This window comes from Lolium rigidum, chromosome 6 (genome assembly GCF_022539505.1).
Source record: "Lolium rigidum isolate FL_2022 chromosome 6, APGP_CSIRO_Lrig_0.1, whole genome shotgun sequence".
NCBI lineage: Eukaryota > Viridiplantae > Streptophyta > Magnoliopsida > Poales > Poaceae > Lolium > Lolium rigidum.
Window position 1 is genome coordinate 207270546 of NC_061513.1, and position 69595 is coordinate 207340140.

At 44.1% G+C, this 69595-nt stretch overlaps 3 protein-coding genes and 1 long non-coding RNA gene across 16 annotated transcripts; 1 reads left to right on the forward strand and 3 right to left on the reverse strand.

The window, feature by feature from the left end:
• Nucleotides 1–30500: 30500 nt before the first annotated feature.
• On the forward strand, nt 30501–49702 carry LOC124666740 (phospholipase D zeta 1-like). 2 transcript variants are annotated; one of them, XM_047204069.1, is made up of 21 exons: nt 30501–30589; nt 40604–40883; nt 41813–41914; nt 42274–42392; nt 42556–42697; nt 42853–43020; nt 43109–43282; nt 43749–43988; nt 44074–44190; nt 44827–44966; nt 45050–45199; nt 45310–45466; nt 45540–46079; nt 46865–46975; nt 47164–47310; nt 47386–47583; nt 47737–47838; nt 48134–48265; nt 48761–48826; nt 49044–49105; nt 49230–49702. In XM_047204069.1, exons 2-21 carry the CDS (start codon nt 40638–40640, stop codon nt 49486–49488), a joined length of 3372 nt encoding a protein of 1123 aa, XP_047060025.1. In that variant the 5' UTR covers nt 30501–30589; nt 40604–40637; the 3' UTR covers nt 49489–49702. The 2 variants fall into 2 exon arrangements, with proteins under 2 accessions (XP_047060025.1, XP_047060024.1); XM_047204068.1 differs by lacking the exon at nt 30501–30589 and having other exon boundaries at nt 40549–40883.
• Nucleotides 31036–34383, reverse strand: LOC124666741. 12 transcript variants are annotated; one of them, XR_006991011.1, is made up of 6 exons: nt 34225–34383; nt 34020–34134; nt 33366–33451; nt 33089–33293; nt 31948–32225; nt 31516–31839 (listed from the first exon to the last, which is right to left on the reverse strand). XR_006991011.1 is itself a non-coding variant. In XM_047204071.1 (5 exons), the coding sequence occupies exons 2-5, from the start codon at nt 34109–34111 to the stop codon at nt 31173–31175; spliced, it is 441 nt and encodes a 146-aa protein (XP_047060027.1). In that variant the 5' UTR covers nt 34112–34134; nt 34225–34383; the 3' UTR covers nt 31036–31172. The 12 variants fall into 12 exon arrangements, 5 of the variants coding, with proteins under 5 accessions (XP_047060027.1, XP_047060030.1, XP_047060029.1 ...); XR_006991008.1 differs by having other exon boundaries at nt 33366–33457; XM_047204071.1 differs by lacking the exons at nt 31516–31839; nt 33366–33451 and adding an exon at nt 31036–31197 and having other exon boundaries at nt 32069–32225; nt 33127–33293.
• LOC124666743 lies at nt 34393–35844 on the reverse strand. The gene is made up of 3 exons (XR_006991013.1): nt 35517–35844; nt 34661–34737; nt 34393–34443 (listed from the first exon to the last, which is right to left on the reverse strand). It is a non-coding gene; the product is annotated as an uncharacterized LOC124666743 (long non-coding RNA).
• A 2715-nt stretch (nt 49703–52417) lies between the features above and the next one.
• Nucleotides 52418–58573, reverse strand: LOC124660543. The gene is made up of 7 exons (XM_047198366.1): nt 58143–58573; nt 57659–57856; nt 57244–57516; nt 54811–54913; nt 54627–54745; nt 53677–53853; nt 52418–53393 (listed from the first exon to the last, which is right to left on the reverse strand). The coding sequence occupies exons 1-7, from the start codon at nt 58434–58436 to the stop codon at nt 52644–52646; spliced, it is 1914 nt and encodes a 637-aa protein (XP_047054322.1). The 5' UTR covers nt 58437–58573; the 3' UTR covers nt 52418–52643.
• Nucleotides 58574–69595: the final 11022 nt, after the last annotated feature.

Here is a 69595-nt window from a genome sequence, read left to right on the forward strand (position 1 = left end):
ACCTCCTCTCTCGCTCCCCTGCCCTATCGCTGTCGCCAATGTCAAGGACTTCCGCCACGGTACCACAGTACACGAGCATGACGCAGACGCCACCGTCCACCATTTTCTGTGCCATGACGCTTGTCCTGCTCGCCATGACACCGTGAACAGCTCCGCGTCCTCGCCCACGCCCTTAGTCGACCGTAGCGTCACCTCACCGTCCGCCATCGTGAACCGCCGCAACATGCCTCGCCTGCTATAAATAGAGGCATCCCCAACACGAATTCTTCACACCAATCTCCTCTCTTCTCACTAAGCCACCTTAAGCATTGCACCGTCTCAATTCAGCCTGTAGCCACCCAATTTCTTGTCGGAGCTCCGCCAGCACCCCTGCAAGCTCGCCGTCGATTGGAGCCATCCTAGGAGACGCCGCCGGTACCAGGAGCTTCGCCGTCGTCGACAACGTCGCTCTGCTTCATCGCCGACGATCGCCGGACCGCCGGTGAGTCGCCAACCCCCTAGGTTCGCCGCCAGTAGGGTTCGATCTCGTCGGAGACGACGATGATCATCGGCCGTTGGATCATGTTCTAATCCTGCGGTTCCCTTTAGATCATACCGTTTCGGTGTTTAAGTGACGCTGACATGTGGAGCCCACTGTCAGGCAGCCCACGCGTGCGAGACGCGCAGCTGGGCTGGCCCATTTCTTTTTCTATCTCTGGCCCGTTTTCGTTTCCCGCCTAGCCCACCAAATTCAAATTCGAATTATCCTTTTTAGCTGAAATTCAATACAGGTGTTGTGTTCAAAATTGAATAACTTCAAATCTACAAATCCAAATTGAGTGATTCCAATTTGTGTGAAAGCTTATGAAATTATCTAGCAAACCCCACTGGTCTCAAACCCTAGTTCATTATAGATCACTTGCAATAAAAATAACAAGGCAATGCCTTTTCAAAATTCAAACATTTATTAAAAATCAACCATAATGAATTTTGAGGTGATTCCAATTCTCATAATTCACATTTCAAAAACTCTAATTGATTATGCACAAATATGACATAGTTGTTTCATATGATCATGGGCTAGATTCAAATAATGTCTATGTAGTCATTTCTAGCCCATTTAAAATTTTCAAATTTAGTATTTCAAATCTATGAGGTGTAGCACCTCATTTAAATCACTTTCCCAAGTAATGTGATGTGAGGTGATGACTTTAGTTTCATGGCCTCGTATTCTCTTATTTGAGGATATTAAATCTTAGTATATTTCAATGAGAGGAAATTATTTTCCTAACACTAAATAAGGAAACCCTAGTATGCTGTTAAGTGATGATTGTGATGATGATAGATCATCTTGAGTGAGCCATTAAGGCTAAGTAGTCTCCTTAAGTACTGTTTGGTGATTGTTACCTCGTATCCGTTTATAGACGCTAGTACCGAAGGCTACGAGGAGGAGGAGGTGTTCTACGAAGAAGAAGAACACTTTGATCAATACACCAACTAAGGCAAGCTCTACTAATGCCAAGCTACTAGTGCAAGATACCATGGCACTAGTATTGTTGTTTAAAGTTTTACCTTTCCAAGTCCAAGTTTTTATCTTACAAGCTTTTACTTTGTTTACTAAGTCTTACTTGTTGAAGTTAATTCTTGTCTAAGTATAGAGTACCACAAGAGAGTCAAACTTAGCCTAGAAGAGCTAAAATGTAGATAGCACCCCTCATGATTAGTTGCTAGTGCTAAATCTAAAATTGAATAATAATCTAGATGGGAACTTGTGAAACAAATGACTTTGAAAACCTTAGGATGATGAGTCATTCTATTGAAAGTTTTGAAGGTGAATATGACTTTTGAATGACATGGTGAATTTGACAAAAACTGATGGTTGGGTTCGGATGCGATACCATTCCAATTTTAGAGTACCCCCACAATACCTGATAATGGGTAAGGCTTTAACTGGAAATTTATGTATCTTAGTATGGGTTCCCTCTGAACAAGCGTCATAGAGGTTATGCTGAGGCTGCCTCCGTTGAAAGTGAAATGACGTGAAAAAGAGTTGAAAGTCCTACCCAAGCCCTGTGAAGTTCCTAGGATGGCAGTTTGCTATCACTAGGAGGCCAAGCTCATAGGGGAGGTGCCTATACTAGGGTATGTAAGTGAAAGGTTAATGGTTGATGATCCGCATACTGAGTTATGATGATTCAGGGCTATTCCTGACGGATGTAATCAAAAGTTGTGGCACAAGAGTACGACCTCTGCAGAGTGTTAAACTATTCGAATAGCCGCGTCCGCGGTCATGGACAGTTGGATGGCCATACTGTTCCGTTGTCAGATGTTTTCTAAAAGTGACGGATGACTTGACAGGTGAAGTTGAGTTATTTACAACAGAGTTGTGGGAATGACACTAATGTTCCCACTTGAGTAAGTCTAGGTAAATAAAGAGTCTTGACTAGTAAGTGCTTATGAAATAAAACTGCCTTTGAGCAAATGAACCTAGAGCTTAGAATCCATTAGAGATTTTAGTACTTCTATTAGTATAGTTTGCGAGTACTTTAAAAGTACTCATGGCTTTGTCCCTGGCTATTCAAATGGCCAGACTACGAAGAGGAGAACCGGTACCATGAAGATGGACAGCAGGATGTCTACGATAACTAGGACTACCTCCTGACGTCAAGCGTTGCCTGTGGAACAAATGGACCGCTACTACGTTTCTTCCGCTATGTGTTTTGTAATTGATCCTTAGATCAACTGTTGTTGTAAGACTTGGATCATGAGATCCTTTGTTGTAAGACTATTATGGTTTGTAATGAATGATGTTCTGTTATATCGACTGTTATGTCTCGCAAAAACAATCTTCCTGGGATTGCGATGTATGGCATAATAGGCATCTGGACTTAAAAATCCGGGTGTTGAAAAGTTGGTATCAGAGCCATTGTTTGACCTTAGGAGACCCTAGTTAGAATGGATGTCTGAAAAACTTAGTTTCAAAACAAAGGAAGTGAATATTTATGAAAACATATTCTCACTCTTACCCTTGAGATCTTTTCAAAATGACAAATCCATGCTCTACTTTTCCTGGTGATTCTACATAAAATTTTGCACACTTGCTCACTTCTCTAACTTACTCATCCTAATTGCTCACAAATGGAGTACCACTATGAGTTCCATCAGCTTGGCCACGGAGGAGACCTAATGTTCGAGAAGGATTTGGAGAAGCTAGTTGAATATCTAGGACGCCCGTATCCCGAGTTCATTGGAGTACCACTCAATAATCAGTCGGGAAGACAACCTCAATGGGAAGTTACTGCAGATCTGAGAGGAAAGCTGGGAGCCCCAATTTGGGGAAACCATATGGTTTTATGTAAGGGGAAACACTTGGAAGGAAGGGATAGCCAAAGACATGCAAGAAGCACTTGCCCGTCTGTGTGGATAGAATGTGAACAAGATCAAGAACACTCGCTTCTTTTACTACCCAAGACATGACCCCATGGGAAGGCCAATAACCATGCCACCGCACCCGGAGATGAACCACTATGTTGCATACCTGGACTTCATGTTGTACAAGACCCGCAAGGAGTTGGACAACGCTCGCGCCTTTCGCCAAGCACATTACCCATGAAGATGACGAACCCACCATTCCGGAGGAAGAGTAGTATCACTAGAGCACTGGCGTAGGTGTGAGTTTGTATCAGTCCCCTATGTATCGTAGAACGAGGAAATGGTTCTTAAAACCATCTATTTGAGTAGTTTGTAATATGTGATATGAATGAAAAAGTGTTGTTGGTTTTTACCCCCCCCCCCCTCAACACTACTCAAGTTTTGAACTTTTCAAATTCCTATCCAAAACAAACCATAGAAAATTCCCTCTTATCTTATGATCTACCTCAATGTTCAGATGGCCCCTCCAACCCGCAACACCAACCAAGATGCAATGCTGCAGATGTTACAAATGATGATGGTAGATAGAGAAGTCAAAAGAGCTGAGCGGCAAGCCAACCTTGTCGTACTGCAACAGCTAGCCCAGAACAACCAAGGACATGGACATAATGATCATCCTGGATCTAAGTTGAAGAATTTCCAGAATACTAATCCCCCAATGTTTAGCAAGACGGAGGAGCCCTTAGATGCAGATGACTGGCTCCAATCAATGGAGAAAAACCTGGAAGTTGCAGGAGTTGAAGCTGCTGAGTGATGACCCACAAGTATAGGGGATCGCAACAGTCTTCGAGGGAAGTAAAACCCAATTTATTGATTCGACACAAGGGGAGCCAAAGAATATTTGTAAGCCTTAACAGCGGAGTTGTCAATTCAGCTGCACCTGCAAACGAGACTTGCTCGCAATAGTTTATCGGTAGCAACGGTTTTATAGCGATAGCGGTAGTGAAATATAAGCGAGCGAGTGTAACAAAGACAACATTAGTGATTATAGTAAACAGCAGGATTAAAATACTGTAGGCATAGGGATGGATGAACGGGCGCTGCATGGATAAGAGAACTCATGTAATAATCATGACAAGGCATTTGCAGATAATAATAAAACAGTTCCAAGTACTAAATAACCATAGGCATGTGTTCCGTATATAGTCGTACGTGCTCGCAATGAGAAACTTGCACAACATCTTTTGTCCTACCGTACCGGTGGCAGCACGGGCCTCTAGGGAAACTATCGGTAATTAAGGTACTCCTTTTAATAGAGTACGGAGCAAAGCATTAACACTCCGTGAACACATGTGATCCTCATATCACAGCCTTCCCCTCCGGTTGTCCCAATTTCTGTCACTTTGGGGCCTCGGGTTCCGGACGAGCAATATGTGTATACAACTTGCGGGTAAGATCATAAAACAATGAATATCATCATGAATCAATAACATGTTCAGATCTGAAATCATGGCACTCGGGCCCTAGTGACAAGCATTAAGCATAACAAGTTGCAACAATATCATAAAAGTACCAACAACGGATACTAGGCACCATGCCCTAACAATCTTATGGCTATTACATGAACAATCTCATCCAATCCCTACCATCCCCTTCAGCCTACAGCGGGGATTTACTCACACATGGATGGGGGAAGCATGGATGGTTGATGGAGTGGCGTCGGTGGCGATGATGGCGATGATCTCCTCCAATTCCCCGTCCCGGCAGGGTGCCAGAACGGAGTTTCTGATCCCGAAAGTAGAGTTTTCGATGGCGGCGGAGTTCTGGATGTCTTCTGGCAAATTGGTCGAACCCCCTTGCGTTTTTAGGTCAAGGGCTTTAAGTAGTCCAGAGGGGAGCGCCAGGGGCTGGCCGAGGCGGCATCCCCAAGTAGATACGTTTTGGACGTATCACTGAGAAGGTGTTGTTTTCCACCCACTACATGTCAGGACCTGCCAGAGCCTGGTGGAACAGTACCCTGTTGCTGTCAAAAACCCATCGGCGAGTAGCGACGGGCAACACCGTAGAGCCGGGAGGCTCCCAGGACTGCGGTGGACCCTGGTCCCTCGGGCGACGGCCCGCAATGCCTTCTGGCACACGTCCTGGTGTTTGCGAGGGCGTGCCACCCGACCTATACCTGGTCGGGAAGGTGATGGATTGCTTCGACTAGCTTCTCGCATGGCAAACACGTAAACATTAAATACGAGCCCCGATCGGCTCTTAAGTTGTTCTGTGGATCGGCTCAAAGAGCCGATTGCCCCATGGTTCACGTTAGATTTATAATGACATGGGGATCATGCTTTATCAATATCAAGCTAAACTAATATACGATAGTCTAGGGTTTTCACCGTATAATCGGAACATCCTATGCGTAGTTGAGCCTAGCAAATACGTAAGATGATGGAAAACCAGCCCTAAAGAGGCCTAAAAACCAACGTGAAGTTGATCCCGGAACAATCCCTCTAGAGCTTAATAAACCACGCCTTACGCACTACCGGATCGTTCAACCCGTTTATAAGGCCTAACCATACGGATATCAAACCAATCCTTGAAGAACAAGGAGCAACTATAACGGATTAGATCTACTAAATAAAGAACAAGCAAGATGCTGCCCTTACACCTAAAATAGGTGTAAGGGCGGCTAGATATCGAGGGGCAGCGTAGCTAAACAAGTACATCGTGAAAGCATCGACGTCAACCCCAAAACACCTAAGATAAGGGTGTTGCTCGCCATCAAAAAGGCTTCGAGCACGAGCAACACCAACAACGAATAAGCGATATCGCCTAGATCGCAAGATGCGATCTAGGCAGCATGTTGCTTACCAGGAGAAACCCTCGAAACAAGGGGTGGCGATGCGCCTAGATTGATTTGTTGTGAACGTGATCGTCCTCCTTTCTCAATAACCCTAGATACATATTTATAGTCCGTAGACTTTCTAACTTGGGAATAAACCCAACCGTGTACGAGCTAAACTCTATCTCTTAATTCTAACCGACACGTAACCTACTATAATTTACGGATACACGGGCGATCGAGCCCAAACTTCTTATACAAGGCCGGTTCAGGAATATTCTCCGTGCATATCCTCTAAGCCCATTTAATCACGGCCCATCTCCGGACTTGGTTAAATTCTGGTGATAACACATGCCCCCCTGGTTTTGGCAATGATAATTTCAAAACCACTCTGTTTTTTCTGCTTCGTAGGGTCACGTCGTGGTAGAGCAGAACCGTCACAGTATCCTTCATCATGATGCCTTGCCTTCTCAACTTCTCTGCACGATTTGACAGATTCGGCACCATGTCCTCGGAAACTGCCACAGCATTAAATCTCCACTATATCCCCTTTTATTTAACCGCGTCGAGCAACTCGCTTCTTCATCCCCTTGCTCAGTACTAGCCACCGAAAAGCCCTCCTCTACCATGGACTCATCCTCCTCCTTTGCTTCATCGGCTCTCTCCTTCCAATCTTCTTCCTCGAGTGAGCCGATGCCAGAGCACAACCAATGGGATGAACAGGAGTGGGACTTCGACTTCGTCCCAGATGGCCCACCCGAGGCCCTCGTCGGGTCAGATGGTGATTTGCCCCTGACCGATGGGGAGGACGACCTCCGGTTCCTCATCGACGGGGACCTGGAGGCGGAGAGTGAGGATGACCTCCTCTCCTGGGGTAACCTCACCCCCTCCGATGAAGAGGAAGAAGAGGAGGACGAGGAGGACGACGCCTCCTCCAACGAAGAGGAGGAAGAGGAAGACGACACCTCCTCCGACGAGCCGCCGGCGAAGCGCTTCCGCGGCTGGGCCTGGTCAGATGACGACGAAGACGACGATGATGAGGAGGAAGAAGCCCCTATTGAGGGCTACGGCAGTAGCGACGAGGAGCTCGCCAGCAGCAGCACCGGTGGCGGCTACAACGGCGACGACGAGGACAGCGACGGTCCTTAGAGTAGGGACTACTAGCATAGGACTAGTAGTAGCAATCTGTTCTCCTTTTGTTCCTGAGCAATCGGCTCCTCCTTGTAAGAAATCCCCTTTTTAAATCAATGAAGAAGGATTCCATGCTTAATTCTTCCAATTATCAAAATAAATCATTGCTCAAAAGCCGATGACAATACATCGGTCTTTACCCAAAACGCCAACAAGGTCAGTCCCAAAATCGAATGTAAAATTGAATGGTGACCTGATACTTGCTTATGACAGTTGTTCCTCTATAGTCGATGGCTCCGCATCGGCTTTTCAGCTCTAAAGTCGATGTCAGTGCATCGGCTATGCTTTCGTTTAGATTTTTTTTACTGGCCGATTTAAAATCGGCCCCCGTATTTCATCGCCCATCATCCCACATACTTGGGAAATACTTCTTGAGATGCTGGCCATTGACGGCCACTCGGGAAATTCACACCATCCAACTGCTCGAGCATGTATGCATTGCCCTTTAGGACTTGGTCAACCCTGTACGGCCCGTGCCAATTTGGAGACCATTTACCATACGCCTTGTCCTTAGTCCCCAACGGCAATACAGCTTCCCATACCAGATCACCAACATGGAACTCCTTTGGCTTCACCTTCTTATTATATGCATGAGCCACTTTGGCCTTGTTCTCCTTAATTTTCTCAAGTGACCAAAGTCTAAGTTCCGTCAGATCCTCAACGCTATCACTCATCAAGGCTGCATACTCTTCAGTTGTTAAGTCATTCTGAAACGTGACACGTCTTGACCCAGCCGTGATCTCCCAGGGTAACACGGCTTCTTGTCCATAGACCAGATGGTACGGCGAGGTTTTTACCGCCCCATGACATGACATGCGATAAGCCCATAAAGCCTCCGACAAAACCTCGTGCCAACGCCTAGGGTACTCGTCGATTTTTCTCTTAATCAGCTTGATAAGGCTTTTGTTGGACGCTTCAGCCTGCCCATTTGCTTGAGCATAGTATGGGGATGATCGGATCAACTTAATTCCCATGCCCTCGCAGAAATCTCTGAACTCGCGAGAAACGAAAACCAAACCTCCATCGGTCGTGATGGTGCTGGGAATCCCAAATGCGTGAATGACATGCTCTTTCACGAAGCCGATAACATCCTTCGATGCCACGGACTTCATAGGGACGGCCTCCACCCATTTAGTGAAATAATCCGTAATGGCCAAGATCCACTCGTGGCCTTTGCTCGATGCGAGGATGGATTTTGCCAATCATGTCCATGCCCCATCCTCGAAATGGCCAAGGCTTGATGATGGGGTTCATTGCTGATGCGGGCACCATCTGAATGCTCCCAAACCTCTGACATGCCTGACACCCTTTATAGTAATTAAAACGGTCCTCAAGCATGGTGGGCCAATAAAACCCTGATCGCCTGATCAACCACTTCATCTTATGAGCCGATTGATGAGTTCCACAGGCGCCTTCATGTACCTCGTGTAAGAGCCGATTTGCCTCGGCTGTTCCCAAAGATTTGAGAAGTAACCCTTCCAAGGTCCTGTAGAACATGTCATCTCCAATAAGGACATACTTCATGGCCTTGTACCTTATCCGTTTAGGTGCCCCCCGAGCCGGATCTTTCAAGTAATTGAAGATATCGGCTCTCCAATCATCCGGCTCCATGAAATGTATCTGGACATCGGCTCCTTCCATCGTATCCTTATAGCTCGACGCCATTCGTGCGAGATCGTTCGCCTCGGTATTCTGCGACCTCGGGACCCGGTTGAAGTTTATGTACCTAAACCGTGTCATCGGCTCGCGGCAATGCATCCATAACGGGAAGAGCGACTCGCTCTCACACTTGTATTCTTCCGTGAGCCGGGAGATCACCAACTTTGAGTCTCCAAAGAGCTCCACTGCTTCGCCCCGGCTTCAATAAGCAACTCCATCCCCTCGCGTATTGCTTCATACTCGGCAGCATTATTGGTGCAAGGAGTAGATAACTCGATGGAGAAAGAATAGGTTGCCCCCGAGGCGACACGAGTAGGATGCCGATGCCGCAACCATCATCGCAAACCGATCCATCGAAAAACATGGCCCATGCACGTATAGACGGTGTCTGCTATATCGGTGTTGATTCGCTCAGGCGATCAGATCGGCCGGGGCACTGTCCTTTGATCGCTTTCGCAGGTTGATACCGGAGATCCAATTCCGATAATGCAAACATCCATTTACCGAGTCGGCCTTTCAAAACAGGAGCCGACAGCATGTGCTTGATGACGTCTGATTTGCAAATGATGACGATTTCTGCCGTCAGAAAGATGTGACGAAGCTTGGTGCAGGTAAAAAATAGGCAGAGGCACAACTTCTCGATCTCCGGGTACCTCGTCTCTCGCATCCAACATCCTTCCGCCGAGGTAGAAAGCGACTCTTTCCATACCATCATAGATTTGCACTACCACTCGAGGCGATGGAAGTATCGGCTATCGACAGGTAGATGTAGAATGGCCTATCTTGCTCGGGGCGGAACCAATACGGGCGGCTTCGTTAGATATGCCTTGATCTCATCAAACGCTCGCTGTTGCTCTGCCCCCCAGTGAAACTCCTCATCAGGTTTGATTTTTACCAATCCCATGAACGGCTCAATTCATCGTGACAGATTAGAGATGAATCTTCTGACGAAATTGATTTTGCCGATGAGACTTTGGAGTTCCTTCTTGGTGGTAGGTGGTTTCATTGTTCGTACTGCCTCTTGACTTTTCAGGCCGATCTCAATTCCACGTTCATGAACTAGGAAACCCGAGAATTGACCGGCCGTCACACCAAAAGCACACTTCTTTGGATTCATTCTAAGTCCGAACTTTCTAGTTCGGTCCAGGATGCGTCGCAAATCCTCCAGGTGTCCTTCCACCGAGACGGACTTGACCACCACGTCATCAATGTAGATCTCTACCGGCTTGCCGATCGGATCATGAAAGATGTAATTCATGGCTCGTTGGTACGTTGCACCGGCATTCTTCAGCCCAAATGTCATGACCACATACTCGAACAAGCCCACCGAACCCGGTACTCTGAAGGCAGTCTTGTGCATATCTTCTGGAGCCATGAAAATCTGGTTGTAACCGGCATTGCCGTCCATGAAGCTTAAAACCTTATGACCAGCCGATGCATTGATCAACGTCTCGGCTACCGGCATAGGGTACTCATCCTTCGGAGTGGCTCTGTTGAGATCGCGAAAATCTATGGCGACGCGCCATCGTCCGTCCTTCTTCTCTACATGTACGATACTAGATATCCACTCAGCATACCTGCATGGCCCGATGAACCCGGCGCTCAACATCTTCTCAATCTCCTTCTTGACTTCTTCTAGAATTTCGGCCTTCATCTGCCGTGCTCGTTGCTCGGAACGGCCGAAATCCTTTCTTAAGAGGTAGCCGATGCTCAATGATGCTCCCGTCTAGCCCGGGCATCTTCGTATAATCCCGAGCAAAACAATCCGGGTATTCTTTCAACAAAGCTATCATCAGGCCCCTCGGATGCGGACCTAACTTTTTGCTGATAAATGTTGGTCGTGGCTTATCCCCAGGACCAATGTCGATCTCTTCTAGCTCATCGATCGACGTAAACCCATATCCTAGCTTTCCGTCGCCTCGTTAGATCGACGTTGAACACAGGCAGAACGTATGGCGAGGATAATTTTGGCCGATTGCTGGAATCGGCCTCCATGTCGATTGAATTGCTCAATGAAAGTTTACAACTTGTATGTGCTCCCTTACAGGAGGGAGTCTCCCTACCATGACTACGTGACATGTTTGAAGTGAGATCCTTGCTTTTTATTTTTTGGGGCCGATCGCAGGGATCGGCCTTGCCACGTATGTCGATGGATGTTGCTTTTGCTACTCTATCAGGCCGGTGGATAAGACCAACCTCACCCCGTTTTTTGTCACCTCGATGCGATCACAGCCGTCCAAACTGATTCCAGAGAGCGGCTCTTGGTCTTCCGAGTCCCAAATGTTCATGCCGGCTATTGAGACCTCGATCGAGTCATCTGCATGTACGACTTCCACGTCATCTCCATCCCATTGTATCAGGCATTGGTGCATTGTAGATGGAATGCAGCAGTTGGCGTGAATCCAATCCCTTCCTAGCAGAACAGCGTACGTGCTCTTGCTGTCGACGATGAAAAATGTTGTTGGGATCGTTTTTTGGCCTACGGTTAGATCCACGTTCAGGACACCTTGCGTCCCTGATGCTTGGCCGTTGAAGTCGTTTAGTGTGACGTTGGTCTTGATCAGATCGGCACTGGAGCGTCCCAAACGCCGTAGCATGGAATATGGCATTATATTGACCGCCGCTCCCGTGTCAACCAACATCCCGCCGACGGGCTGCCCATTGATATAACCTTTTAGGTACGGGGCCTTCATGTGTCCGTAGCCCTTCTCCCGTGGCTTTTCAAAGATGACGGGCTGTGGACCGCATGATCAAGCCGTGCTATCGGCACTTCTTCAGCTCCCGGGGCACGAAACTCGATGGAAGGATGAACACCATGTTTGTGCCAGCTGATGTACCCACATCGGCTTTTTCTTGCTTGGGACGCCAAACTTTCTTTGGTGGACGACTCTCTTCGTCCAAAGTCCGCCGAATTTTCACGGCCGGATCGGGCCGCGCTTTCCTCAACGTGTGCAAGTATCGCGCTTCGGCTTGCTCCAAGCTACGTAGCCGCTGAACCCTACGCTTTTGGGAGTGGCTGAGTCCATCAGGGCACCATCCTGGCCGGTGGTACCTATCTTCTTCTTCATCTTCTGATTCCTCAAAGTCTTCATCCTGAGATGACTCAGCTCGTTTGTTCTGTGGCGGGAGAGGCCCTAGACGCTTGAAAACTGAAACTTCCCCTGCACCCTTCTTCCGGCGTCTACACTCCGGGCAGTTGTCGATTGTGGGCAATCGGCTCATCCCTGAATCCCAGCAGTGTTTAAAGAAGGGACAGTCCCGGTGTCTATCCATGTCTTCCTGCTCCCTTGACCTCTCCTTAGCGCGGTGCTCACGTCCTTCGTCGTCCCTGTCATGCCGACGGTACCGTCTATTGTCTACATCAGACCGATGATCTCTTTCGTCATCTCTGTCGTACTGCCGACGTCGGTCATACTGATACTCATATTTGTTAAGGAGATGCGTGGAGAGTGGTTTTTTATATCGCACGCTTCTCACTTGTTCCTCGGTGAGGTACCGTCTGTCATCACGTCGGGGCCGGTCGCGTGGATCGGCCTCCTCCTTTTCCTTGCCGCGGGAGTGACTGCTTTCTTCTTTATCCTTGCCATGGTGGCGTACAGGCCCTGCCATGTTAACATCGAACGAGAAATATAGTCGACGCCTCACGGAGTGATCGGGTTCCACCATGTTGACGCCAGGAAACGGATGTGTGTCCACTTTCATGGCAAACTGGCTAAAGATCAGTCTGCCTTGTTCTATCGCCGTTTGGATCTGCTGGCGAAACCCCTTGCAGTCATTGGTGGTATGGGTGAACGAGTGATGCCATTTGCAGTACGGCCTCCCATTCATTTCTTGTGCTGTAGGGATTTTATGGCCTTCGGGTAACTTCAGCTGTTTTTCCTTAAGCAAAAGATCGAAAATATGCTCAGCTTTGCTCAAATCGAAGTCAAACCCTCTTGCAGGCCGTTGTGGTTTTACCCATTTGCAGGACACGGGATTTGCCCCCCGAGCCCATTCAGCTACAGCCACCTCCAGTGTCCGGTGCAGGATCTTCAGCTTCTTCCATCTCGACCAGGCCTACCGGACGCTTGAACTTGTCTTGGTACAATTCAGGGTGCCGCTGCTCATACGATGTGAGTTTCTGCACCATGTGTGACAATGAACTGTACTCTGCTTGGGAAGCCAGATCCTTGATCGGCGTTGCGAGGCCCAATGCTGCCAGCTCGATTGCTTCTTTCTCAGATAAACGAACCGAATAACATCGGTTCTCGACGATCCCGAAACGTTGGATGTATTCGGACATCGTTTCTCCCCGCTTCGCCGCACTCGTGTTAGATCGGCAATGCCGGCCTCGGTAGCTTCGAGTGATATTGCACGTGAAACTGCTCCTCCATTTGCTTCCACGTCCGGACCGAGTTTGGTGGCAACGACGTGTACCATCCAAAGGCCGATCCCGTAAGAGATTGTGCGAAAACCTCACACGTAACGGGTCCGACGCCGAAATCATGCCCAGCTGTGCCAAATATCGGCTTACGTGCTCTATTGAGCTAGACCCTTCCGCTCCATTGAATTTTGAGAATTCGGGGAGCCGATATTTGGGTGGCGACGGGATCGGATCGTACTCGTCGGGTACGACTTGGAATAGCCGATCGTTTTCCTCTTCGGCAAGATGCCGAACTGGTCTCTCAAGATGGTGCTGATCTGTTCCATGGTATTAGCTGTAGGGACCGAGTTCTCATGACTCGTTCCGGTAGCATATTTAGCTAGCCATGCTTGTTTGTCAGCATTCGCTCCGTAAATCCATGTTGGTGCGATCCGGCTTGCGCGCGCCAAGGCATTGCGTACCGGCACGTATGTGCACACGTATCCATGTGGGATCTCCTTAGGCGGCTCATATAGGAATTGGCAATCGCTAGGATCGCCTCCAACCTTGTAGACGACGTACGCCGGTGAACCCGGCGGCTCTGACGCCGCAAGAGCGAATGGCAGCGGCGGTCTAGTCTGGAGCAGTATTTCTCCCTGGTGAGTCCCCAGGGTAGGTCCTGACGGAGAGTACTGATGCTTCATGATCTCCTGCACCACTCGGACCGCAACGCGCTCGAAAGCGTTCACCAAGCTCTCAGAATGGCGGTGCAGAATGAGCCACCATGTAATTAATCTCCCGGCGTAGAGCTCGGTGCGCTCCTCCGAAGATGTAGAGAGGTCTACTTCATCGAGAGCACCTTCGGGGAGAACCCTTTCCATCCGATGCCATGTGAACGGGTCTTCATGAAAGAGCCGATGAGATCGGCTTCCAAGATGGCTTTCATCTCATCGTACTTCTTCTTGTGTTCCTCCGGCAGATCTCGCGTACGTGATCGGTTCGCCCACCACCTCATCCGCAGCCTTTTGACATGGTTGCCGCAGATGTCGACGTAGTGGCCTGTAGAATGTCCCACCGGGCGTGCCGAATGTGTTGCTGTCCAAAACCCACCGGCGAGTAGCGACGGGCAACACCGTAGAGCCGGGAGGCTCCCGGGACTGCGGTGGACCCCTGGTCCCTCGGGCGACGGCCCGCAATGCCTTCCCGGCACACGTCCCGGTGTTTGCGAGGGCGTGCCACCCGACCTATACCCGGTCGGGAAGGTGATGGATTGCTTCGACTAGCTTCCCGCATGGCAAACACGTAAACATTAAATACGAGCCCCGATCGGCTCTTAAGTTGTTCTGTGGATCGGCTCAAAGAGCCGATTGCCCCATGGTTCACGTTAGATTTATAATGACATGGGGATCATGCTTTATCAATATCAAGCTAAACTAATCTACGATAGTCTAGGTTTTTCACCGTATAATCGGAACATCCTATGCGTAGTTGAGCCTAGCAAATACGTAAGATGATGGAAAACCAGCCCTAAAGAGGCCTAAAAACCAACGTGAAGTTGATCCCCGAACAATCCCTCTAGAGCTTAATAAACCACGCCTACGCACTACCGGATCGTTCAACCCGTTTATAAGGCCTAACCATACGGATATCAAACCAATCCTTGAAGAACAAGGAGCAACTATAACGGATTAGATCTACTAAATAAAGAACAAGCAAGATGCTGCCCTTACACCTAAAATAGGTGTAAGGGCAGCTAGATATCGAGGGCAGCGTAGCTAAACAAGTACATCGTGAAAGCATCAACGTCAACCCCAAAACACCTAAGATAAGGGTGTTGCTCGCCATCAAAAGGCTTCAGCAGGAGCAACACCAACAACGAATAAACCGATATCGCCTAGATCGCAAGATGCGATCTAGGCAGCATGTTGCTTACCCGGAGAAACCCTCGAAACAAGGGGTGGCGATGCGCCTAGATTGATTTGTTGTGAACGTGATCGTCCTCCTTTCTCAATAACCCTAGATACATATTTATAGTCCGTAGACTTTCTAACTTGGGAATAAACCCAACCGTGTACAAGCTAAACTCTATCTCTTAATTCTAACCGACACGTAACCTACTATAATTTACAGATACACGGGCAGTCGAGCCCAAACTTCTTATACAAGGCCGGTTCAGGAATATTCTCCGTGCATATCCTCTAAGCCCATTTAATCACGGCCCATCTCCAGACTTGGTTAAATTCTGGTGATAACATACCCATACAATGAATGCCGGACAGATTATGACTTGGGAGGACTTCAAGCTCAAGTTCAGCAGATACCATGTGCCACCAGGTCTGATTAAGAAGATGAGGGATGAGTTCAGAGAACTCAAGCAAGGAAGGATGTCCGTGGTGGAATACCGTGACAGGTTCCTCACTCTGTCTAGGTATGCCCCGGACGAGACAAACACCAATGAAAAGAAGAAAGAAAGATTCCTGAATGGTCTGCATGATGAGATGCAGACAGTGTTAGTGAACATTCCATTTGCTGATCTAGAAGCCCTAGTTGATTCTGCCATCCAGATGGAAGGAAAGCTCCACCAAGCCAATGAGAACCGCAAGTGCAGAATGATGCACCAGAATGGACCCAACAATGCACAAAAGTATCGCACTAATTCACCTGGAGGATTCGCCTCAAGACACAACAAGCCACCTGTTTCAACGTTCCGTTCAAACTTCATCAACCCCAATGGAGGACACCCGAAGCCCGGAGGCAACAACAACAACAACCATAACAACAACCACCACCACCACAACAACAACAACAACAACAACAACAACAACAACAACAACAACAACAACAACAACAACAACAACAACAACAACAACAACAACAACAACAACAACAACAACAACAACAACAACAACAACAACAACAACAACAACAACAACAACAACAACAACAACAACCATAATGGTAACAACAACAACACCAACACTGCCCCAAGGACTGGAAGCAATGATGTCCCCATTGCCCCAAAGGACAAATCAACAGTGACCTGCTATGAATGTGGAGTTACTGGACATTACTCCAATGAGTGCCCCAAGAAGCTAGCAAAGACTGCCCCCAATGCCGCTGCACCTGCCCAGCAACAGCGTCGTGTCTCAACTGGAAGGAACCCGAACAACCGCAACGGTCGTTTCTACCGTATGAATGCAACAGAAGCCCAGGAAGCACCCAATGCCATGCAGGGTATGTTTTCCTGTTAACTCAAAGCATCGCACCCGTTTATTAGGACTGCATTGCCAATCTCTCTTAGGTTCCTAATTTTTTCTTAAATCTCGGGATGAGATTTTGTTTAAGGGGGGAAGGTTTGTAACACCCCAAAATTTCAAAACAATGAAGAAGACCAATTCCCTTTCCTCCAAATTTTGGAGCCAACAAAAACATAAATTGAGTTGCATAGTGTGCATAGTGATCTTGCATGTATACTGTGATTCTTTCCATGATGGTTTGTTTGAAGTGTTGAGCATGTTTGCTAAACCCTAAATCCTACCCCATTTCAAAAATCAAGGAGAAACAAAGAAAAAGAAAAAGAAAAGAAAAGTCATATGTGAGCAAATGGCCATTTTTGCAAATAGTGGCCTATGCCATATTTACTTGACCTAAATGGTTGAAACCATTACTAAACTGAACTAAACACTCAATGAACCCAAAACCATGCCTTTTGGCCAAATAAACTCAAAACAAAACAAAACAAAAGAAAAGAAAATGAAAAACCTAGTCACATATGATAATGGTCATATGTGGCATTTTTAACATGATGCCCACTTTGAACCCCTGTGGTTATTATTTTCTAAACTAAACTTTCTCATCTCTTTGATCCTCATCCAAGAACACAACAAGGTGATCACATTGGTGTTGACCAACCTTGCTGGTTCATTTTCAAATTCTTAGAAATGACATTCAAAGTTGCAACTTTGAATCAGATTCAAGATCACCTCATATTTGATTTTTACAAAACCAACTCCATTTTGCAAACCAATACCACCAATAGATGACAAACATTATTTGAATCACATCCATGAAAAAGTTTGTCAAAATTCAAATTTAAACTTCATGCGGCCATTATGTCGAGCACCTTGTGTGCACCAATCTGCCAACTACATCCACTCTAATATCCAGTGGTTTTTAACCTAAAATCTAGCCCCATTGACCTTCCTCAGCACCCTCTTGAACCCCTTGAACAATGTCAAGCACTTGTACCATTGTACCTTGATGATTTTGACCAAGACATGGCCATACCGAGGTGATCATGCCACCCACCATGCCATCATCCTCTCCTCTCCCATCTAGCCTACCTCACCTTGTCCTTGAGCCTCCCCTCTCTCTTCTGAACCTGCTGATGCAAGCCCTTGGCCGAGGAGAAGCGTGCATTGGCCAGGACAGGACATGCCCGTGACGGCCAGAGCGTGCCAGGACACCGACATGTGCATGCTAGAGCGCGCCAGAGCACGTCGACGCCCCGTTGACTCCGCGCTCACCTCGCCTTCAGCGCTTGCCAGTAGCATCGCCACGACACCAGCTAGCCGCCAGACACCTCCTCTCTCGCTCCCCTGCCCTATCGCCGTCGCCAACGTCGATGACTTCCGCCACGGTACCGCAGTACACGAGCATGACGCCGACGCCACCTCCACCATTTTCTGTGCCATGACGCATGTCCTGCTCGCCATGACACCGTGAACAGCTCCGCATCCTCGCCCACGCCCTTAGTCGACCGTAGCGTCACCTCACCGTCCGCCACCGTGAACCGCCGCAGCACCCCTTGCCTGCTATAAATAGAGGCATCCCCAACACGAATTCTTCACACCAATCTCCTCCTCTCTTCTCACTGAGCCACCTTGAGCATTGCCCCGTCTCAATTCAGCCCGTAGCCACCCAATTTCTCGCCGGAGCTCCGCGAGCACCCTGCAAGCTCGCCGTCGATTGGAGCCACCCCAGGAGACGCCGCCGGTACCAGGAGCTTCGCCGTCGTCGACAACGTCGCTCTGCTTCATCGCCGACGATCGCCAGACCGCCGGTGAGTCGCCAACCCCCTAGGCTCGCCGCCAGTAGGGTTTGATCTCGTCGGAGATGACGATGATCATCGGTCGTTGGATCATGTTCTAATCCTGCGGTTCCCTTTAGATCATACCGTTTCGGTGTTTAAGTGACGCTGACATGTGGAGCCCACTATCAGGAAGACCACACGTGCGAGACGTGCAGCTGGGCCGGCCCATTTCTTTTCCTGTCTCTGGCCCGTTTTCGTTTCCCGCCTAGCCCACCAAATTCAAATTCGAATTATCCTTTTTAGCTGAAATTCAATACTGGTGCTGTGTTCAAAATTGAATAACTTCAAATCTAAATTAAATGATTCCAATTTTGTGTGAAAGATTATGAAATTATCTAGCAAACCCCACTGGTCTCAAACCCTAGTTCATTATAGATCACTTGCAATAAAAATACCAAGGCAGTGCCTTTTCAAAATTCAAACATTTATTAAAGGGATTTCTATTTTCGTGCCCTCGGGTCCTTAGTTGTGCTCAGTTTCCCCAGCTCCTTAGTTTTTCCTCAGTTTTACTCAAGCCTTTGTCTGAAACCATCACACGTGATGTAACGGCCGGTTGCCCGACGGTTGACCGTTATCTTCTGACTAGTGGGGCCACGTAGAGCCCGCAAAGACACGTCATACCATCCATCTATGTTTGACCGTAAGCATCGGTGTATCCCTGACCAAAACGCGCACGAGTGGGGCTTCGGTATATCGAATGACAAGTGGGCCATGGCGCTGATACAATGGGCAATACACGGGTAGGAATAGATTTTTAAACGGAGCTCTACAGCCGATGGCACGGAGGAGGTGGCCTGCGGGGTGCCGAGATGAGATCGACGTCCACAAAGAACCGCATGAGGCGAGACCGTACGCATTAGATAGATATGAACTAGACGCGTTTAACCATGCAAAGAAGAGAAGAAATGGTCGACGACATCGACGACTACCTCAAAACTTTGACCGACCGTGTCCGACACGAACGCGAGCAATGTAGAGAAAACTAGTGTCTCTCCTTTCCGGCGTGTATAGATGGGTGCTAGAAGAGTGTGGTGGCGAAGGGAAAGACCTCGCGGTGGTCTCGTGGCGTCCAAGCATAGTGGGGCGGCGTGGCCGTGCCCACGGCCGGCGTGCATGCATGTTCGGCATTGGCATCGGCATGTACGTTCGGCATTGGCCTCGGCGGTATCTCTCGGTGTGTCGTTGATCGAATGAGGGGGCGGGATTGACGGTGCATCCCGACGGTGACCTAGCAGTGACGGCGAGCATAGTCGTTCTGACCATGCCGATATCGGCATCGGCATCTTTTGGAGGCTGTGGTGCTCGAATCAAGGTGGGATTTGTTTCTTGTACGCCAAAAGTGATTTGAAACAAGTTTCGTGTTGAAGGTTAGGTAACGAAAGTTTGTAACTAGGGACCCTTGTAACTAAGCCCAAAATTATACTAGCGCCATGGTGAGGTTCTTTTTGATAGAGCTATACGGTTGGGCAAACTTTTTTGACACTTTTTAGATAGGGTTCCTTGTTGTTACACGTATGGCATCATGTATGGCAAATTTGGGGTCATTTGGAGATGTTCGAAAAAATCACTTTGCTTAAACGCATGCCGTTTCGTCTCACCGAAACCAGCTTTTCTAACAAGGTGATTTTTTCTACATTCTCTAAATGACCTCAAATTTCATACAACTGATCTTCTATACATAGATAGATAGATTGTTTCGTTTTTACATTTTTCGAACTTTTTATTTCCCTTTATAATCCCCAATTGATTTTCAGATTTGGTAACAAGTTATGGCATAATGTATGGCATCATTTTCGCCCTAAATTTGAAATTTTGTGAAACTTTCCCTTTTAGATATTCCTTGTTGTTATAGATATGGCATCATGTATGCCAAATTTGGTTAGGTCTCACTGAAACCATCTTTTGTAACAAGTTAGGTTTTTTCGACCTTCTGAAAAGGATTTTTTTGCGTGAAAAGTAATGGATACAACAAATCGGTGATGGTTTATCATTTTTTGCGTGAAAATTAATGGCTACAACAAATCGGTGATGGTTTATCATTTTTTGCGTGAAAATTAATGGCTACAACAAATCGGTGATGGTTTATCATTTTTTGCGTGAAAATTAATGGCTACAACAAATCGGTGATGGTTTATCATTTTTTGCGTGAAAATTAATGGCTACAACAAATCGGTGATGGTTTATTATTTTTTGCGTGAAAATTAATGGCTACAACAAATCGGTGATGGTTTATTATTTTTTTCGTGAAAATTAATGGCTACAACAAATCGGTGATGGTTTATTATTTTTTTCGTGAAAAGTAATGCCTAAAAGAGTTTATAATTTTTAGCGCGTGAAAATGAATACGTAAAACCGCCCTTTAGCATACTTAGAGAGTGGAAGGTAACCGCCGACAGAGAGAGAGGGGTTATCCCGCCCGTTAAATCATACGATCAACGGTCGGCGGGCACGATCCGCGTGACATGGGCTAGACCAATCGGAGCAATGTTGCACGTCCGCGAGAATTTGTGGAGGGAGAGGGCAAAACCGAGTAGTATCAAGAAACCAAGGACACCCGTATAATAAACGAGACTAAGGGATTCAAATATGAGATTTAAAAAATGGAAAATGCGTGTTTTGTACAATGAAACCCATCTTGGCCTACCTCAAACTATTTGCAATACAAATATACATGAGTGTGAGAATTGTGGCCTCATTTAGACAAAGTGTGTTTTGGGGAAAGCCGTTTTGGGAAGGGCTTATTGTGGAAAACCATGCACCTTCATAGCTACTAGGTGATTTGAGAAGGCCTTTGAGAAGTGGCAATTTGTGGTAAAACTTGATTTATCTATGACTTATCTATGTTTTGAGAACTGGCAATTTGTGGTAAAGACTCCATGAGTATGTGCCACTATTTTTCGGAATTTTTTGCACATTAAATGACTCATTTAACTAGTTAATCCCATTTGTTGACTGCTCCGTTGACCAGCCACTTGAGGGTAAACCGAGCATATTGCACTAGCCAGTATTAGCACTCAAGGGGAAAACCGAGCACACAAAAAATGCTAGTATATGACTCGAGGTTATATCTCGAGTATATCTAAATTTCCAGGGTTAGACTCGAGGACGCGTGTTGCGGTGCGTAAATGGAAGACGTGCAATTGTTGACGCGTAGACGCGGGTCGCGGTGCGAAGTCGAAGACGTGCAATCGTGGACGCGTGTCGCATTGCGTAAGTCCAAGCCGTGCAGACGTGCAGCGGTGGACGCGTAGGACGCGGGTCGCATTAACCACCCCTCGCCTTTATAGACGCCTCCTCCCACTATCTCTGTCACTCTCACTCGCCCACGCAACGACGCCTCTCTCACGTCCCATCATCTTCTCCAAAGCTCCCAAGCAAAGCCCTCTCCCTCTCCCTCTCCTCTGCCGGCGAGATGGACAAGGAGAATGCCAATCCCATCGTCGACGGCGCCATCGGCTCCAAGCGCGACGCCTCCCTCTTCGACGTCGTCCCCTCAACGGACGTCGCCGCCGCCGCCGCCGGTGCATCGGAGGCTGCTGCCGCCGGTGGCGGCCGGATCCCGCCGGGATTTGACCCCTATGAGCCGGTGCCGTACGTCCGGCCCCCGAACCCCTACGACACCTTCCCGGAGGACCCATGGAACGAGGTAACTACGGTTTGCTTCCTTTTTTGTTTCCCCATTCCTTTTTGAACCCTATTTTTGCTGGTATAGATGGATCTCGTAGATGGATGAGTATTGGGCTAATATTTGCGCCGATTTTATTCCATTTTGTTTTGATCACTTCTTGATTTCCTTTAAGATTTGGGGTTCGGCCGTTCGGTTAATTTATGCAAGTAATAATTGGATCTCAATCGGTTAATTTATGCAAGTAATCATGGGATCTCAATCAGTTATTTTATGCACTAATCAAAAGATATCAACCGTTTAATTTTGCAAATAATCTGGAATGTGTTCAAGTTCGGATCCGGAATCTGTTTCTTTGCCTATGATGAATCGTTGGGCACAAATTTTTACAGGGAGGGTTCAGCGAACCATTGCTATGTACAAATCTGTTGTGCATGAGCTTTGGTTCGCTTACACCTTCCCTGTAGATATATAATCATGCCCACTCTAACTGAGGCTGACTCTGTTTTTTTCCTAACTTTATTATCATGCACGTTCATCATCGTTGAAACTCATTCACTCATAGTTTCTGGTTGATATGGATCAGATGTCTGGCAGCGACGTCGGCAGCGACGACGAGGAGGAGAACGTCAAGACTCGCCGAGTGCCGCGGAGGCCGCAGGTCGGCCGAGACATCTCCTACTTCGCCAAGGGTGTGTACAGGTGCCCCTTCTGCACCAGGAGACTCGGCGCCACTGACTTCAACTGCCTCGTCACGCATGCCGAGAACATCAGCAACACCTTCCCCAAGGTCGGCACGACGGTGAATGTCTACTCCTTCCGCGCCAAGCACAGGGCGCTCGGCATGCACCTCCGCAAAGCATGCAGCGGGTGGAGATCTCCGCCGGGCGCATGCCTCCGCTCAAGCCCAAGGCTCCCAAGGGGAGCTGCAGCAACAAGTGGAGGGAGAGCCGGATGGGGTAGGCGGAGTCCCGGACGTGTGCTGCCGCTGCCTCCCATTTTGTTGTTGGGATTCCTTTGTTGTTAGCTAGGGATCCCTTGTTGTTATGTTGTTAATATGATGGTGCTCGTCAAGAACCTCGAACCTCGTTACTATGTTGGCTGCCGTGTATGCAGCTTATTATCTAGGGAGGGATCCCTATTATCTATCCCTATTCTACTATATTTTGTTGGTCTTTGTTTTCTCTATTTACTATGACCGTGAATTTATCGTACATTACCCCGGAGATTTGCTTCTAGATTTAACTACATACATATGGACCAGAGGGAGTACTAGATTTGCTGCCATATTGGGCAAACAACGAGGGCCAAAAGACACAAATAATTGAAGAAATACAGAAATGCAAGCTTCTCTAGATTTGATACTATTTTGGTGAAAAGGACAGAGAGAAAAAGGGGGAAAAGGTGCTCTTAATAATGCCAATTTGGGGCCGAGAGAGACAGAACCCAGCTCCTGCTCACGTGCAACCAAACGCGGACTCGTCCTGTCCCACGCGACGCGGCCCCACATGACGCGGCCCCACACGTGACAGAACGGTCAACTAAACGGGAATCCTGCCGTCTGAGCTGCTTCTGCGGGTTTCAAACAAGGGCTTGGGGAAAACTGAGGAAAAACTAAGGAGCTGAGGAAAACTGAGTACAACTAAGGAGCCAGGGGCACGAAAATAGAAATCCCTTTATTAAAAATCAACCATAATGAATTTTGAGGTGATTCCAACCCTCATAATTCACATTTGAAAAACTCTAATTGATTATGCACAGATATGACATAGTTGTTTCATATGATCATGTGCTAGACTCAAATAATGGCTATGTAGTCATTTCTAGCCCATTTAAATTATTTCAAATTTAGTATTTCAAATCTATGAGGTGTAGCACCCCATTTAAATCACTTTCCCAAGTAATGTGATTTGAGGTGATGACTTTAGTTTCATGCCTCATATTCTCTTATTTGAGGATATTAAATCTTAGTATATTTCAATGAGAGGAAATTATTTTCCTAACACTAAATAAGGAAACCCTAGTATGATGTTAAGTGATGATTGTGATGATGATAGATCATCTTGAGTGAGCCATTAAGGCTAAGTAGTCTCCTTAAGTATTGTTTGGTGATTGTTACCTCGTATCCGTTTATAGACGCTAGTACCGAAGGCTACGAGGAGGAGGAGGTCTTCTACGAAGAAGAAGAACACTTTGATCAATACACCAACCAAGGCAAGCTCTACTAATGCCAAGCTACTAGTGCAAGATACCATGGTACTAGTATTGTTGTTTAAAGTTTTACCTTTCCAAGTCCAAGTTTTTATCTTACAAGCTTTTACTTTGTTTACCAAGTCTTACTTGTTGAAGTTAATTCTTGTCTAAGTATAGAGTACCACAAGAGAGTCAAACTTAGCCTAGAAGAGCTAAAATGTAGATAGCACCCCTCATGATTAGTTGCTAGTGCTAAATCTAAAATTGAATACTCTAGATGGGAACTTGTGAAACAAATGACTTTGAAAACCTTAGGATGATGAATAATTCTATTGAAAGTTTTGAAGGTGAATATGAATTTTGAATGACATGGTGAATTTGACAAAAACTGATGGTTGGGTTCGGATGCAATACCATTCCAATTTTAGAGTACCCCCACAATACCTGATAATGGGTAAGGCTTTAACTGGAAATTTATGTATCTTAGTATGGGTTCCCTCTGAACAAGCGTCATAGAGGTTATGCTGAGGCTGCCTCCGTTGAAAGTGAAATGATGTGAAAAAGAGTTGAAAGTCCTACCCAAGCCCTGTGCAGTTCCTAGGATGGCAGTTTTGCTATCACTAGGAGGCCAAGCTCATAGGGGAGGTGCCTATACTAGGGTATGTAAGTGAAAGGTTAATGGTTGATGATCCGCATACTGAGTTATGATGATTCAGGGCTATCCCTGACGGATGTAATCAAAAGTTGTGGCACAAGAGTACGACCTCTGCAGAGTGTTAAACTATTCGAATAGCCGCGTCCACGGTCATGGACAGTTGGATGGTCATACTGTTCCGTTGTCAGATGTTTTCTAAAAGTGACGGGTGACTTGACAGGTGAAGTTGACTTATTTACAATAGAGTTGTGGGAATGACACTAATGTTCCCACTTGAGTAAGTCTAGGTAAATAAAGAGTCTTGACTAGTAAGTGCTTATGAAATAAAACTGGCTTTGTGCAAATGAACCTAGAGCCTAGAATCCATTAGAGATTTTAGTACTTCTATTAGTCTAGTTTGCGAGTACTTTAAAAGTACTCATGTCTTTGTCCCTGGCTATTCAAATGGCCAGACTACGAAGAGGAGAACTAGTACCAGGAAGATGGACAGCAGGACGTCTACGATAACTAGGACTACCTCATGACGTCTAGTGTTGCATGTGGAACAGATGGACCGCTACTACGTTTCCTCCGCTATGTGTTTTGTAATTGATCCTTAGATCAACTGTTGTTGTAAGACTTGGATCATGAGATCCTTTGTTGTAAGACTATTATGGTTTGTAATGAATGATGTTCTGTGATATCGACTGTTATGTCTCGCAAAAACATTCTTCCTGGGATTGCGATGTATGGCATAATAGGCATCTGGACTTAAAAATCCGGGTGTTGACACAATCAACCACTTCAAATTCAATTTTCTCCTTTCTGAAGTTGGTAGGTGTACCGAAAACTACGTCCAGTGATATTTTACCAAGGGAGTAAGCGGGTCAGGTTGGGATGATGTCGTGGAATCCCGTGTCGGACTCTCTTAGCATGTCAACCGTTAAGCCCATTGCTTTCATTGTGCTGGCGAATAACAGATTCAGACCACTTCCTCCATCCATAAATACCTTGCTCATGTTGTATCCTCCGATCTGTGCTTCAAGGACCAGAGCAGCGTGGACATGCCTTGGAACGGACTTCGGGTGATCCGCTTTGCTAAAAGATATGCTTTGGTCTGACCAGTCGATATATTCGGGTGCGTCGTAGCAACCTCGACGTACTTCACTTCTCGCGAAAACTTCTTGACTTCTCTCTTTGAAAAAACTGGTTTTATGGATCATGCTGACCTGTCCTCGAGACTCTGGGAATACTTCGGTTGGTACGTACTTGTCTCCTCCTTCTGGTATATATGGTTTTGGTGGATAATCATAGGGTGCCGCTCTTTTTTCCACTGGATGAGCTCTTGCTGCGGCTTCGGCCCTAAGATCGTCGCAGAACTGCCGAACTTCGAGGAACTGCCGACAATTTCTGAGCAGATGACTGGACTTTTTAAGGTTATCCTTTGGGTCGATGTAAGAATGCAGATAACACGGTGCTTCAAGTTGCTCCGTGGCCGATAGGTAAGGTGTGCGAAGACGATTTTTGTTCGGCTGCGTGTTGTGATATCCCCGTTCATACTGTCGGGGGCGAGTCGCGATCTGCTCCTCTTCTTCACGGTGTGAATCCCTTCGTATTTTCATTTGCTCCTCTATGCTGCCGAAGCTGCTTCGGCTGCCCTCTCCCGTACTCCTAGGCAGGACTGCCAAGGCTGCTGCTGGCGCGGTATCATCTGGAACCAAAGTTCTTGACTTGACGCGTTTGAACTAGGGAGGCGAAGAAACCCTCTGGAATCGATGATGAAGTGAACACCACCGAAAGTAGTATCCATGTTGCCACGCGACTCTGTGGAGATCGGATGCGATGCCTCAGCGTGCGATACAAACTCGAAGGACCCGCAGCGAACTGAATCTCTTGGATTCGATGGCGTTGGTGACTCTAGCACGAACGCTGCAGACGTAACTGGAACTGCCGATGACCTGCCTTGTGCCGACAAGTTTCCCACAGACGGCGCCAATTGTCGAGGGTACTCCTCGGCAATGCCCTCCGTTTGGGGCTTAGGGTAGATGGAATCCTGTAGGCTGACACGAGACATCGGTTATCAAACAAGCGGGAAAAGTGATTTACCTAGGTTCGGGGCCCTCGATGAGGTAAAACCCTTACGTCCTGCCTGTCTGATCTTGATTATGAAAATATCGGGTTACAATGGGGTGCCGAAGGTTTCGGCTATGATCTCGTCGAGAGGCTAAGTTCTATGGGGACCTAGCTCTGGACTTATGGTGGCTAAGATTGCTAAGATTGCGTCTGTCCTCGACAGCCCCTCTCCTGGCCCTTATATAGGGAGCCAGGTCTCGAGAGATCTGTCCGGGTACGACTAGGTTACAAAGGGCCCTAGTTCTAGACTTTCCTTGTATTCTCCGTCTCTTCGTCTTGTTCTTCAAGGAATCTTCTTCGGCACCGACGTAGTAGTCCACCTTGCCATCAAGTGTCTTCATGGGCCTCCAGTTGGGCCGCATAGGATAGGGCAATAACCGTTACCCGAAGGGTAATGCCCACGTCAACCGGCTATATTATTGGAGTTGCTCTTAAGGTTGTTCTACATTTAATGATTTTTGTGAGATGCATGCATGTAATTGGGTTAGCCTTGTATTTTGCCTATGACTCGGTTCAAGTATTGTTTCTTTGGTAAGATACAACAACACCATCTCTCTTTATTAATTATAGTGCCACATAAAGATATTGCCTATGATACCGTGCTAAGATACACCCATTGTGAAAGGCCTTAGAGCATCTTTACTAATGTGCCGCATGACGCACGCCAATAGCGATTTGAGGGTTCGGCGTGATTTTTGGACCACAACGACGCACCTCAAAAATAGCCGGCCAGTTTTAAAGCCCAATACAATTGCCGGCAACCCCGTGCCAGCCCCTTTGCGTGGGTTGGCGACTGGGCGCTCCGGCGCCTGGCGCTACGTCGAATGGAAGCCCTCGGTTCCGCCTGGAAGCCGTTGAATGAGAGGCTGGCTAATGACCTAGCCATGCATGTCGTATATTAATGGCGCCACCGTCCACATACCTTTCGCCTAACTACGGCCAAGCAATAATTGCGCACCATCGCACCCACGCCTGCCTCCGAGTATAAAACGGGGTGCTCAGGCATCGGCTCCTCCTCACACAAACCCTCGCGCCACCATCTCCCCCCAAGCTCTCCATGGCAGGTTCTATGGGGTGCGATCACGGACGCAGCCGCCGAGGCAGAGGCCGGGGTGCAGGATCCCCACCCCCTGAATGCTCACCGTCACCGGACTTCTTCCACATGTTCTTCAAGTTCGTCGTCCTCATCAAGGAGGACCCTTTCGGTTCAAAAGGCTTCCGGAGAAGTTCGCGGAATATCTCGCCAGGCGGGAGCCTGCAAGCGTGCACTTGCGAGAAGCCAGCCGCGGCTTTTGCCGGTGTCCTGTCAAGGTGTTGTTCGACAGGGAAGGCTACATGTTCCTGCACACTGGCTGGGAGAAGTTCGCCCGCGCCCACATACTTGAGATCGGTTGCTTGGTGAACTTCAAGTGGGAAGGCGACAACGAGCTCAGGGTGAAGGTATTTGATGACACATCCTGCCATAGGAACTACTATGGTGACAAATAGCGACGACGGCAGCGGCGACGCCGATGACGACACCAACAACGATGAGCATAAGCCTGTAGTTTAGGTTTCTAGATGTTATTTCTTTGCAGCGAAGGTGGAAATTGCCAATGAAACCACTAGGGTACGTTTCTGTACCCTCTTCCTCTGCATGCAGCGATGAAGACGCAAACCATAACCATAACCCTCTAGTTTGGGTGATTGGGTGTTCTTTCTTCACAGCGAAGAAGGCGAGCCTCTAGTATAGGTTTCATTGATACTTCACATTTTGCACCTATGTAAAATGAAGCATATGTAATATTTCTGTCTCAAAATGAATCCTATGTAATGTTTCTATCTCAATTAAAATTTATTTTATTCCTTTTTAGGGTTTCTTTTCGGGGTCACCGATGTGTGCAACCTCTCCCAAATTGAGGAGCAGGTGTCGGCGCCCCCTATAGCGTGTCGCCGACGCCCCTTCCGGCGTCTATTTAGGGCGCACCGGTGAAGATGCTCTTAAAGTAATATCCAATTTAGTACTTAGTCCGCTTTTCTTGATTCTTATCGTGATCTTAGTTTAAATTTAAATTATAAAACCATAACAACGTTATAAACGGAGAGTAGTACACTTCTGCACTAAGATGGACTAGATAAAAACCATCACACTATAAACAAAGACGAGTGGAACTAGTGCATGGATTTTTGTACCATGATGGCTTCTACTTGCCCATGGGACATGCTAAGTAGCACGGCTCTCATGAGATTTTTAAAAGATTTATGTAGGATTGAGATTCTATGAAAGTCATCGCAGAAGAATCTTGTACTCGTAGTGTAAATTTTATAAGAAATAAGCATTAGGTTAGACTTCATTATTTTTTCCCTCTCTAGTCATACCTCCTCACACACACTTGACACCACCGCCACTCAACCCCAGCACGTTGCCCAGCACGCCGCCACTCGGTATCGAGCTAGGGATTTGGTCAAAAGAGACCCGGTTTTGGAATTGGGGGGTTTGCTGAGGTAGCCATTGTTGCTATGGTATATTTGAATCTTCGTTATCATAAGCCAAAAAAAGATTTAGTCGGGCCACGACACTAGTTGTTTTCTTGAGGGCGAAAGTTTGTAAAAGGAACAGACTTACATACACACATAAGAGAATCCGGTACCTTGTGCTGATTTTATCAGCATCAATTGTAAATCTGAGAAATCAGCATATATTATCTTTTATGGCTCGTCTGATTCATGTGATGTTTGAAAGATTTATGTAGGATCGAGATTTATGGCTCGTCTGATTTATGTGATTTTTGAAAGATTTATGTAGGATCGAGATCCTATGAAAATTATCCCAGAAGAATCATGTAGTGTAAATTTTATAAGAAATAAGCATTAGATTAGACCTCATAATTTTTCCCTCCCTACCCTGGCCGCCAACTCGTACCTCCTCACACACACTTGACGCCACCCCCACTCGTCGCCTAGCACGCCGCTAGGGATTTGGTCAGAAGAGACACAATCTGGGAATTAGGGGTTTTTCCTCTCTAGTCACGTGGCCTGCCCTTTTTGCGAAGTGGAATGAAGTTAGAGGGTTTTGCAAAACACGCAAGGGTTGAGCTCGCGACCTTTTCCAGCGTGGCACTGCCAAATGTTGTTGTGTGGTCGTTTTGCACTAAAATGCACCCGGAACGCATGTGCGTGTCCTGCACTACCACAATTGGCAAGTTTTTGTATAAAATGCATCCGAAGTACAAGTTTATGTACCACGGATGCAATTAGCTTAATTAAATACTTCCTTCAGTTCATATTAATGGACTCTACTTTATCTAGATTCGTATGAATCTAGTTAAATTTTTGAACTAGACAAAGTTGAATCATTCCCACACTTGCCATGTAGGAGGGTGAGCCCCCTGGCCCACCAGCCCGAAACGAGTGGGGTAAAAGCTAAACACGTCCATATGCCCATCCATGCACTTCCGGCTGCGAGTTGTCCTGAATCCCGACCTCGAGGCAGATGAGAGCAAAAAAGAAAGAAAATCCCAAATCTGGCGACAACCATCGTCCCTGGCTATCTGCCGGTCAGTCGGTCACCTTCCCCTTTAGACTAGATTTAAATGTGCGCCTTGGCGCACGATCCCGTGAAATCCACACTGCTTTGAACTTTATACAACAGCGATAAAAAATGTAGTAACTGTTAGTTCAGTTGAGTTTGCAGTTTCTGTTCAAAAGCTGCAAAGATAAAAGAAACAACTCACGGATTTTAGAAAAATATCCTCTTGGATACATGCCTCAAACCTGATATTTTAAGCAATAATTTCAAATGTATGTGCGAGTAATATCCTAATTTATACTCTCATGCAAAACACTATATAATATAAATAGATAGTGGAACTTTAAAATTCCCTACAATAATAAAACCACCATCAAAACTAATCAATTATGGTCAGACATAAAAATGATTAACCCATATATTGAAACCCTATAACAGTTTTATATTATAATTCAGACAGAATGTACAGTTATATAATTCATTCATCATCATAGAAAAAAAATCCTTTGCTATGTTGTACCACAAACACTTCTTTATACATATGGCAAATGTACAGTTATTTCTAGATATCCTATAAAGCTTGCCCAACATCAGATTCATTTTTAGACTTCTCACTTTAGATAGGATCCCTTCCATCTGCAGAGAGCACGTATGACAAACTGTAGATCATATGCCTTCGTAATTTCGTAAAGAACCAACCACAACTGCATTCAAAGTATCCATATTTCTAGATATCGACAAAAATATTTAAGGGGATAAAAAATGTACACTAAATTTAGGAAAGAATAACACCCCGAGAAAGAAAAACATAAACCTCTTGGGGTTGGGGGTGCTTCACCATACTCAGGTAGAGCAGAATGGCGAAGAGCTATTTTTGATATCACCTCCAACAGTAGCCACAACTGAATATAATTATTTGGTGGAGGTGCGCCTTGGCGCACCATCCCCTGGATCTCAAGCCAATGTTCATTTTGTATAACAAAGGAAAATTTAACTGCCAACATGATAATATGTTTTTTTAGGTTCCATGTACTATGTTGTTACGATAAAATTTCGATAAAGCACACGAAACTACAAACGGAGCAACAAACACTTACATACAAACAGGCTAAAGGGCAATATATTGTAGTAAATAACAGTTAAAGAGTGACAAAAGTATGAAAAGAAAAGGAAAAGCAACATCTACATAAGTTGCTATGTTGCAGCATGGCCCTCAGAGGGCAGGGCGCAATGGAAACGTAGCCCTAATAGGTACTTGCACCACCAAAAGTTGACACGCTGAAAATAAGAAGATAAATTAACCAGCAGCTAAAATCAGGGCAAATGAAAGAAGTGTTAAAAACCAAAGGTTAACTCATTTTAGATACAATAAACATGACAATGTACCTTGGTTCCAGAACTAAGAGAAGTAATTCTCTCTCAATTTTCCAAACACTTTTCTAGGGTGGAACTTGCATGTTTCTAAAAGTCGATCGTAGCTTAAATCACTGATGATTGTATTGGTCACCTGCTGAACGTATGTGATAGCTTTTTCGCATGCAGAATCTTGGTCATTTCATAGCTCTTGAACTTTCTGCCAGACATTGAGAGATAGACAGGACAACATTCGTACTTGGGGCTTGGAAGTTGCAGCTTCTGCAACATAGCTTCCAAACAAAACAACACTGGAATTAAACCAGTATTAAGGACACCACAGTAAAAAAAAAATGCTACAGAACAATGGAAAGTTACAGTAATACTGTAATTAAAGCAGAGTATTTGTAAACCAGGAGTATTATTTCCATTTGGATATAGCATAACAGGAAAACCAAGTCACGGATTTGCCTCCATTGGTGAACAAATGAAATGTAGGTAGCTTTAGACAGAAATTAACTGATTTATCATTACAAAAAAGTCGATCTACCAATTTAACAGATGACAAAGTATTTGTGTCCTACAGAGACCAATAAATTGATAAATATATGTTCATTCCTAGGACGGACCAAAAAAAACTTATGCATATTATTGCCCTACTTAAAAATGATGTCACCAAACATAGATAGACGATGCATTTACCAAATGAGCTATCAACAAACATTTAGTGTGACACATACTAATAATTATGCTCCAACGTTATGTTGGTATTAAAAAGATTCAAATCTCACAAAAAATAAATCTGAATAGCAGAGCTGGCTACCACGTGGAGGACAAATAAAGAAATACGCACCTCCTACCACGGGTCTAAATCTTTACTGGCCCAACCATGGTGATTTGAGACATTATTATATTAAATTATAAAACTCTCATTCCACTGTAGTTACTGAATTTTCTGATACGGTTACACAGTCTGTCTTGGAGGGTTGCTTTTGTAAGAAATAGTCTGACAAACATACGATGACTTACAATTTCACGGAACAAGTGATGTAATGTCATGTATAATATTTTCTGTGTTGATAATAACTTAAAAGATGAACCAGAAATACAAGAGCGATATATACCAACCATCTGAAGTGATTTTTTTTAGGAAGGTGTAAAGCGTACGTCTTACCAATACGGCCAGCAATCAAGAGAGAAATAGAAGCTTGCCTGCCAAGCCTTCTGGGACACCTTTCTTTCCTCTATCGGTCTGATCATTTCTCTCATTCCCTTTTGTTTGTTTGGGCTTGGAACATTCGAGCTCCACACGTTGGGCATATGATTTTACACCGAAGAAGAGGCTGGCGAAGAATAGTTGGAGACAAACCACAGCCAGGCTGCAGGAAGATTGGCACATTAGGCGTAGAAGCTATGTGTCGCTGCTGAGCGGGAGGAAGGGAACTTCAGACCTTTGCACTATCTAATACAGTATAATTTATGAGCTTCAATAGTTCGTCACTGTTGGAGAAGATATTCTTTCATCCATTATTTACAACTAATCCTACCAAGAAGGGTAAAACAAGTTACAACAAGTAGAAAATACATGAGTGGACAATCTAATAGACGATCAAGAATTTAACTAAGTTCAATTAACTGACTAAAAATCCAGTTGGATAAATTGTATAATAATGGAAGTGTGTGATTTAATTGATAATATGAAAGGCAGAATAAATGGATTGCATCTAATCAACAAAAAATAGTTGAGATTGCTATGCGAGTGACATAAATGACATGACAAAGGGCGCGAAAGATAATGTAAACATAAACAACAGCCTATAATTATAGAGGACATGCTGCAGAAGTATTTTTAACAATAGGTGTGGTAAACTAAATAGTCACCAATCCTGGATACCATGTAGGAAAGATGCATGAAAAAATCACAGTGATACTAAGTGGCATAGTAATAGATGTGCAAGAATAGACGATAGATCATTGCTCAAAATGCAAGTCTTGTAGTCAGATAAGGTGAAACCCCATCTCCTGCAGTGATAATGTCCCAAGCCGGATGTGGATAACAACCAGATTGAATTAATTACGTTTGTCGAAAGGGAATGAGAGCTTACCATGGGAGGGGAAGAATACATTGAGGAATAGTGAGCTGGTGAAGGGGGCATGGAGGTTGCCGAGGGCCATATCTAGAAACCCTCCTCGTCATGCAACGGCAGGAACACACATGATCTGTAGCATGTGCATGAAAAAATCAATGTGTGAAGTTGGGAATACAATTCAACCAGATGCTTACAAAGAAGAAGCAGTCGAAGCCCACACCTAGCACTGGATGAGTGCACCCGCTCCCGCGTGATGGTATATTGGTATCTCGACGACCACCATGATTACACTCATCGGGCTGGCACCCCCAATCTCCAATGATGGTTGTTCCACCGCTGCCACAAGCATATGTCCTCCAATTGAAAGTGTTGGACGACCTGGCAATGGCCACAAAGATGCGGGCCTAACTATGCCATTCATCATATCCACACAATTGACCTGCAGTTATCACATAGAGTTGTTATTATCGGTAAGTACAAATGAAAAAACTATATCATTGGTAACTCCCCAAACTTGCATTTCTTTTTTTCATATCGACCACAAAACAACAATCTAGAAAGGTAATGGCATAGAGAACATGCCCCTGTGAAGCTACATTTGAAACAAGAATACATAGAACAACCAGGGTAGCCGTAAGAGAAACAAAGAGTTTTACCTCAGTGTTTATGGCTCCAGGAATACAGTCGAAGGGGGGCACCCTCCAGACAGAACCAAACGGCTCTGGAACTGAACCTGAAACGATGAAGAAACTAAATTCCATAAAGAATAGACCAAATAAATGCTAAGTAGGTGCTGCAATACATTTTCGTTATCAAATACGTATGCAGTATGGTGGGTCTCCCTCTCCTAAAAAACAACAGAACTGTTGCATGGCAATAGATTACATCAAGTTAGCATTTTATTTTGCATTCACTGAAGCATAGTAATAAAACAATCGATCTGTAGACTGGACACATTTTAGTATGCTGGAAAACAGACTGGCATTAAAAAGATCCAACAACTCTATAGGCTAAACACGGAGGTGGTGTTTTGGCTCATAGGAGCAAATGCTCCCATTATACAAAATAATTAAAAATTAATTTTTAAAATGTCAAAAAAAATTGACATAAATCTTTGGGTGTACATCGGGACATTCTACGTTCATACATAAGTTTTCTTGGAAAAACAACATTTTGTGTGGTGTGCACAAAAAAGATAAAAAAAATGTGCTATACGTAGTCGTGTTACAGCATCAAAACTTGTTTATTTTACAGGAGCCACCAATTTGTTTTTGTTTTTTTGAAAATTTGTGTGCCAACATAAAATGTTAGATATACATGTAAAAATTTAGTTTATAATTTTTTGACACTTCGAAATGTAGATTAACATAATAGGAGCAAATGCTCCTATGAGCCAAAGTGCATTTCCCGCTAAACACGGCTTTCATACATTAGAAAAGGAGGGTTTCAAGTAGAAAGTTACATGATAAAGTGAACAACCTTACTAAAGAAAATGTTTCCATCGTTACTTACAATGTGAAGTGCTTGTTCTCAAAGGTCCCTACTTCTTTCAAAGATGTTTCTCAACGGCGCCTTCTTCTCTCAAAGATGTTGTTGTCCCTCCTCTGTGTGAGGAAAAATCAGAGCAACCAACAAGCATTATCAAATGTGCGATCGATTAAACAAATTAAGAAGAATTGGAAAAGAGGGATATATAAATAAGTGAGGAAGCGGGGAGACGGGAGCACCTGTCTAAATTTTCTGAAGCACAAGCATACATAGCACTGATGGCCAAATTATATGCATACCTTGCAAATAATGAAGACATTAAACTCCTAGTCATGACAACTCAATTTCTCTTGCATACCGAACTGCAGAAAAAAAGGGATCGGAACCGAGAAAGAGATAAAAGTGTGTGCAACCATATCAACGCTAGGACAACGAAAGTCGAGGAAACGTAACTACACCAGGTAGTTAAGAAGCTTGAGAAGAAGCATGTTGCCATCGAGTGAAGGCTCACTCGAAACCCCGTAAGGCAGGTAGACACAGTGTCTCTAAGCTTCGAACGACATTGAGAGCTTAGTTTCGATGTTACTTCCACTGGTCCTTCACATCACGATGATTCGCCCCTGCAGTTTTGGAACCATGTCAGTTAGCACATTAGTACAGCAGTATCCAACAAATGTTATATTGCGAGACCGAAAAGAGGCAATTACTAAATAACCTGAATTGTAGGTACAACACAAAGAGCGTGATCAAAAAATTGCTAATTCAGTAAAAATGAAAAAAATACAATGACAACAGAAGTATTGGTACAATCCTCAAACCTTGTTATTCGAGTGTAAACATGAATTGACATTGATATTTCTTTACAATAGAATAAGTCCATTTTAGAAATCAGTGACCACCAAGAATTAATACATGAATAGTATGCAGTTTTGATTCTTAAAATGATTGCTTCACAACGCCAAATTAATTAATTCCATTATCCATAACAAGACGATATTACCTGAAAAACTATTTCTATTTCTCGCATACAAGTGACTTGCAAACAATGGACATCTAGTCAAGATGAAGATAAAATGATCGAATCGTGCAAGCACACAATGTATATTAGAAGGTGATGTAGCTTCATGTTCTATTCCAAAGGATGTAGAAATTAAGGATAAATCACCTATACTACCTAGACACAGGGAAGTACATTTGTGTTTTTAAAGCATATCATGGAGCAACTGCAAGGAATAACTTAGGTCCAACTATTATTTTGGAGATAAATGGTAGTTCAACCTTGATATATTACTAAGAGGATAGGGTGTCATTGACCTATGAACAGACGAGGGATGGCGTGGGAAACAAACCTTGGTGGCACATACTTTATAACAAGCACAGAAATATGGGTGCTGAAACACCGACTTTTCCCAACAGTCCAATAAAATCCAATTTCCAATTCATAGTATAATCAGAAGAATCTAAATATTTTGTATAACAGAATAACACCGAAAAATCATAAACGCCAGTCAAAGTTAACATGAAATGAAGAAATATTTTCTATGATTTAACTGTCCATAAACAGTAAGATTGCTATGTGCTCTTGTAACTTTATATAATGAGTTAAAAATAAATACAGCAGAAACACCCAATATATGGCTATATGGTTTGCATGGCACTGAATCTTATCTCAGATTTTTTCTCGTCATACACCAAGGAACATAACAGAACCGAGATATTGTATAGCTAAGTGATCGTTGACTCGCAACTAAATTTCAGAAGTTAGGAATTATCCAATGAGATAGCGGACAATAAAAAGGATATAATCTTCCTCTCGCAGACCGATTGAATATTTCATCGAACATATTATAGGAATAGATACAAAAGCATCTACACAAACAAATATGAGAAATTATGGGGACTGTGGCTGACCCATGGATTCATGATTGGGGGAAACCTACTTTACACTTTACATCATGAGAGGAACCTGGACAAAAACATGATCAAAATAAATTAAATCTAGTGGTGATATGTACATAAAGGCAGAGCTATAGATCAACAAAGTGGAGGAGGACATGACTTTTAACAAACAAAGCAAAAAAAATTACAACAATCCTTGGAAAGTCCACCCTGGCTAAGAAAACCACAAACACTTATCAACAAACCGAAGACATTTAAACATAGCAAATCCAGCCCAATTTGGGAGCATCATTTGTTCGAATAAAAGATCACAAAGATAAAATAATATATTATTATTCTTCCGACAAAACCCTCATGGCAATAACAACTAAATAAATACCAAGAATCTGAAATGCCATTTTTCCCAGGCAACCAGTTGAACCTGTCTATTCAACAATATTAGCTAGATGGGTGACAGTTTAGCAGCTGGACATGCATTCATAAGCTAGTGTAACTAAAAAAGGGCAACCAAACCAAGCTGAAATCGTAGAAATCGAGTACATGAGTATTCTTATAGTACACAAGAGACCTCCTGGTGGGTATGTCATCAATGCTATACTCAACTCAGTATTTCATTAGTAAGCAAACGAGAAGAATGAAACTTACTGTAAATAGTCGGATTCCAGCTTGCTTGTAATCGAAACAATGTTAGTGCAGGTTCTTCCGTGAATTGCCGAGTGATTTACACAATTTTAGAACATGTTACTGAAGAAAACTGGACTATCGAATAGAATTAAGAAATCAGTAATACTTACTTCAACAATGGCTACTATCTTATAAGTTGTGTGAAATTATAAGATTGTTGCTTCTAGAAACCTAGAACAAACTACAATGTGAAACATGCAAAGTGGATCCAACAAGCTTAAGAATGATTGTTTTGGCCAACCCGAGACAAAATACAATCATGAATATGTGATAATGTACTTGAGAACAACTAATCTTGTCTCCTCGAGCAATCGGCTAGGTGACCTGCAGTAACACAAATTAGCAAATAACAACAACCACCTTAGTTGTTAGCTAGTACTAAAGGTAGAACTGGAAATGACGGGGTCACAGGTTACAACTACTTGAGTACGGTATGAAAGCTACGACTATATGATCGAAATGGCTACCTGATACTTTGGATCCGGCAATGAATCATGTGGCATCCTTCTCTTCTTGGAGTTAGTATTGTAGGTGACAACGCAAAGACGCGTGATTCCTCTCCACTTATCTTGTTCCTCTCGAAAATAAAAAATGAGATAACCGAAAGAAAACAAGAAAAACATATTTTGGTGAAGACCACCAATTTGGGTAGACTATAGATATTATTCATTGATGAGGTTTAGAAAGAGTATATTTTTTAATTATAATATTTTTCTAAAGTTGAGCTTTAGGACAAAATATAATAACAGCACAACTATTCTTTCTTTGGACACCAACGCTCCGTTAAGAAGAAAATTAAAGTTCAAGAAGGCTTTCGACACAAAACATGAAAGACAAACAAATTTTGCTTACAAGATACCATACCTTCTATCTTATTAATACAGTTTTAAAACCGAGCTCCATGCTTCTACACATTTATCTAAGAAAATTAGAATGAGGCATCACAATTTTCGGGCTTCAGGAGCCAATGCGAGGTGTTAAACCACTACCACCTAATCGGCTGTGGTCGGGACCATCCACTACTCATGAGCTCCGCCTCACCGCCGCAGACCACACACCACTCACATCGGAACCCACAAAGCGATAAAATGGATTGAAACAAATATATAGAAGAACTAAGAGAGGATTTTCCCGATGTTGTGTGAACCACTAAAGAGCACTCCGTAGTTTGCTCACAAACAGTAAAATGATATTGCTTCATAAAATGCAAAGTGTGAAGTCTTTGCTTCACAATAACATAATTAAACAAGTAGGGGCACAAATAGTATTATTCGCATGTTCGGACCTCCATCTCAATGCGTAAACTTAGAAGAGGGCAAGAATACAACAGAGTTGTGCTTCATGGAAAACAAAGAAATGTTCGGACCTCCATGTCAATGCGTAAACTTAGAAGAGGGCAAGAATACAACAGAGTTGTGCTTCATGGCAAACAAAGAAGAGGAGCTCACAGCGGGTTTAGGCATGTCAATCCGGACAGTAAATCGGCGACCGAGGCGACTTCCGCCATTCGCGCGGCCCATCCATACCAAGCCCAAAGCCATGAGCAAAGACGGAGCCGAAGATACGAGGCGGACATAGCGCGCCACCGAGGAGGCCGGCGAAACACATCTCGAAACGACTCGAAACGACGCACCGCGCCGACGCCGGGGACGCCACTACCGCGCCGCCGCCGCCGTCCTCCCGTCCGACTCCTCGCAGCGCCTCCTCCTACCCACCAACCGACGGATTACCGGCGGAGTGCGACGATGTACTCGTGGAGGTCTTCGAGGATGCAGCGGTTACCTTAGTTGGATTTGTGCTTGTCGAGGATGGGCTTGGTGGCCTAGCGCTAGAGGATGATGGAGAGGGCCTTCCACTCGCTATTTCACCTTCTCTCGCCTCCACTCGCTTCTCCTCCCTACACCATCCTCTCTCTCCCGCATCGGGCCGGTTGCGTGCTGCGCCGTTCGTCGCCGTGGACGACCGGCGCTTGGACACGCCGAGGGGGAGAGTGAGGGACGCGAGGAGGAGGAAGAGGTCGGCGGGAGGAGGCGGCGCATGAAGGTAAAGGAGGCAGGGATTGGGAGAGGAGGAGGAGGAGGCAGTGGAGCCGGGAGAGGAAGAAGAGAGGGGATTGGGAGAGGAGTGGACCGAACCCGACGCGAGGAAACCCCAAACTATCCAGCCATGAAGAGATCTTTTCCATGGACCGAAGTGATGCGTGACCAACCCAAAACCCACCTCCAAGAACCGACGAGTGGATCTCGGCCAATCGTGGGACCCATACGCAGAGACATATGGGTAAAAACGGCCGTTCCATGGCTTTGCCTAGCAGGGAACCAATGGGGAAAAGGGAAAATCGCCCACGCACCCAACCACAAGGCGTGTTGTTGCCCAGAATGAAGGGACAAGATCCACCACCAGACAAGATCCAACAATCCAGAATCGTAAATCGTTGTAAGACACCCTATGGGGGGCATCAATTATACCTTTAGATTCCTGTTGGTGCTTCGCGTTCGGCACCTCAACTCCCATCGGCCTCCCAACAGAAACACCGTGCGGAAATCGCACTAGGATTCTTCTATGAACAGGGAGCAGCCCGAGGTGGACGAGGAGGAGGAGGACCTGCATCACGGGCAAAGGTACGTGCGGATGCCGCCCGAGCCGGAGCCGGGCCCGGAGGCCTCGTCGGCGTCCTTCCGGCTGCCGGAGTCCGCGCGGGTGTTCGACGAGCTGCCGCGCGCCAGGATCGTCGCGGTCTCGCGCCCAGACGCCGGGGACATCACGCCCATGCTGCTCTCCTACACCGTCGAGGTCCAGTACAAGCAGGTCCGTCCGTGCGCTCCTCCTCCTCTTCAGATTCGAGGACTTGTTTTCGACCCTGTGGATGGCTGTCACTGCGTGCGTGATTCGGTGCTATGGGGTGGATTGGGCGGCGGGCGGCGTCCGTTTTGCTCGGCATTGTCGGTGTCCAGTAGAATTACTGCGTGAATTGGCTCTTCGGTGATCTATTTCTTCGATACCTGCGCGCTAGATTGATCCCCCTCGGCTTAAGGGTTCGGGGATCCTCTACTTACCAGGGCTCCAAACGCAGGACCGAAAAGTGGGCTGCATTATGCTGTGTTGTTGTTGGCACATTGCAATAATGTCAGTGGGCAATACAGCGATTGCACGGATGGGTGTCCGTTTCCTTGGATTCTGGTCTGAATTTCACCGGTTTCATGCAAATGCTTGTGAACTCTCCGCATTCAGACCTCCATCGTTAGATTCCATGCTTATGAGATTCAGCTCTTTTTTTTTGTCCTTCATTCATGGGCAATTGTAAGGCCGAGGTAATTCAGAATGCCTTGAACGGGTATGATTACCTATATAGCTGGATGATAATGCAATAATGTGGGCATTGTTCTTGTTTCTTTGCTCATGAACATGGTTTCTAACCATGTCTAACGAATGTTATATTATCTTTATATAATTGGTGGAAAGAAACTTAACAAGGATATTAAATAATCCAACAATGTGATTTTAGGTGCTCGCTCTAACCTCGTTGCTCAGCCTCAAAAAAAAAATTCAGTCTCTAACCTTGCTGCACTAAGGAAACATGGTTTACCTTTGCTGTAATAAAATAGCATATGTCTACTGACTCATCATCCACGTCTTGCTATGTTTAGTTCATATGTTTGTATTGTTGACATTTTGTGGCTCGTCAGAATTACAACTGTTTATGTGCCATTCTGTAATTTAACTTGTTCTTCTATCAGTTTAGGTGGCTCCTATACAAGAAGGCTTCACAGGTTCTATATCTCCATTTTACGTTGAAGAGACGTGCATTTCTTGAAGAATTCCATGAGAAGCAGGAACAGGTTGGTGTAATTTGAGCTGTACCTACTTTATCGTCTTTTATGGCGAAGCGTTGTATGCTGTAATTCAACATCACAACCGTTTTAAAACATTTACGAAATAAATGTACAAAAACAACAGAAAATTTATAATTGCCTCTGATTTACTGTTTCACACTTCCTTGTCCATGTTTTGCAATTTTTTCACTTACTTCGGCAAGCAAACGAAGATTTGTTCCAAAAATGGCATTCCATTCCATGCCTGCGTGAAAATATGCATTCTAAACACAAGCGTTTCTTCTGATATTTCCACTGCCTGTATTTGACTGCCAGTTTATACCCGCATGACACTGAAGAATTCCTTCTCTTCTTTGTTACTGAAGGTCAAAGAATGGCTTCAAAATCTGGGATTAGGTGAGCATATGCCAGTTGTGCATGATGATGAAGAAGCAGATGATGTGCATGTTCTTCCCCACCATGATGATCACTCTGCCAAAGCTAGGTAAATTGCTGTCCTTATTAATGACATTGGCCTCAGTGGACTAAGGAAATATGGACACTTCAATGATAGTCTTTGCAAACATTGTGCTGAGGCGTTTGGAGTAGATACCCATAAGTTTGCATAAGCATATTTTCATTACAAAATATCTTAAACTATGGTGCAGAAATGTTCCCTCAAGTGCTGTTCTGCCTGTCATTCGACCAGCGCTTGGTCGTCAGCAGTCCATTTCTGATCGTGCAAAGGTTGCCATGCAAGAATATCTGAACCATTTCTTAGGGAATTTGGATATTGTCAACCTACGAGAGGTACCCAGAGGCATTTGTGTTAGTAGTTTTTATATCCTGTCTATTTTGGTTGAAATAGTGAAATCTATACATCACGATGACATTGTGTATCTCAACTGTTTAGACTCAATCCTGCTGCTGCTTGTTCTCGACCATAATATCTTTTAAAATTGCAGGTTTGCAAATTTTTGGAAGTCTCTCTGTTATCGTTTTTGCCAGAGTATGGCCCTAAGCTAAAGGAAGATTATGTTACAGTTGGACACTTACCAAAAATTGACACAAATAGTACAGAGGGATGCTGTTCATCTAGCTGTTTTCGTTTCTGCAGTAGTAGCTGGCAAAAGGTACTTAGCAGTATGGTATAATTTTATTCACATATTGCCATGATTCCATCCTTGTATTTGAGCTGGGAAGTTGAACACTTATTAATAGGTCTGGGCTGTACTGAAGCCAGGATTCTTGGCTTTGCTCCAAGATCCTTTTGATCCAAAGCTGCTGGATATAATTATCTTTGATGTGTCACATCACCTGGCTAGAAATGGAGATGGTCAAATCACTCTAGCAAAGGAGATCAAAGAACGCAATCCATTGCATTTTGGATTCGAGGTACCTCTTTCCCTTTTATAAACGTACAACAGCTTTACAGCTCCCTCAGTGGAAGACCCAAGATTCATGGAGGCTTTGTTGAGCAGATCGGGAGAGGGGGGGACCCATTGTGCACCGAAACATTTATGTAGATTGCATTTATGTAGCTCAAATATAATAACCAAAAAGTTCAAGTGCTTATCTGATATTGCCTTCCATTTTTCTATGGCAAGCAACATAGTGGTACAAAATAGACAAGTTATCGATCTTTTCAGTCTGATTTTGGTAACACTGTTCCTTGTAGACTGAAAACTGTAGATTGCATTTATTTTGATATTGCATTTATGTAGCTCAAATATAATACAAAAAAGGTCGAGGATATCTGATATTGCCTTCCATTTTTCTATGGGAAGCAACATAGTGGTACAAAATAGACAAGGCATCGGTCTTTTCAGTCTGATTTTGCTAACACTGTTCCTTGTGGAAGGTATCTTCTGGGGGGAGGACAATGAAATTGAGAACAAGAAGTTCTGCCAAAGTAAAAGATTGGGTAGCTGCAATAAATGCTGCTCGGCGCCTTCCAGAGGGGTGGTGTCACCCTCATCGTTTTGGTTCATTTGCACCACCTAGGGGCTTGACTGAAGATGGTAGTACCGTACAATGGTTTATAGATGGGCAATCAGCATTTGACGCTATTGCTTCTTCCATTGAGCAAGCCAAATCAGAGGTCAGTTTTTCATCAATTTCATTGTGGTTTCTGCAGAAAATTGTATTGTTGGCATGTCATGTAAAATAAATTAAATTTAGTGCAGATATTTATTACTGATTGGTGGCTCTGCCCAGAATTGTACCTTCGACGCCCTTTCCAGTATCATGGGTCTTCCAGGCTTGATATCCTTCTGGAATCGAGGGCAAAGCGAGGTGTACAGGTAATTATTGTTTTACAGTGTTTTGTATCAGATAAAGTGTTAGAACTTTGTCGCTGTATGCCCTTTGTGTCTAGACTGTAGAGTACTGAGTTAAGAGAGAAGGGTGACAGTACAAGCAAGATACCTTCCTCTCACCATCTCTGCTATTGGGATCACTCTTTTGGTCAATTATCTGGTCGCAATGCACGGAATGACGTGGCTTTTTGCACTTTCTGGAACATGTGTGGGAGCAAGGAGGTCTGATGCAGTTATTGTGGCTAGTATAGGCCCACTCCCAGTAAGACAGGAGGAAGGAGGGCCAATATTGGTGGGTGTCACTTTTACAGTCTGTTAGTTTCTTATAAAAAAGTAGGTATCTGGTGGCATACAGGTAATAAGTAATTATTAGGTGTCAAATCGGGGATTGCAAAGCCTATACCATGGCATAGAGGGGATTTTAAGATGTGAAAATGGCCACATCTGTAAAAAAGAAAAAAACGTACTGCACACTGAACAATGTTTGTTTGTAGTTATCTCCTGTGTAAGTAGTCAATGTTTACTACTGCGTTAGCACAAATTAGTTTCTAATTTTTGTCAGTATTCAGTTTTATCAACTATAAATTTGACTAATAAATGTAGTATTGTTTGTTTTTGCAGATTTACATTCTTCTATACAAGGAAGTTTCTCTTGCATTGAAAATTAACAGCATGTACAGTAAACAAAGGCTGCTTAACATTCATGAAAATGTTAAAGTTCTGCGCTACCCTGATCATTTCTCAACTGGCATATACTTATGGTACTATGAAAAGCTTAGACTTGCTATCTGTTTGTAGGAGTTGATTGAATTCTTACATTTCAACTCTTTTATATGGCTTTAAGGTCCCACCATGAGAAAATTGTTATTGTTGACAATCAAGTTTGCTACATCGGAGGTCTTGATTTATGCTTTGGCCGTTATGATACCCCTGAGCACAAAGTTGTGGATTTCCCTCCTTCAACGTGGCCAGGAAAGGATTATTACAACCCGAGGTAATTTCTTGCGCTGATTGTGTTTTTAGCTTTGATTTAAGCATAACTTTTCTGTAAGGTCTTTGGGTTTGTTTCTCATTCTTGTTTTTGTTGCTTTTACCCTGTTTTAGAGAATCAGAGCCGAATTCTTGGGAGGACACAATGAAAGATGAGCTTGATCGTACTAAGTACCCTCGCATGCCCTGGCATGATGTTCAGTGTGCTGTTTATGGTCCAGCATGTCGAGATGTAGCAAGACATTTTGTTCAGCGCTGGAACTATGCAAAGGTCTGTTTGATGACTATATAAATAGTTTGCAACCTTATATTTTTTGGAACTTGATGATTCCACTTTTATGCAGAGGAATAAAGCACCAAATGAGCAGGCAATTCCCTTACTTATGCCTCATCATCATATGGTAATTCCCCATTACATGGGCAATAGCAAAGACACAAATTGTGAGACAGAGAGTAAACAAACTCAAGATAAAGATATCAAAGTGAGGAGGCAAAGCACCTTGACTGCACCAGCATCATACCAGGACATTCCGTTGCTCTTGCCTCAAGAGCCCGATCACCTGGATTTGCGTAATGGCGATCTAGGCCTGAAGTTAGACATCAATCATGGTCATTTAGATCACCCAAATCAAACCAATTTCAAGCAGCCACTGTCAAACCGAAAGGCGAAACAAGATCTTTGTTCTCAGGATTTACAGATGAAAGGTTTTGTGGACAATCTTGGCTCTCCTGAGGTTTCAGTTGTTATACATCATAATAACACATCTAAAGCAAATGTACGCCACATAGACAAGGAGTGGTGGGAGACACAGGAGAGAGGAAGCCAGGTTGCCTCTGTGCTTGATGTAGGAGAGGTTGGTCCTCAAGCAACTTGCCGTTGTCAGGTCAGTTCATGCTAGTTGCAACGAAGAATTGATCAATTTAATAATTTATCAATTGCTACCATGTTTTACCTTGTAGATTATTTTTTGTTCACAAATTTATCCATGGAAGACTGTCTTCTTACCGCATGCAGCTCAGAATTATTCACCATGATATTATCACTTCAAGAAGTAACCTTCAAAAGGAAGAAGCTTAACTGTTTATCCAAAAATAATATTTTTCATTAGTAACCGCATATTAGATAGGAATAAATTGGCTGGCTACTTTTGTGTCTGTTTGGGGGCATATGGCGATATTATAGCTTGATTTAACAACATATAAACACCATAATCAAGACATGTATATACTTTCCACTTGGTATGAGAGGAACAGTATAGTCTTGCAGTTAGAGGTTCGTGATCTTGTGTCAGTTGCCCATGGCATCATAGCCGGAGCTCAGCGTTCATAGAATGCTTACGACTGCAGGTTGCTAGATGTCCATTCTGTGCTTTGTTGGGTTTGTGTGGGCTTTTTTCATTGGGCTCAGAAGACCCATGGCTTAAAACCTTGTAATTACACTTAGGGGCATGCAAGTACAGTTTGAGCTCAACCCGCCAGAACCGTTAGTTCATTTCTTTGTACTAGGTCCGTAGGTCAAGTTGCAGTTTGTGAAGGAAAATAAACTAGCTGATTTATCGCTGTTTTGTACAGGTTGACCTCATACCGTACTTGCACACCCCTAATTACACTCTGTTTTTCTGCTTAATGAAAAGATGTAAGCTTTCGTGTGTCCTCTCCTTTGATTCAGGTTATTAGAAGTGTTGGTCCATGGTCAGCTGGAACAACTCAAATTGAAGGAAGCATTCACAACGCCTATTTTTCTCTCATTGAGAAGGCAGAACATTTTGTATATATTGAGGTGTTGATATCTTCTGCTTTTTCTCTTATGATTTTATTTTGAAATGTTCAAAATTTCAAATAATACTTGATTGGGTGTATTATGGTCATAAGTTTGAGAATCTATGGAGTACTGAAATTCCAACATGCACATAATTACAGTTCATACTCTCACCATTTTTCTGAACTTCTTTCTGCTGGTCTTTGCAGAATCAGTTTTTCATATCAGGTCTTTCAGGAGATGACACAATTAAAAACCGAGTATTAGAGGCATTATACAGAAGGATACTTAGAGCAGAAAAGGAGAAAAGGTGCTTTCGGGTTATCATCGTCATACCACTTTTACCTGGTTTTCAGGTAATGTGCCGTGTAGCAATTACTGATTTTTCTTAATGTTTTCTCTTGGCTACTTGTTTATATATTTAATTACAGGGAGGTATTGATGATGGTGGCGCTGCATCTGTGAGGGCAATTATGCATTGGCAATACCGGACTATTTGTAGAGGGCCTAATTCAATACTTAAGAATCTATATGATGTAGTTGGCTCAAAAGCACATGATTATATCTCGTTTTATGGGCTTAGAGCACATGGTAGACTAGGTGATGGAGGGCCCTTGGTCACCAATCAGGTAAAGAAGCACCTCAATTAATGAACCATGTTTTCTATTCAGAAGTCTTCTGTTACCTTCCTAGGTCCTGGCTATAGGCTAATGATCAATTTTCTTCCTCCCCCTTTCTAGTTTTTTCTCTTCTTTGTTTTGCTAACAATCTGAATGCTGCAGATATATGTACACAGTAAGTTGATGATCATTGATGATCGCATGACACTGATTGGCTCAGCAAATATAAACGATAGAAGCTTGCTTGGATCAAGGGATTCTGAGGTATGGCTTAATTATAATTCTGCATGCTTGTATGTTTGCATATTACTCAGATACTATTTTGAGTAAAGTATAGAAGGGATCCTATCAGTTTGGTCCTAAAGTTCTGCAATATATAATGCGTGCCTTACACTCCATGCAGAACTACTAGTTTCCTGAATAGAGAATTATCTTTCCGAAGATTACCTTTTTTCTTGGTCAGCTGCAAATAGTCAAATATTAAGTGACATGCTTAGTGGGTTAGGTTACTTGGGTAATCTGCTCTGAACCTCTTCTTGACTTTACAATGTTTTATTAGATTGGTATGATTATTGAAGATAAAGAGATGGTCAGTTCAACAATGGATGGAAGTCCTTGGGAAGCTGGGAAGTTCTCTCTCAGCTTGCGCCTTTCTCTGTGGGCAGAACACCTTGGTTTTCATGCAGGAGAGGTTTGGACACTATCTTCAGTCAACTTAATCCCGAAGTGATACTTGAGTCTACAATAAAGATATAAGCAGTTGGATGGGCGAAAAGCAAGATTTATAGCTTGTGTTTCTGTCTTTGTTTGTTGTACTAGTTTGTGTGACATCTGAGTCTTGTTCAAATGCCGAAGCGCTAAAGTGGAAACTTTTGCTTCATTTTTTATCTCATATATATGCACCATCCTAACTAGTATTTTGCCAAATCGTAATATGCTTGAACCTGTGATCTCAATTTTTTGTCTATTATATCAGAATTAAGTGAACATAATTGATGAGCGGTTCCATACGAAGGAAACTTTTATGTTTTGAGTTTTGATGAGTGGTTTCAATAATTTATACTGGTTACATATAAAGGAAGCTTTTATGTTTTCAGTTTTGATGAGCGGTTCCTCACTTTGAGGTGCATGTGGAAAACAGAGCCGTGAAAGTCTCATTCTGCTCATTGTTTGTTCTCACCAACAGGTTAATCAAATCATGGATCCTGTGGCTGATTCGACATACAAAAACATCTGGACGGCGACTGCTAAGGTCAGTGAAATGGATATATTGTACTCCGTATCTTGAAGTACTAGTTTGTTCTGTACTAACCTCTCAAGTCTCAACCTGGGAACCCTGTGAATGTTACTAGGAGTTTTTTTTTTTTAAACATTGCACTGTTATTCCTGAACGTTGCGACCTTCAACAGCTGAGAATTTTCCATCCAATGACCTACTCACAGCATGTCTAACAAATTGTTACATGACAGGCGAACACTGCCATCTACCAAGATGTCTTCTTGTGTGTTCCCAATGATCACATCCACTCCAGGTAAAACGAATGAAGGAAATATTTCCTAGTTTAGTTGCTATTATTTCTTGAACTAAAATTTGGGTGGCATTTTGACTGAAATGTCTATTATTTGGTCGCTGATATGATGTACGGCCTCTTGCAGGGCCCAGTTTCGGCAAAGCCTTGCTCACCGGAAGGAGAAAATTGGCCACACGACCATCGACCTAGGTGTTGCCCTTGAGAAAGCGGAAATCGTCCAGGAAGATGGGGACATGGTAGTGGTAGGAACCGACCCCACAGGGAGACTGCAGGCCGTCAGAGGCAACCTCGTTTCCTTCCCTTTGGAGTTCATGTGCCAAGAGGACTTGAGACCATTCTTCAGTGAGAGCGAGTATTATACGTCCCCACAGGTCTTCCATTAGCTTTTACCATTTTTTAAAGGTGCATTAGCTTCTCCTTGGGCAAACGTATTTTTCATAGGAACTTAGGTATAGGTGTTCTACAATTGTAGATGTGCATCATGTCTAATAAGAAAATAGGAAGAGAAAACGAGACGAAGAACTAGATTTCCAAATCGATGTATGTATAGTCTGTCAGACAACTATTATCGGAATGAATGTTATACCTTTCAATTCATTTTTTACAAAAAGTTTTGGCACATGGTGGGGAATAAAATTCAGGAGGAAATGCTTGGTGTGTTAAATGGCGAGGCAATGCCCAGCGGATGGAATGAGACAACCATTGTCTTAATTCCGAAGGTGCAAAATCCAGAACGTGTAACTGAATTTCACCCCATCAGCCTGTGTAACGTCCTTTATATGCTCATTTCAATGGTTCTTGTCAACCGGCTGAAGGTGATTCTGCCGTTCATTATTTCACCAACACAGTTGGCTTTTTTTCCGGGACGGGTGATAACGGACAATGTACTTCTTGCTTATGAGATAACTCATATGATGCATAGGAAGAAAGGTGGACGCTATGGTTATGTGGCGGTCAAGTTAGATATGAGTAAAGCATATGATCGGGTTGAGTGAAAATTGTGGAGAAAATGGGCTTCGATGCGGATTGGATACAGCTGGTGATGAAGTGTGTTAAATATGTTTCTTACCAAGTGAAGGTGAATAGAATTTGCAAGAGGGTTTTACCCCGGAGAGAGGATTGCGACAAGGGGATCCTTTGTCACCTTATCTGTTCATTCTGTGTGCCGAAGGCCTATCAGCGTTGTTGAGAAATGCAGAGGAAGAATGTACTATTGAGGGGATTCAACTATGCCCTCTAGCACCAAAAATTAACCATTTATTTTTTGTCGATGACTCCTTCATAGTTATGAAGGCAAATGTAGCTAATGCACAAATGTTACAGCACATCTTGGCAGTTTATGAGGGGCAATCGGGGCAGATGATTAATACGGAAAAGTCGGCAGCAATGTTTAGCAAAGGTACTCATCATGAGGCAAAGCAGGCTGTTCTTGCTGTCCTGGGTATACCGAGGGAACCCTACAATGATCGGTACTTGGGTCTACCCGTTCATCTTGGAGCATCAAAGACAAAGGAGTTTGCTCATCTTATGGAGAAGATCTGGCAAAGGATACAAGGGTGCAAGGAAAGGCTACTCTCAAAAGTGGGCAAATAAATTATGATAAAAGCTGTGGCTCAGGCTATCCCAACGTATGCTATGTCTTGTTTTGATCATACAAAAACCCTTTGTGATGAAATTAGTGCAATGATTTGTCGATATTGGTGGAATAGCCAAGATGAGAAGAACAAGTGTCATTGGATCAGCTGGGAGAATATGACACGCTCAAAAGATGATGGGGGGTTGGGTTTTAGAGATTTACATATTTTCAATATGGCTATGTTGGCAAGGCAGAGTTGGCGTATGTTGCAGAACCCAGGCTCCCTATGCTGTACGGTTCTTAAGGCACTGTACTTCCCTGACACGTCAATTCTAGAGGCTACACCCAACCCAAGCCTGCTATGTCTTATACGTGGCGGAGTATTTTGCGAGGTCTGGAACTTCTAAAACATGGTGTAATTTGGAGGATTGGCTCAGGAGAATCGGTTGATGTTTTTTATGACCCATGGATTCCAGGTGGTACGATCCGTCGCCCTCGCACACCAAATGGTTTGGATGAGCCTATGAGAGTTTCGGATTTAATAGATCAAGATAATGCAGCCTGGGATGAGGATTTAGTTCACTTCATTTTTGATTGTCAAATGATATGGAAGACTGGATTGCCTGGCACTTTGACAATCAACTGTGATGATCCTCTTGTGGGATTGGTGGACCACTAGGAACAAGTTGAATGCGGAGGGCAAGAGTAGGACTAGTGAGGAAAATTGTACTAATATTATTCAGAGACATGTGTTAGAGTACTCGGGTACTGAAGAATATGTGGTGGACTCTACACCTGATTTGGGAGCAAGGTTTGGTAGGAGAGTTGGTTGGACAAAACCAGAGCTTGATCATGTTGAAGTGAATATTGATGCTGCTTTCAGAAATGAGTCAGGAACTGGGGCTTGGGCTTTTGTTGCTCCAAGTGAGCAAACTCTTGGATAGTGGGCCAAGTCCTGGTTCATCTGGCCCATTTTGCTACAAGCTGCACACGCCGACTCACACAGCCCAGATGTTAGTGCATTCGGTAGCAAAACGTTTAGTCCCACCTCGGCAAGCGATGGAGGAGCGACGTAGTCAGTGCGCTATAAGAAGAGGCCGGGGTGCGGCATTGGAAAAGTTAACCCGTCCCTGCGGGGGGTGAGAGGCGACTCGTTGATGATCGTATAGTGACTGACGTGTCGCGCCGACACCCGTATACCGAACACGTTTGCCAAGGTGCGAGCGATGTCCCGCCCCTACTTCGGGCGGGCTCGCGCGCCAATTTTTGCAAGGCCCTGTCCAACGGGGCCTACATGACACCAATACATATCGACAACATTTAATAAATCATGGGAAATTTTATGTAACAGCGTCAACGTTTTTCCAGATCTACCTATTCTTTTTGCACATTTTGAGTTACAAAATTCTAAAACCGACTTAAAGTTCTGATTCGAATTTTCAGCATTCATATACCACAGATAACACAGTTATAAAACCAACATGACATAACATAACCACAGTTATAAAACCAACATGATGACATAACAGCTACTCACATGCTTTAAGTCAGAATTTATTAATTTAACCGACTCTCTAAAATACTAAATTAATAATAATTTATGATACTAAATTAATATTAATAGATTTATCCCCAACATGTAGTTTAATAATATACTGTAGTAATTTGATGTCACGGATGTTGTTATTTATGTACAGTACGAATTTAGTCAAATATAAAAATGTTTGACTTTTAAATAAGGAAAACGTACGCTTATTCCTGGACGGGGGGAGTAGGATGTCAAATGACTGATATCATATTCCTTTACAATTTGCATATCCACTCACACAACTCTAACTAAGATCTATTTGGACGGATCAGGACATCTTATCTGTTGTATATTTGCACTGCCAAATAATGGCTAACGGCAGCTAAACACAAAAAGGAAACTATTTTACACTTGATGTATATAAGTCAACCCAGCTATTCTACTGTAGAATCTGCACACAAGTTGTCATCATTGTTTGCAAACTTCTCAATCAATATTTCCATAATTTTCTTGTACATTGGCATATAATGGTCATTGATCATGGTATTAGACAGTCGGATCTTGCTGTAGAGATGTCTCGGTGTCTCGTATATTCCAACAGTGCACTCGTCAGCGACAACAGGATCATCCGGACCAGCACCGGGAGGAGGCATCGCAACCATGTGCATGATTCTACCAGGGGGGTAGAATTGCTGCCTCTCCAAGCTATCTGATGAGAACGACTGCCTATCCTCTACATTCATTAGGACAGCACATTCCTCCTCCATTATTTCCTTGGCAGCAGCTGCCTCTTCCTCCCGGGTCTGTGCTTCCACTTCAGCCAGCCGATCCCGGTCCTTCTCAAACTCAAACCACAACTCGCCTTCAGTTATTTCTTCTTCCGTATGCTCCCTAGAGGTTTCATGGTCACTCAGAAGAGCCTCTTCTTCTGTTTCCTCATGAACTGAAATGCTAGTTGCACTATACTGCAGCTCCTCCACGACCTCGGTGCCATGTTGTTCTACAACAAAAGACTCTGAATCCACTGTAGTTGTAACATGAGTTTCTGCAGTCATTTCATCCTTAGGACTTGCAGCTACTACACTAACAGCTCGTCGGCGTGCACCCATGCATGACCATGAAGACAGTGCTGACCGACTTCTAGCAACAGCCTGTGCAACAGTCTGTGCTTGTTTCATCACAACCTGCATCGAATTATACATCAACAAGGTTGCAGTGACTCTTTGTCATTTGGTGCATAAAATATTTCTAGATATTATTAGGCAGAAGGCTATCACGGAATACACTAAATACTTAAATGGTATCCTTAAGCACTTCTAGCTATTTAGTTGAAGCAGTCAATCAGAATTCAAATTGTGTAATAAGAGAATGCTTAACATGGTAGTAGAAATCTAATAGGGAATGTGGTACACGGTATTAATTCATCTACAAATTACAGCTTAACAGCTTAGAGTTTAGATATTTTACCAGGGTTTTGCTTGAAACAGGTCGAAGCAGTGCCCCAGCACCAGCGACCCTGGCTCTAGCACCAGAGAAAGATTGCAGACGAGTTCCTAAAGCAGTAGCAGACCGGTAAACGACATTTAGGAAGCGTGTCTGCTGTATTTGATCCCTCAGATCATTCAACCACGAAGATGCTGTTACCTGTATAAGGGATAAGATGTGTGAAGAGAAGGATTAGAGGCAGTGAAATCCATAGCTGCTAAATTTTGCAAAATGAGATCATCAGTGTATTTTCCCCATTTCTGCGGTGTATGTCAAACGAACCATAATATAACAAGCAGACCGCGAATAATAATACTATTGCATGCATGAAAACACCATCAGCACAGGGGCTACCAGGCCCTGGGCTGCACTTGACAAACCTACAGTAGCCCTACATGGCATCTCCCGATTCACACAGCCCACTGACACTCCCGAATCTCTCAGCATCTCGGTCACAGGGTGATGAAGAGGATCTCGCCTTTGCCCAAGGAAGGCCACATCTTCAGAGCCTTATGAGGCATTGCCATCCTGCCCAGGAGCTTCGAAGTCTTAGCAACACGCCCACAACTGCTGGGCTGTGCCAACACCACCTCACAGTTTCAAGCTAGGGATTTTTAAGCATTTAATTTAGTGTGGGTTTGACATGTAAGATATTAACCTTTAAAAATTAAAAGTCTAATCAAAGTTTTGTCTTGTTTTTAATTTTATGTTGACTAGGGATTTAGAGATGCAGCAGAAGTACAACATATGAAATAAAATGAAGAGGTTGTGATCTCTTTCTGAAGTCCAACGAAGATTGTCCACAAACAGTACAAACTGAAGGTAGTATAACAACAGCTCGAGTTGATGGCTACTTTTAGAAGGTTAGAATTCCACCTAGAATGAGAATTAACATGGAGAGGAATAGTAAATCATACAAATAATGGAGCTACCTCAGAACGAAGATCATCAATAGATGTAGTAGATACTGTAGGAACCAGATCAGCACCATTGACAATAGTCGTTACAAAGTGCTTGCCTGATTCCGCTAACTCCCACGTCATGCATGAAGCTGACAACAGAAAATCAACTGTTACCAAATTGTGTACTAAATTTAAATGCATACAGTAGACATACCAGGGGCAAATGCAACACAAGTTGTTGTGGAGAACTCAGTGTGTTCTCTCAGGATGTAGGTCAGTAATGCAGCAGTGCCACCACCCAATGAATGGCCAACAATCTAACAAAAAAATAGAAAATAAAACAATTATATAGTTGAGGATGTTTTATTTAAACAAAATGACATGAAAATTTACACCATCCACCCCATATCTATGTGTGTTTCGAAGCCAAGGATACAAGACTTAATCAGCTAATTGACAGGTGCATTGCTATGCTCACAGGCTGGGAACAACATACTCATCAAAAGGAGGGAGACTGACATTCATTAACTCAGTCCTGTTTGCATTATCTATGCTTTACACCACTAAATTATTACTCTCAAATGAAGAAAGTTCCATCGTGATATTGCTAGATCTTACAAGGGCTTTCTTGTTGAAGGGCAACTAATTTGTTCCAAATGTATATCTTTCGCGGATAACTGGGGATATGCTCCCAACTCTCAATCTAGTGCAAGATCAGCACTAAGAAATGGGTTCAAAACTATTGTAAGGTCATCATTATGAAATACTTAGGGGAGGGGCAGGGATTCTGGTTAAATTCAAATAGAAAAAAAAACTGTCCACAGTTGCATTCTTACGTCATTCATGAAAACACTCGTCCCAAGTTTTCTACTTCTCATTTTCTGAAATTGCAGGACCAAGCTGCTGCTCAGTTGGTTAGTTCGTGGAGGTGACAGACAGCCCAACTACGTAAAAATAACCTGCAACAAGCCAGCCAATGCTGGGTTTTGCATGGTGGTGCCCCGGTTGAAAATTGTTTCTCTATTAAGAAAATAAATAAACGAGGAATTTTCTGGCACCAATTTGTCCAGATTTATAAGCTTGTTGTCATTTGGGAGGCAATATGTTCAGAATAAAGAAGGCATGTCTAAGCACAACAGGCTTATGCAGTTTCCGCATATGTATGACTGGGCCTTGATAAATAGTTATATCCTCAAATGTGAATTTTAGGTTTTTCCTACTGCCTTTGGTTCCAATGGAACCTAGAATTTTTTCTGTAAACTACTTTCTTTATTATTATATTTCAGTACACATTTTCCTACTGTCCTGAACACAGTAATGACAGAGCCAGTGATGAGGACATCCCTACTACACCACTACCTCCGTCATTGCAAGAAGCTGATGAACCTGCTGTGAAGCTCAAGTCCAATGAAGTTCGGACTGGACCTATTACAAGGGCTCGTGCGAAGCTACTTAAACAACAGGTGAACTTGTTCCTAAACGATACTTTGATTAATGAGAACTTTATACTGCCTAAGTCTTGTTATTTATGTATCATCAGGTATGAAGAGGAGACAAGCATCGCACGAGGAGAGGAGCAGCTGGACGTGAAGAAGGACGTGAAGCTGGACATGGAGCTGGACATGGAGATATCTCATGGACGTGCGAGGGAGGAGCGGGAGGCATGCGCGAGAGGAGAAGAAGTCCAGGCCGGCCCAGCACCCGGTCAGACGGGCCACCACGCCGGCGCCAACCGGGCGTCGTACTGGCGCCAACTGGACGGAGTTCTGCGACACTTCCGGTTGCCGCCCGATCCCTGGCCCGGTTTAGACCGGCCAGCCCGGTCCCTGGCCCGGTCAACCGGATTCCAGACCGGCCATGTCCGAGTCTGTCTCGACCAGATCTATTCTGGGTCGGTTATTTTTGTATCTTTTCGACCAGGAGTCATCCCGGACGCCTATATAAGTGCCCAGGACGCCCCCCTAGCTGCTTTAGACCACGTTTAAGATGAACCCTAGTTCATAGTTGTTTGCTAAGCAAAACTATTGTTCCCCAACTCTCCAATTCGTTGCGATCTGGAGTTTTATGCTACTGAAAGTTTGTGTGATCTGTTGTTCCATTGGGGATTAGAAGATTGCAATCTACCGCTTCGTGGTCGGCGGCTACGTGCGCAAGTGTGTGGAGTTGCGAATATCTTGCAGGGTTGAGAGCTGTTGCGTTGGCATCAGGAATCAATCGAGAGACTTCGTCGGCGTCATACAAGTTATCCTCCTCATCATCATCGATTTCATCCGCTGCTACCATCGTGTGTTCATCACCACCCGTCGCTTACTGAGAAGATCGGGCCACCCCTTATCAGCCAGGTATTAAGGATTTGAGTTTTCTTCTACAGATCAAATGGGTAGGCATCTTATACATGCAAATAGAGTATTTGGCACGGCAGATTCAATTTAATTTGCATGATAAATAAATATCTATGATGAATATTTTGCTTCTGAAGTCTTCCGATGCCAGCATAGAAACCACTGACTAATGTTGTTACAGAACCAACAAAAAATTATTAGGAGGCCAATGTTTTTAAGAGTAAGATAACATTCTGAGATAGGATCAAACTAAGTATGACTTAAAGTTCTGAAAGTATAACTAGAAATAAGTAAGAAATTTGCACCTTTATTTGGTACTCTGGGCATTGACTGAGTGCTTGAAGGAGGCATGGTGTTATACCTCTTGCAATCCAGCGCGCTGCAGCAACCATTCCACAGTGTGCATACCCTAAGACTAACTTGCTGACACCCCCTTCGTCTAATAATGAGTGGTGAAATGGTACTACAGCACCACTAGCAGCAGTCAATGTGTCTTTCATGCTATGGGTGCCTCGAATCAAAACAAGAAAGGATTTGGTGCACTCATCACGTAGAATTGTATGGGCAGGCTTTAAAATCTGTAAGACTGGAGCAAGTTAGGAATTGAGAAATATACCAAGCAATTATGTTCCTGTAACAAGACTCTTCCTATAACCAGTGGAAACTAATCACATCTTAATAAGTGGAGAGAAGAACAAAATACTACCAATACTTACTTACCCCCGCCTTAGGTTCCTCGATGAAAACATCCTCTTGGGAAAATCCAGCTAATTCCAAGAAGAGTGGGAATGACTTCTTAGAGAAAAGAAAGCACAAGTCAATTAAACGTCGCAGAATAATCAACTCTTCCATGACTTGAGGTCCTTTAAGTTCAATGCAATCGCTTCCAGCATATACACTGGCCACATGTAAATTGCCCTGAAAAAGAAACAATGAACCATTTGTTGGATTACACGCGAAAGGCATCGATATTTTTTCTGGGGTCAAAGGGGAAAACCTAGTGCTGATCAATCACTAGAAGCCGCTATTCGAATCTCCTCATACCAGCAAAGCAGCACGCAACATCGGAGACGCAATTACAGCGAAAGAAATCCCCCATTTCGGATCCAGAACACAAGGTTGTGACGACATTTTAAAAAAACTTGATCCACGGCAATCGTATCGGATCCGAGCAGCAAGGTGCCGGTGGCTAGGGCGGTCTCACCTGGCGTCGCATGAGGTACTTGATCCCGAAGGCGAGGTCCCCGATTGGCCACTTCCCGAGCGTCTCCGCGTAGGTGAATCGCAGCGTCTCGGCGAGCGTTCCCACCGCCTCGATCCACGTGGCAGGCGGCTGCGCTGGCCGCCGGACCGCACGCCCCCTCCGGCGTTTCCCCCCTCCGCCCGCGCCCCCGCCCGGGCTGCCGGCGGAGTCCTCATGCTGCGCCAGCCGGCGGCTCAGTACGAAGTAGAGCAACATGGCCGCGCCCAACGCCGTGGCCATCGTCGCCGTCCCCATGGCGGCGAACCCCTGGATGGATCTCAACGCTGCGAGGCGAGGGGGGCCTTTCCGCCACACCCAAGGTACTTTTAGGGGCTAAAGTGCAAATATTTGCCTTCGGTTTCTTCCCCGCGTTGCAGATGTGATGAACTGATGATGATGATGACGGTTGACGGGTTTGGTTTGGTGTGGTTGGGTTGGGTTTGCTCGCCGCGTCTTCTGCTTGCTTGCTTGGTGGGTCTGCTCTACCCGACCAAATTAGCGCAGCGGATCGTCGCATTAATAGCCGCCATAATATTTGTGGATTGGATATTATGCTTTGCAGATAAATAAGAAGTCGTTTGAAAGTCATGCTTTCCTTTCATTTCATTTGTAGCATTAATATTCATTTCATTTACATTGTAATTCTAGAAATGGACACTTGTTTGGTTGCCACAAGAATTGCAAATGAGTACAATTTAATATTGAATTTATAAATGGCTTTCATGGAGAAAGGCGAATGACAAGTCTCGGTTCAGAATCGTGTTTACCCATGGCATTATTTTGCTGGATTTCCTAAATAAAATGACGGTCTAATTCTGTGACAACCAAACAGCCCACCTATGAAATTCCAAAATGAATTCCAGGATTCGAAAACCCTAGCCTACTGACCGCCCGGCGGTGCGTTCGGCGGCCCTGCCCCGTCGTCGCCTCCCCTCCGCCGCAGCTCCTGCTGCGCGCGCCGCCTCTCCATGCGTAGGGCGGGGACCAAACGCCGCTGCTCCAGCAGCGCGTCGTCGCCTGCCCTCCATTGTTGCGCCGCCTGGAGGGAGAGCTCGACGGCGCGGCGAATCTGCGTGTCTTCGAGGGCACGGCCGTCGTCCTGGAGCTTCGTCTCCGACTCGAAGGACTCGACGAATGCGCGTTGCTGATCGGCCGCCTCGTCCGGGTGCGGCCTATCATCGTCGGACCACTCGAAGTCATCGTCGTCGTCCTCCTCCTCGTCCTCCATTCGCGCCGCCAACACGTCGACCTCCGCCGCCAACGCATCCGCCCGCGCCCCCAGGCCGCCTCCGTTACCACCAGCGCCACCTCCTGCTGCTGACGCTCCTCCGCCGCCAGCTGATGCTGACGCTCCATCGCCTCCTGATGCCGGCGCTCGATCGCCTCCCACCGTTCACGGTACTGCGCCTCCTGCTCCTCGCGCTGGCACCCGCGCTCGTCACACCACCGCTGGGCCATCTCCTCCGTTCGACGCCGCCGCGCCTCTTCTGCAGTGGCAGCGTCGAACGCCGCAATGGTGTCCGGCAACGCCTCCTCCTCCCACGCCGCGTTCTCCTCAGCTGCAGGGTCTTGATGACGCGTAAAGCACACGCCCGTTGGGAACCCCAAGTGGAAGGTGTGATGCGTACAGCAGCAAGTTTCCCTCAGTAAGAAACCAAGGTTTATCGAACCAGTAGGAGTCAAGGATCACGTGAAGGTCGTTGGTGACGAGTGTAGTGCGGCGCAACACCGGGGATTCCGGCGCCAACGTGGAACCTGCACAACACAATCACAATACTTTGTCCCAACTTAACGAGTGAGGTTGTCAATCTCACCTAGCTTGCTCGTAAACAAAGAATTAGATATATAGTGTGGAAGATGATGTTTGTTTGCGAAGAACAGTAAAGAACAGAGTTTGCAGTAGATTGTATTTCAGATGTAAAGAATGGACCGGGGTCCACAGTTCACTAGTGGTGTCTCTCCGACACATAAGATAAATGGCATGTTGGGTGAACAAATTACAGTTGGGCAATTAACAAATAAAGAAGGCATAACAATGCACATACATATATCACGATGACTACTATGAGATTTAATCAGGGCATTACGACAAAGTACATAGACCGCTATCTAGCATGCATCTATGCCTAAAAAGTCCACCTTGAGGTTATCATCCGAACCTCTTCCAGTATTAAGTTGCAAACAACAGACAATTGCATTAAGTATGGTGCGTAATGTAATCAACACAAATATCCTTAGACAAAGCATTGATGTTTTATCCCTAGTGGCAACAAGCACATCCACAACCTTAGAACTTTCGTCACCCGTCCCAGATTCAATGGAGGCATGAACCCACTATCGAGCATAAATACTCCCTCTTGGAGTCACAAGTATCAACTTGGCCAGAGCCTCTACTAGCAATAGAGAGCATGCAAGAACATAAACAACACATATATGATAGATTGATAATCAACTTGACATAGTATTCCATATTCATCGGATCCCAACAAACACAACATGTAGCATTACAAATAGATGATCTTGATCATGATAGGCAGCTCACAAGATCTAACATGATAGCACAATGAGGAGAAGACAACCATCTAGCTACTGCTATGGACCCATAGTCCAAGGGTGAACTACTCACACATCAATCCGGAGGCGATCATGGTGATGAAGAGTCCTCCGGGAGATGATTCCCCTCTCCGGCAGGGTGCCGGAGGCGATCTCCTGAATCCCCCGAGAGGGGATTGGCGGCGGCGTCTCTGGAAGGTTTTCCGTATCGTGGCTCTCGGTCCTGGGGTTTTCGTGACGAAGGCTTTAAGTAGGCGGAAGGGCAGAGTTGGAGGTGGCGCGGGGGCCCCACACCATAGGGCGGCGCGGGCCCCTCCCTGGCCGCCCCGGCCTATGGGTACGGGCCCTCGTGGCCCCACTTCGTATCCCCTCTGGTCTTCTGGAAGCTTCGTGGAAAAATAAGACCTTGGGCGTTGATTTCGTCCAATTCCGAGAATATTTCCTTTGTAGGATTTCTGAAACCAAAAACAGCAGAAAACGACAGAATCGGCTCTTCGGCATCTCGTCAATAGGTTAGTGCCGGAAAATGCATAATAATGACATAAAGTGTGTATAAAACATGTGGGTATCATCATAAAAGTAGCATGGAACATAAGAAATTATAGATACGTTTGGGACGTATCAAGCATCCCCAAGCTTAGTTCCTACTCGCCCTCGAGTAGGTAAACGATAACAAGGATAATTTCGAAGTGACATGCTATCATAATCTTGATCAATACTATTGTAAAGCATATGAGATGAATGCAGCGATTCGAAGCAATGGTAAAGACAATGAATAAACAACTGAATCATATAGCAAAGACTTTTCATGAATAGTACTTTCAAGACAAGCACCAATAAGACTTGCATAAGAGTTAACTCATAAAGCAATAAATTCTTAGTAGAAAGCTTTGAAGCAACACAAAGGAAGATATAAGTTTCAACGAGTTGCTTTCAACTTCAACATGTTTATCTCATGGATAATTGTCAACACAAAGTAATATAACAAGTGCAATAGGTAAACATGCAAGAATCAATGCACACAGTTCACACAAGTGTTTGCTTCTAAGATAGAAAGAATAGGTAAACTGACTCAACAATAAAGTAAAAGAATGGCCCTTCACAGAGGGAAGCATGGATTACTATTTTTGTGCTAGAGCTTTTCATTTTGAAAACATAAAAACAATTTTGTCAACGGTAGTAATAAATCATATGTGTTATGTATAAGATATCTTATAAGTTGTAAGCCCCATGCATAGATTACCAATAGTGCTCGCACCTTGTCCTAATTAGCTTGGATTTACATGGATTATCATTGCATAGCATATGTTTCAACCAAGTGTCACAAAGGGGTACCTCTATGCCACTTGTACAAAGGTCTAAGGAGAAAGATCGCATTTGATTTCTCGTTTTTGATTATTCTCAACTTAGACATCCATACCGGGACAACATAGACAACGAGATAATGGACTCCTCTTTAATGCATAAGCATTCAACAACGAGATAATATTCTCATAAGAGATTGAGGATTAATTTTCCAAGCCGAAACTTCCACCATGGATCATGGCTTTAGTTAGCGGCCCAATGTTCTTCTCTAACAATATGCATACTCAAACCATTTGATCATGATAAATCGCCCTTACTTCAGTACAAGACGAACATGCATAGCAACTCACATGATATTCAACAAAGGTGTAATAGTTGGTGGCGTCCCCAGAAGCATGGTTACCGCTCAACAAGCAACTTATTAAGAAATAAGATACATAGCTACATATTCTTCACCACAATAGTTTTTAAGGCTATTTTCCCATGAGCTATAATTGCAAAGACAAAGAATAGAATTTTTAAAGGTAGCACTCAAGTAATTTACTTTGGAATGGCAGAGAAATACCATGTAGTAGGTAGGTATGGTGAACACATATGGCATAGTTTTTGGCTCAAGGATTTGGATGCACGAGAAGAATTCCTCTCAATAGAAGGCTTAGGCTAGCAAGGTTGTTTGAAGCAAACTCATGTATAAAACGGTACAGCAAAACTTACATAAGAACATATTGCAAGCATTATAAGACTCTACGCTGTCTCCTTGTTGTTCAAACACCTTAACCAGAAAATATCTAGACTCTAGAGACCAATCATGCAAACCAAATTTTAACAAGCTCTATGTAGTTCTTCATTAATAGGTGCAAAGTACATGATGCAAGAGCTTAAACATGATCTATATGAGCACAACAATTGCCAAGTATCAAATTATTCAAGACATTATACCAATTACCACATGAAGCATTTTCTGTTTCCAACCATATAACAATGAACGAAGCAGTTTCAATCTTCGTCATGAACATTAAAAGTATAGCTAAGAACATATGTGTTCATATGCAACAGCGGAGCGTGTCTCTCTCCCACACAAAGAATGCTAGGATCCGATTTTATTCAAACAAAAACAAAAATAAAAAACAAACAGACGCTCCAAGTAAAGCACATAAGATGTGACGGAATAAAAATATAGTTTCACTAGAGGTGACCTGATAAGTTGTCGATGAAGAAGGGATGCCTTGGGCATCCCCAAGCTTAGATGCTCGAGTCTTCTTAAAATATGCAGTGGATGAACCACGGGGGCATCCCCAAGCTTAGACTTTTCACTCTTCTTGATCATATTGTATCATCCTCCTCTCTTGACCCTTGAAAACTTCCTCCACACCAAACTCAAAACAAACTCATTAGAGGGTTAGTGCATAATTGAAAATTCATATATTCAGAGGTGACATAATCATTCTTAACACTTCGGACATTGAACAAAGCTATCGAAAGTTAATGGAACAAAGAAATCCATCAAACATAGCAAAACGAGGCAATGCGAAATAAAAGGCAAAATCTGTCAAAACAGAACGATCCAGTAAAGACGAATTTTTCGGGGCACTTAACTTGCTCAGATGAAAATGCTCAAATTGAATGAAAGTTGCGTACATATCCGAGGATCACGCACGAAAAAATTGGCGATTTTTCTAAATTTCCTACTGAAGGGGCTGCTCAATTTCGTGACGAGTAAGAAATCGTTTCTGCGCAGTAATCCAAATCTAGTATCATCTTTACTATCAAAGACTTTACTTGGCACAATAATACAATAAAATAAAGATAAGAAGAGGTTGCTACAGTAGTAACAACTTCCAAGACTCAAATATAAAACAAAAGTGCAGAAGTAAAATAATGGGTTGTCTCCCATAAGCGCTTTTCTTTAACGCCTTTCAGCTAGGCGCGTAAAGTGTGAATCAAGTAACATCAAGAGATGAAGCATCAACATCATAATTTGTTCTAATAATAGAATCATAAGGTAACTTCATTCTCTTTCTAGGGAAGTGTTCCATACCTTTCTTGAGAGGAAATTGATACTTAATATTACCTTCCTTCATATCAATGGTAGCACCAACAGTTCGAAGAAAAGGTCTTCCCAATATAATGGGACAAGATGCATTGCATTCAATATCCAAGACAACAAAATCAACGGGGACAAGGTTATTGTTAACCATAATGCGAACATTATCAATCCTCCCCAAAGGTTTCTTTATAGCATGATCAAGCAAGATTAACATCCAAATAACAGCTTTTTCAATGGTGGCAAGTCAAGCATATCATAAATTTTCTTAGGCATAACGTAAATACTTGCACCAAGATCACATAAAGCATTACAATCAAAATCATTGACCCTCATCTTAATGATGGGCTCCCAACCATCCTCTAACTTCCTAGGAATAGAAGTTTCAAGTTTTAATTTCTCTTCTCTAGCTTTTATGAGAGCATTTGTAATATGTTTAATAAAGGCCAAATTTATAGCACTAGCATTAGAACTTCTAGCAAGTTTTCGTAAGAACTTTGTAACTTCAGAGATGTGACAATCATCAAAATCTAACCCATTATGATCTACAGCAATGGGATCATTGTCCCCAATATTTTGAAAAATTTCAGCAGTTTTATCACAAACAGTTTCAGCAGTTTTAGCAATTTCAGCACAGGCAGTTTTGCACGCTTTGCACTAGGAGTAGAAACATTGCCAACACCAATTATTTTATCATTGATAGTAGCAGGTTCAGCAACATGTGAAGCATCAACATTACTAGTGGTGGTAATAGTCCACACTTTAGCTACATTATTCTCTTTAGCTAGTTTTTCGTTTTCTTCTCTTTCTCACCTAGCATGCAATTCAGCCATCAATCTAATATTTTCATTAATTCGAACTTGGATGGCGTTTGCTGTAGCAAATGACTTAATATCTTTATCTTCATTAGGCATAACTTTCAATTTTAAAAGATCAACATCGGAGGCAAGACTATCAACCTTAGAAGCAAGAATATCAATTTTATCAAGCTTTTCCTCAACATGATTTGTTAAAAGCAGCTTTGTGTACTAATAAATTCTTTAAGCATGGCTTCAAGACCAGGGGGTACATTTCTATTATTGTTGTAAGAATTACCATAAGAATTACCATAACCATTACCATTAGCGAAGGATATGGCCTATAGTTGTTACCGAATTATTCCTATAAGCATTGTTGTTGAAATTATTATTTTTAATGAAGTTCACATCAACATGTTCTTCTTGAGCAACCAATGAAGCTAAAGGAACATTATTAGGATCAACATTGGATCTACCATTCACAAGCATAGACATAATAGCATCAATCTTATCACTCAAGGAGGAGGTTTCTTCAACAGAATTTACCTTCTTACCTTGTGAAGCTCTTTCCGTGTGCCATTCAGAGTAATTTATCATCATATCATCAAGAAGGTTTGTTGCCGCCCCCAAAGTGATGGACATAAAGGTACCTCCAGCAGCTGAATCCAATAGGTTCCGCGAAGAAAAGTTCAATCCTGCATAGAAGGTTTGGATGATCATCCAAGTAGTTAGTCCTGATGGGATTCGTAGCATAGAAAACAAAAAAATTCCTACCGCAAGAACGAAAACCAAGCCAAGATGCAATCTAGAAGATGGTAGCAATGAGGGGATCATGAGACTAACCCTTGAAGATTTCCAAATCCTACGAGATTAGATCTCGTTGTTGCAGAAGATGATCACTTGCTGCTTTCAAAAGCGCGTAGAAGATCTTGACGGTACCATAATCGGGCAGCACCTCCGTACTCGGTCACACGTTTGGTGTTGATGAAGACGACGTCCTTCTCCCCGTTCCAGCGGGCAGTGGAAGTAGTAGATCCTCCTCGGAATCCCGGCAGCACGACGGCGTGGTGGCGGTGGTGGTGGAGAACTCGCGGGGGCTTCGCCTATGCGCTACGGGAGTATTATGTGGAGGATGAGAGGCTAGGGTTTGGGGAGAGGGGAGGGGCACTTGGGCGCCGGCCCTTGGATGCCCTAGGTGGTGCGGCCAAGCCATGGCTTAAGGGTGGCCGGCCCCCTCCCCTTGCCCCTCATTATATAGGTGGAATCCCCAAGTGTTGGTATCCAAGTCTTCGAATAAGACCCGAAACCAAAACCTACCATAGGTACGGAACCTACCCAAGGTGGGAGTCCTACTCAAGGTGGGACTCCCACCCTTCCTTGGAGGGGGGTGGCCGGCCACCTTAGGTGGAGTCCACCTGGGACTCCACCCCCTTAGGGTTGGCCGGCCTAGCTAGTGGAGTCCCTTCGGGACTCCACCTTCCATAGTGATTTCTTCCGGACTTTTCTAGAACCTTCTAGAACTTTCCATAAATGCACCAGATCATTTTCAAACTTGTAAAATGACTTCCTATATATGAATCTTATTCTACGGACCATTCCGGAACTCCTCGTGATGTCCTGGATCACATCCGAGACTCCGAACTAAACTTTGAACTCCATTCCATATTCCATATCTACTCAAACGACATCAAACCTTAAGTGTGTCACCCTACGGTTCGCGAACTATGCAGACATGGTTGAGACTTCTCTCTGACCAATAACCAATAGCGGGAGCTGGAGATCCATAATGGCTCCCACATATTCAACGATGATTTAGTGATCGAATGAACCATTTACATACGATACCGATTCCCTTTGTCACGCGATATTTTACTTGTCCGAGGTTTGATCATCGGTATCTCTATACCTCGTTCAACCTCGTCTCCTGACAAGTACTTGATGCGTGCAGTTGACACACGTCCGTTGGGAACCCCAAGAGGAAGGTGTGATGCGTACATCGGCAAGTTTTCCCTCAGTAAGAAACCAAGGTTTATCGAACCAGTAGGAGTCAAGAAGCACGTTGAAGGTTGATGGTGGCGGAGTGTAGTGCGGCGCAACACCAGGGATTCCGGCGCCAACGTGGAACCTGCACAACACAATCACGGAACTTTGCCCCAACGTAACAGTGAGGTTGTCAATCTCACCGGCTTGCTGTAAACAAATGATTAGATGTATAGTGTGGATGATGATGATTGTTTGCGAAGAAATTGCAGTAGATTGTATTTCAGATGTAAAGAATTGGACCGGGGTCCACAGTTCACTAGTGGTGTCTCTCCCATAAGATAAGCAGATGTTGGGTGAACAAATTACAGTTGGGCAATTGACAAATAAAGAAGGCATAACAATGCACATACATATATCATGATGAGTACTATGAGATTTAATCAGGGCATTACGACAAAGTACATAGACCGCTATCCAAGCATGCATCTATGCCTAAAAAGTCCACTTTCGAGTTATCATCCGAACCCCTCCAAGTATTAAGTTGCAAACAACGGACAATTGCATTAAGTATGGTGCGTAATGTAATCAAAACAAATATCCTTAGACAAAGCATCGACGTTTTATCCCTAGTGGCAACAAGCACATCCACAACCTTAGAACTTTCTCGTCACCGTCCCAGATTTAATGGAGGCATGAACCCACTATCGAGCATAAATACCCCCTCTTGGAGTCACAAGTATCAACTTGGCCAGAGCCTCTACTAGCAACGGAGAGCATGCAAGAACATAAATAACATATATGATAGATTGATAATCAACTTGACATAGTATTCAATATTCATCGGATCCCAACAAACACAACTTGTAGAATTACAGATAGATGATCTTGATCATGATAGGCAGCTCACAAGATCTAACATGATAGCACAATGAGGAGAAGACAACCATCTAGCTACTGATATGGACCCATAGTCCAGGGGTGGACTACTCACACATCGATCCGGAGGCGATCATGGCGATGAAGAGCCCTCCGCAGATGATTCCCTCCTGCTAGGTGCCTGGAGTACATCTCCTCGAATCCCCGGAGATGGATCGGCATGCGCTGTCTCCGGAAGGTTTTCCGTATCGTGGCTCTCGCACATGGGGTTTCAAGATTAAGGCTCGGGCAGGCGGAAGGGTAGGTTTAGGCGACACGAAATCTCTACACGATAGGCGGGGCGCTGCCCCACCTTTGGGCCGCGCCGCCCGGTGTGGCTACGTCGTCGCCCACTTAACTTCTTTCGGTCTTCCGGAAGCTTTGTGGAAAAATAAGATTCCCGGGCGTTGATCTCGTCTTTACCCTGCATTTTGTAGGATTTCAAACCAAAAAACAACATAAACAAGAATGCCTTTCTATTCTCAATAGGTTAGTGCCTAAATGCATAATAATGACATATAAGTGTGTATAAAAACATGTGAGTATCATCACAAAAGTAGCATGAACATAGAGAAATTATAGATGCGTCTGAGACGTATCGAAAGCATCCCTTGCTTAGTTCCTACTCGCCTCGAGTAGGTAAACGATAACAAGGATAATTTCTGAAGTGACATGCTATCATAGAATCTTGACCAACACTATTGTAAAGCACATGAGATGAGTGCAACTATCTCACGATCGGTGAAGACAATGAGCAAACAACCGAATCATATAGCAAAGACTTTTCATAGAATAGTACTTTCAAGACAAGCATCAATAAGACTTGCATAAACAGTTAACTCATGGAAGCAATAAATTCTAGTAGAAAGCTTTGAAGCAACACAAAGGAAGACATAAGTTTCAGCGGTTGGCTTCTCAACTTCAACATGTTTATCTCATGGATAATTGTCAACATAAAGCAATATAACAAGTGCAATAGGTAGACATGTAAGAATCAATGCACACAGCTTTACACAAGTGTTTGCTTTGAGATAGGAGAGAATAGGTAAATCGACTCAAACATAAAGTAGAAGAAGGCCCTTCACAGAGGAAGCATGGATTAGCTATTATTTGTGCTAGAGCTTTATTTTGAAAACATAGAAACAATTTTGTCAACTTAGTAATAAATCATATGCGTCATGTATAAGACATCCTATAAGTTGCAAGCCTCATGTATAGTATACTAATAGTGCCCAGCACCTTGTCCTAATTAGCTTGATTAACATGGATCATCATTGCATAGCATATGTTTCAACCAAGTGTCACAAAGGGGTACTCTATGCCACTGTACAAAGGTTCTAAGGAGAAAGCTCGCATTGGATTTCTCGCCTATTGATTATTCTCAACTTAGACATCCATACCGGACAACATAGACAATGATAATGGACTCCTCTTGATGCATAAGCATTTAATAACAGTTAATAATTTTCTCATATGAGATTGAGGATTTGTGTCCAAAACTGAAACTTCCACCATGGATTCATGGCTTTAGTTAGCGCCCAATGTTCTTCTAACAATATGCATGCTTAAACCATTTGAGCGTGGTAGATCGCCCTTACTTGCACAAGACGAACATGCATAGCAACCTCACATGAAATTCAACAAAGAGTAAAGTTGATGGCATACCCCAAAGCGAACATGGCTATCGCATTCCACAATGCCACCTTAATAAGAGATAAAGTATACATTACACATTCAATACCACAATAGTTTACAAGCTATTTGTCCCATGAGCTATGCATTGCAAAAGGCGAATGAATGGAATTCTAAAGGTAGCA

Coding starts and splice junctions, on each gene's coding strand:
- LOC124666741 (XM_047204070.1), bottom strand. CDS start 34,111: ATGACGAGGAGGGTTTCTAGATATGGCCCTCGGCAACCTCCATGCCCC. Junction 33,294..34,019: donor TGTATTCTTCCCCTCCCATG/GTAAGCTCTCAT, acceptor ATCTTCCTGCAG/CCTGGCTGTGGTTTGTCTCC. Junction 31,840..32,068: donor CTATCACATACGTTCAGCAG/GTGACCAATACA, acceptor TCTTATTTTCAG/CGTGTCAACTTTTGGTGGTG.
- LOC124666740 (XM_047204069.1), top strand. CDS start 40,638: ATGAACAGGGAGCAGCCCGAGGTGGACGAGGAGGAGGAGGACCTGCAT. Junction 44,967..45,049: donor TCAACTGGCATATACTTATG/GTACTATGAAAA, acceptor TATGGCTTTAAG/GTCCCACCATGAGAAAATTG. Junction 48,827..49,043: donor TCTGGACGGCGACTGCTAAG/GTCAGTGAAATG, acceptor GTTACATGACAG/GCGAACACTGCCATCTACCA.
- LOC124660543 (XM_047198366.1), bottom strand. CDS start 58,436: ATGGGGACGGCGACGATGGCCACGGCGTTGGGCGCGGCCATGTTGCTC. Junction 57,517..57,658: donor TCGAGGAACCTAAGGCGGGG/GTAAGTAAGTAT, acceptor CCAGTCTTACAG/ATTTTAAAGCCTGCCCATAC. Junction 53,854..54,626: donor TTGATGATCTTCGTTCTGAG/GTAGCTCCATTA, acceptor TCCCTTATACAG/GTAACAGCATCTTCGTGGTT.